General features: G+C 38.2%; 1 pseudogene; it reads right to left on the minus strand.

Annotated features, from left to right (window-relative positions):
- Positions 1-8,128: 8,128 nt before the first annotated feature.
- On the minus strand, positions 8,129-54,017 carry LOC134791551 (uncharacterized; annotated as a pseudogene).
- Between the last annotated feature and the right edge of the window lie 18,072 nt (positions 54,018-72,089).

The raw sequence follows: 72,089 nt of genomic DNA on the forward strand, positions 1-72,089 counted from the left end.
GCGGAAAAAGGGTAAAATAATGAAATTTTATCGCGTTAGACCCGTTAATCACATTAATGATGTGCACGAACGCGAGAGTAAAGTGTTACACTTAAATGTATATTGCATAAATAACCATCAGCCACTTCATTTGTTGCACTTCACATCAAAGTAGTAAATCGCACCGAATTAAAATCTCTTCATAACCAACTGCACAACTCGTAAGTTGGTTCTCGCTCGACTTTTATTCTTGAGGGGCCGTACAGCAACCATTAAAGAACTATAAATTAAGTGCCGCTTTACAGAGTGCCGCGTGTAAGCCGCCACAGTAAGGAACCTCGCGTTTCATGTTTTTTTTTTTTAATTTATTTCAAAGCTTTTATAGAGAATGTACGCGTTCAATTTAAACCTTTTGGATAGTGGCCGCTTTATACCTAAACTATTTGTTGTTACATTTTGTGATCAATACGTATACCAGAATTGGGTGAATAGGATTTTACACTTTTGGACTAGATTAACATCATAACTTTGTGAAAATGAATAGGGCCGGCAGTAATGCGGCGGCAAACGTCACTAAGTAAGGAAATTGGCAGCTGCAATTGACATCCGAACGTCACCGTTGAATTACACAGCGTCAAAATAGAAAACAATATACTCGTACTTTTACTCAGCTCATTTACTAACAAAATAAACAAGCGGCGCAAATATGCTGCCCTCGGCGAGGGCTACATATTTGCGCCGTTCGGAGTCGAAACTCTGGGTCCGTGGGGGCCCAGTGCGAAATCTTTATATAAAGAAATCTCTGAGCGTCTTATAGATGCGTCCGGTGACCAGAGAACTGGCAGCTACTTCGGCCAGAGACTAAGTCTGGCCATCCAACGGGGTAACGCTGCCAGTCTTCTGGGCACCGTAACACATGACAGCGACCTGGGGAGCATTTTTTATTTATAAGTTTATCTATAAGTTTATTTATAAGTTTATTTATAAGTTTATTTATAAGTTTATTTATAAGTTTATTTTAAATTTTATATTGCATGTAGTTTAGTTTTATTGTTTACAAAATAATAACTTACCTAACTGCCTACAAATTTTGAGTGTAATAGCATGAAATGGGAAACGCACTTTCCTCCGCACATGATGATTAGCCATCTCATAAAACTTCGCAACGTCCTCGCGACAAGCTCCTTTCTTGTGCGTCCTTTCATTTATGACAATCCATTTTGTTGAGGACCTCACGACGTTTTCTTTGAAGAAACGCGTCCTCTCAGCTATTAAGATCCCAAATTAAGTAGCCCTTTGCACAATAAACGCGGTCAACCACTGCCAAAGGCCGCATTTCACTTTTTCTTTTTAATAGGCATTCTAGTCTCAAAAGCATTTGCTACATAAGAAAAAAGTATGCAGGGCTCCGTATTTTTATTATTTGCTTTTATAAATGCGTTTACTTTTTAAGGTTCCGACATAACGTAATACCGGGTGTGGCATGTCATACGAGCAAAAATTTAAACTGTAGTCTGTACTCCTCAAGCTCACCAACATTTGTTCAGCGACTTGTATTTATATTTTTACCACACTTTAAAGTATATTCTACGACGCAATGTATTGCGGATATTGTTTTGTTTAAAGCGTGACAAGCAACGTCAATTACACTGATGACAGCGTTGAAGACAATATTTAATGTGTATGACAAATACGAAGTTTAATGCCTTCATTATTTTTTAAAGTCGCTGAACAAATGTTGGTCAGTTTCAGACTAAGTATATATAGCCTACAGTTAAATTGTTTGCTCGTGTTACAGGATACACCCGGTATATGTCGGTGCATTGCCGATTTTATTTCCACCCATTGGAGGTATTTACAAGGTGGTAGTCTGGTAGAGCTAAAGAATACAACCTGCTAAACGGAACCGGGAGTACGCGCGTCGACAGCTGCGGCGGTAGCACGGTCGCATTTTTATCGCTTGTCACCATGCCTGTCACGTTCTAACAAGTATGTAAGTGCGAAAGTGACGGACATAGTGACAGGCGATAAAAATGGAACCAAGCTGCAGTATGTGCAGGGTATGCACGGAGCGCGGTAGGCGGCTGCAATGCAATTTAACGAACTGGAAAACTGCGTACAAAATTTTGACCAAATACGAAATTGGCTAGGAAGATATTTCTCTTGTACATTTTGTGATGTTCGTTCGTTTTTTTAATACTGCGTGTGTAATATGTGAGCATTTGCATTTTATTTGCATGTGATCTCAAGTAGCACAACTTATTTTTAAGATGGAATTTCCGGCCTTTCCAACCCAACAGGAAGTAACTTTACACGCAACAATATTTATGTTCATTAATATAATATTGTAGGGACATTCTTACACAAATTGACTAAGTCCCACGGTAAGCTCAAGAAGGCTTGTGTTGTGGGTACTCAGACAACGATATATATATACATAATATACAAATACTTAAATACATAGAAAACATCCATGACTCAGGAACAAAGATCTGTGCTCATCACACAAATAACTGCCCTTACCGGGGTTCGAACCCTTGACCATCGGCTTCACAGGCAGGATCACTACCCACTAGGCCAGCCCGGTCATTCTCTTTGTAAATTCCTGTTCAGTAGCTTGTTCATCCAAAAGAACTTCTAGCGAACGAGAGAGAGTTCTCCAATGGCGAACTGTTTAAAAAAACTAATTACTTCGCAGTTTTCTGAATCTTATTGAAGGCAAAGAGTCACTTTCGACAAAGTTAGCGTTTCGGAATCGAGTTAAGATCCATTAACTGTTCGCGGTGTAATTTTCTCGACAGATGAGGTTTTAATTACACTCCACTTTATAAAGAAACTTTGAAACTTATATATTTTTAAAATGGTAAAAATATGATACTTGGTTTTTAACGAAAACTTAACGGGCTTCGTGCTTGAAATGTAGTTCTTTCATATATTTAGGTACTTCTACTTATTTATCAAGATTCTAAACAGCTGTACTTACGCTGTGTACGAAGGTAATGAAAGTATGAAATGAAGGACATTTTAGTTTATCTAGTACCTAAATCTTTAAATAGTTTATAAAGGCGCACGCACACATACATTGAACAAATAAATGTACACACTCACACACGCATAATTATAACGCATAGCTTTGCCCCAGTAGCCATCAGTTGTACTAGCAATGCACCCACACCAACAAATATTACATACGAGTAACATTCACATTTGAATTAATAAATTCAATAGGTACCTACATAAAAAAAATACAACTTACAAATAATTAACATATAGATCTTCATTTTATAGTTCGTTGTTTTTAGCATTAGAAAATCATATACGATTACATATTTACTTTCTCTTGCTTTCATAAGTAATAGTTACTTATTTTTAAAAAGCGTTTGTCAATTAATAGATACGTCAAGATCGCGTAGTCTTTTTCTAATGCTAAAAAACGAACTATTTTGCAATTACGGATAATTTTCCGAAGCCGCTTTGTTGCCCCGAATGTTACGACATTTACAATAATAAATTCACTGAATATTAATTAAATTGGTATAACACGAAATTACATAAAAGCCTTGGTTATCACTAACCGCTGAATGTTACAAGCAATATAATTTTAGTTAATGAGACTAGCATTAAAGACTAGCATTGAATTATTTAGGTACTTTACAGATGGTATTCGGGTTTTGTAAAATCGGACCGATCTAACAAAACTTTCCTTTCAGGTTCAGAGTTTAATTAATTTTCAAATCAGACAGTTTTCATTTTATATGCCAGGATTATTAGAGAATATAAAACACCTGTCAAAAATATGAGTTTGCTATTTTAAAATATGCAAATGTCTACTTGCGCAGTTTGTCTAGACTTTAATATAAACCTATCTTATCTGAAGCCCGTGCTCAGGATTAAACTAAAGAGGGTTGCAAAACTTAACGTACACGTGCCTTGACTTACATACCTACTCAACAATCTTTAGAAAAACCGGCTAAGTGCGAGTCGGACTCGCGCACTAAGGTTTCCGTACCATTACGCAAAAAACGCTAAAAAATCACGTGTGTTGTATGGGAGTACTTACTTAAATATTTATTTTATTATGTTTTTAGAATTTGTTGATATAGCGGCAACAGAAATACATCATCTGTGAAAATTTCAACTGTCTAGCTATCACGATTCATGAGTTACAGCCTGGTGACAGACAGACGGACAGACGGACAGCAGAGTCTTAGTAATAATAGGGTCCCGTTTTAACCGTTTGGGTACGGAACCCTAAAAAGTAAGCAAACCCCTACTTTAAATAGGCAAAAAAAGGCAATTGCACAAAGACTGTTGGTCACTGACCGTGTTATCTATTTCAAACGGACGACATTCGGAAGGTTGCGGGACATTGCGGTTCACTTCTTGATGAGAGAGATCATATGATATGAACTCAGGACCTACATAACTGGCGTTGCGTACTTGAAGACTTTGTAGATTTTTTTAAATAAGTAATACTACTTTAACATGATTAGTACCTACTCAAACTTTTAAAACGCCTTCATCAGATATTTATAGTTTTATTGCCTCTTAACTAAAGACTTCTATAATTTAAATTCTATGTGACATTCGGATGTCAACAGCTGCATTACTGTGGCGACATAATTAATGTGGCGTTGATGCCGCCGCTGTCGTCGAGCAACGCCTGCGTCCGACATGTCGGAAGGGAGGAGCCCAAGCGACATCTTACAGTACAAATCATTCTGCCATTTTTTGCGGGAGGAATCGTGGACACAGTCGCACATTTCACTCACTACATACAAAATCCAATCTGTAATGACGACACAAATACATAGAATATGACACTCGTCAAAGACTAATCTTGCAAACCTCGATCTCTTTTTGTGTACGGATGAGCGCTACACTACACGCATCGCCATAGGTACAGTGGTACAGTGTACCTATATGTTGTTGTAGTTGTCTATGCTTCGGCAGAGGGGAAATAGTACGAATGCCGTCTCCCTTCCCGATGTTGCTGTTGCTCGAAGCGCCGCTGTATCTGTTAATTTCATCGATTAAAGTATGTGACGGATTGCAGTAATGCAGTGGCGAACGTTATCAAGGAAAACGAAAGATACCAACAGCGCCCGCGATAATGCAGCAGCAGTAATGTCGCAACAGCAAAGTTGCTGTTGCTGCGTTACTGCGAGGACCTTTGTAAACTGCGTTGCTGTTGTTAACGCATCGCTGTCGTGATAGTTCATTCGATCACTTATTTTATCAAGGAGAATGACAGTGACATCGCCCACGTAAAACTGAACCAGGGACGCTGCAGAAACACCGCTACTGTCGACATCTGAATGCTACCTTAATATGGAGCACCCAAGGCTCCCGAGTACTTTGAGTTCAAGAGATTTCTAAGGATCATCGGGAATAGTTACGAGTAAAGTGAAATTAATGTATATCTAAATAAGTAGTTTACTTCAGAGTTTAGGAAATGGTTAAGTATCTACTAAATTAATTGAGATGTGAAGGACTTAGGAAATTATTGAATATCTATTTCGAGGACAACTTCAGTGCTGGGGAAACATCTAGCACATAATGCTAAAACCCATTTACAAAGTGCACAATAGAAAAAAAAAGATTCAGATAGTATTTTGGGTAACAGGTACATAATGGGGGTTTTTCTAGACAGCAGCAAACACCGGAAATTATTAGTAAAATCAAAGTAGTTAAGTACCTACCTACAAGAGTAAAGTTAAGTAAATTTTATTTGAAAAAATCTTTTACCATTTACCAAGTACCTAGCCAACATTGACTTTTGCGGATCATATATATGAAATGGTAATAATATCGGTAGATAATTGTTTAGTATTGAATATTTTCATGAGTCCTGAATCAGTAGGTATTTAAAATTTTGCCGCTTTTATCGCTGACTGTACTTTGTTTTCCACAGGCAACTAATACTCATCGAGACAATTCTATAAAACCCCAAACACAATTACATTGCGTTGTTTTATCACAGAGTTCCTATGGCCACCTCCTGTCTCCATCATCAAATCAGCTCGATGGTATCATAATGTTGCATTGTCACCCGACTTACACATACACATTTTCAGCTACATTGAAAGTCGGGAAATGGGTCAAATTTAATTTGCCAGATTTGATCCGTACAAACATAATTACATAACATAGTTACTCGTAGGTACATTGCAAGTTAATACAAAGCTTGTAATAAAGACGTAGCGAAGTTTGCTCTTAATAGCACATTCAACTGTACACACATGAAAACTAAACGAGCTTCATAAGTCCTCGGGATTTCCCGACAGCGCAATAACACGTCTTTAAGTTTGAATTTGAATGCGAGCATCAAAACAATTCGTATGCATAATGGCGCAGAGATAACCCGGGCAGAATGCTGCAACACTGTCTTACTAATACCAAAGAGAATGGAGTGTATAGAGACGGATTGTCAGTAAATTATGTAGCCACTGTAAATTTACTGCCATCTTTCGACAGAACATAATATAACTGTTAGAACGCCATTTGACTTTGATCCTTATTTTTTCACTGATATGTGTTAACTTATTAAATATGAATATTAACGCGACATCTACTCGACTATAGGCCAAAGGTGTGGTGCAATCTTTTCGAGCGATGACGCCATAACCTTCAGCCTTCTCTCGAGTAGATGGCGTTAATATTAATACCTATTTAACAAGTTAACACATATCAGTGAAAGAAAGTCAAATGTCGTTCTGACAGTTTTAATCGTCTGTCGAAAGATGGCAGTAAATTTACTGTAGCTACATAATTTACCATGACAGTAACTCTCTATTTCAAATTATTTTTGCTAATACGTAATTATACAGAACTGTGCTACAAGTAGGTAGGTATTCTACACCGTAACTTAGTTAACTTTATGTTTGTGCTGGTGGTTTGTAAGATTATGGCTGCGACTTGGACTCATGATGATGATTGATAAAAACTACCCTATACTTATCGTTTCCCGGGTCTCAAACTGTATCTATAAATACGTACCGGATTTCATTAAATCGGTACCTAGCGTTTAAGTGTGCAGAAGAAACAGACAGGCAGGCAGGTTTTTGCAGTTGTGCGTAACTACTTACGGAGAGTTGGAAGGAATAAAATGATAGAAACACCGTTTAACACTCCCCGTTTCTGTTGAAAAAGCTATTTAACATCAGCTAAGCGGTTTCAAAAGCTTCATTAGAAGAGGATGAGCTGATAAGGCCTGATAACGAAACTTTTACCTTTATCGTTTTATTTTGTGATAAAAAGTTCCAGGTGTGGGTAAAACAAAAGGAACACAAAAGATTCATGTGTTGTACAGATGTAGTGCATAATTGTTTTCCATCGTATTTTCTCGGAAGCGTTCGTATTTGTCATGCTACTTCAGTCAACGTCAGTACTTTTACCGAGAATGACTGAAATAGCAAGACACGTACGTTTCCGTGAAAAAACTATGGAAAATAATTATGCACTACATTAGTAAGACCGTTTAAAAAATACGTAAGGAAACGCCAAACCTTATATATAGCAGAATTACCTGTAGGTCATTACAAATTTCTTTATTGCACACCTCAAATAACAATGAACTGATATAAATGGACTAGGATACACAACAGGCGGTCTTATCGCTAAAGAGGGAATTATCCACTTTATGTGAAAGAAACCTCCGTACATTTTTTCCTTATGCAAGAATATGGATTTGCTCACAAGCACCCTTTATCTCGTTTTGCTAATTCCGAGACACATCTGGCATTACGTCGGGGCACGCATCGCGCTCGCAGCGCCACCAGTAACGAACTTAAGTGAAGTTAGTAACTTCCAACTCAACTAACTTGCCTCGCCGTCGTTGGAGTTGCCTCGGAATTACTCTGTAACTAGCATTAACTTGACCCGCAATCGAAAAACATTGTTGTAAAATTCTTCATTTATAAACGTGCCACATTTTATTAGGAATTAAACTTAAGGCAAAAACAAATTAAAATAACTTTCCTTGAGCTCTGCCCTGTGTGCCAGCTCAGGCACTAATGAAGCTGCCATTCTAAATCCGAAAACATCCTATCTCGTTCAAACTAAGTTAAGAGATTTGCAACTTTAGGTATTGCTGACTAAAGTTCCAATTCCCGTATCTCCATCAAAAGGATTTGTGAGGTTTGTGACTTTAGGCGAAACATAGATAGCAGACTGGCGTTCGGTTGAACCCACTCAGAATTGACTTCGACTTCAAAGAAATTGTGCCACATAAAATATCATTTACTGTCTTGCTCGATAGAACTCAGGGTTCCTAATTGCTCATTATTATCTGATACTAAAAATACAATTCCTATTCAGATCCATCTTCCTTTGAAATTATGTCATTGAGAATGACATTTTTACAAACCATAAACATTTTTTATAAACACGAGCGATGTACATTGAGAATCGAGTGGTATTTTGATGTCTCGTATTCATTTCTATTAGTAGAATGTAAATGCCTAATAGTGGGAATAGTATTGAAGGGAGCCATAAACTTCTACTACCTTCTCAGTGGTAGTAGGGATAGTCATGGGGTGACCATGGGTTTGTCTCGGGATTGGTCATGGGGGTGACCAAGGTGGTAATATAGTGGTGGTGGGGGTATAGGAATAGTTATGGGTTTGGTTGTGGTGGTGATCATGGGGTCGTGGGCCAGGTCGTGGTAAGTACCGACTACTCAGTACTGATTGATCTGTAACAAGCGCCAGTAAGTCAGTTCTATACTATTGATTTTGCGGTTCTTAGAGTGTACTCAAATAGGTATCTAAGTAAGTAATTTATAAAGTTCATGCAAATACAGTTGTATAAACACTTGTATTAGATTTCGAGAGCTCGAATCTTAAACAGGCCAAGACCACTGAGTTATTATTTTATTAGGTAGGTATTATAGGTACCTACATACCAAACAATGAAACTGTCGCAATCACAACCTCTACCACGCGACTAAAACGTCGTAAACGCCGTAACATTCATGGCGGTTACGCGTTTAGGTCGCGAGATTCACGCTCCGCTTCTATGGTTTGATGCCAAAACGGCAGCAACTCATGGCGCAAAATACTGGTTATATGTGCCAGTTCTATACGTTAGTAATAATAGTTCAATGGCCCGTTTACCCTAGTTGACCTGAAAGCTCGACTCACCGTCCCTTGAGTTATGAACACTCGGTACTATTTGCTTTACAAATTCGTATCCATGCGGTTGGTGTCTTGATCGTATGCGGACCGTAAATTTGGCTAGTCCAGATCTAACTAGATAGCTCCCAATTAGTCTTTGTGCTGCCAGACTTAGGTACTAATCTTGGCTCAGATACGGTAGATATTATTATGCTGGCTACCAGGTAATCAAGTAAAATTTACATATGGAAGCTCCTTTATATTATGCAACTATATGCACCTGGGTACTCCAAATTGGTCAGAGAGGTATTTATAGTCAAAAATTATAAAACAATTAACATAATAGATAAATTAGTTATTTCAAAGTTTCAAATCAAGTTTTTCAAATATGGAGTAACTTGTCTCAAAAAAATCAATACATGGCCCGATTCAAACTTTAAGATACGTAAATTAATAGATCTAGAAACGATCTTCTTCTTCTTCTACCTAGCGTTATCCCGGCCTTTGCCAGGGTCCGCTTTCCTACTTGCTTTCCTCCACTTTGGGCGATCCTGGGCGTCGTCTCGTGTGAGCTCGTTCACGCTCATATCTGCTTTCACGACATCGAGCCATCGCTTTTTTGGTCTGCCTTGGGGTTGGGGGCCGTCAAGGGCTAGGTTACGGCATATGTTTCCTACGTTGTCAGCTGGCCTGCGACAACCGTGGCCGAACCACCGGAGGCGATATTCTTGGAGCTTCTCTGCTACGTCAGATTTGATATGTCAGTGTCAAATGTGACGTTTCTTCAAACAAAAACGTCACTTTTGACACTGACACATCTAATCCATAACATTTCTATTAATTGACGTATCTTAAAGTTCGAATCGGGCAGATATTTAAAGACAACACATATTAACCTCTCGTGTGCCGTGAATTTTTTTCTAATATTTTCCTCGTACGCGGATCCGCGCTCCGCCGATACGAGGGCTTAAAGCTCGTTCTTGTGTCATGGGTTCAGCGGGTGGTAAACTGTATTATCAAAGTTACATCTCAAACTTATAAGAACAAGTTAATTTAATACTTTTCACTTCCTCAAGTATTCCCGCATCAAGAAATTGGGAAGCTGCTGTTAGTTTTGACCAATATAATGAGACCTTTCCTTCTCAGATGTTATAGGAGTTTGTAAATGCATATCCGAGGGTCTTAATAAAATGGTTCATTGTTAAAAGCACTATCAGTAGGTTGGAGACACGGAGCGCGATCGTAAACGTTATTTTGCATAAAATTGGAGCGAAGTGCATTTCATCGATGTTGCTTATGTGTAGTTTTCCAATTACTTATTAAAATAAACCTAAGAAAAATAAAACAAAATGACTTAACAAATACAATATTACCCCCCACTCTGATTAGTGATTATCCCCCGGATCAAATGGGCTAAAAATACTAGCGGCATTACCACGCTGAATGGCCAATGATGTAAGTAGGTAATATAAAAAAAATGAAATACCTATTCAAGAGGATCTTAACTTATTTATTACCAAAGTTACTTAACGTGACAAATTCTTTTTACTAAACATAATTCACGGCATAATTCCCGGTTAACATGAAGACGTATCTGTTCCCGTGGGAGGCATCTCGTCTGTTGATTTATCCGACAAGTTTCACCGGGTTAAATAATATTTTTACGGTGTTGTTAAAACCCCGCTACAAAAGTGAAATATCCCGCCAGGTACAGGTTGAATACGGACGGAATATTAAGTTACTTCGAAATAAATACATTTATCTTTACTTCTAATTGGCGGTATTCAGTGGGAGAAAACCGTAATAACATTTTTATTCGAGCATTTCAATAGGTTTACAGTTTCAGAGGTAATTTAATTCGGAAGCCTATCCGATGATACTACTCGTATCATTATTATTCGTCTTAGCGCCACTTGCACCATATCACTAACCTGGGGTTAAACCTGGCTGGTGCCACGTGTCAAGAATAACCAAGAAGAAAACACATTTGTATGTATAGGTATCTTTATTTACCTACGTATTTCCTCATTACTATTAATCTAACCAAGACAACAATTTTGTGTAACTGTACAGTAGGTATATTTTCCAAGACATGGTGACAATAATTGACGTTATCTTAAATAAAACACAGCCATTACATCAATGCCTATGTACTTATATTTTTTATTATATGTTACAACCAATAAATATAACTTTTCTAAGAAACCAACAAATATTTACGTAGATTAATCTCTAAACATCTTGGTTATTTATGTAAATGTGCTATATATATATACATTTTAAGTAGGGACTTAAGTACCTATGTAAGTAGTTTATATTCACTGATCTTTATAGTTTAAAATAAAATGTACAAAAAATATATTTTTTTCCATTGATACTTAAGTACCTATTTAAGCAGTTACGATCGTCTAAATTTAATAATTTCGTTGAATTTATTAGGTCATATACATTCTTTCTCAACCAGTATATTGTTCTATGGCCCTATGTTGCAAATTTGTTATTCACGTCAAGAAAAGTGATGCATGTACATTGTACACTTATGTGCTAATATCACCCGATATGGATAATTCTATATCATTTAAGCTCATAGCGTTGATATAAAAGTGAAAACCCAAATGGTTATTACCGTTTTGACATTCACATAGAAATTTCCACCTGAAACAAAAAGTAGCCATTGGTCTTATTTAATTAAAGGAAAGATTCTTAAAGAGTGCCAAGAATGTGGGAGGTCGTGCCGCTCACGCATCGGCCTCCAACAGTCACTATACTCGTTGTCTAACAGCAATGCATAAATCGTCTGCTATAGAAGCAAAGGCCTGTGATGATTCAACGGGTGACCAGAAAGCAACTGCCTACGCTAAAGTTCTAGATAGTGTGTTTAATTTAGTTTAAGCTAACATTTTCGTCCTATAAATTAAATTAATTTAATATTCTAATCAAGTGACAGAAGAGGCACATAGTTTAGACAGAACTTTACCATAAATTACAAACAAAGTACCTACATATTAAAGTTGTGCAAACCTAAATAAATATTAATTTCGTATTCCCAAGTTGAAAGTTTTGAAAACAGGGTCGCAAGCGTTGACGGCGCCGCACCTGGATGACTCATAGTTGATCACTACATTTCTGAATAAACTATGTGACTTCAAAGTTAAATACTTCAAAACAGTAAATTATAATAAAAACTTTTACAAAAAAAAAAGAAAACCGACTTCAAAAAGGATAAAATAAAATATAATCCGTTTTTAAGTATATGCGTTACTAACTGATATGTTTGAAGTCGGTGCCAAGCCAAATTTGAAACATACCATGATTTTAGGGCGATCCGGTAACAATGTTTGCCATAACAAGGATTGCCTTACACGACAGCAATTATCATACTTTCTGTAGATACCTAAGAACCCACTGTCAATCCACCTTGGCGCAGTCCGTACCATGTTTGTCGGTACTAGTATAAAACCAATGCGATTGCCGATATGTTTTTTAAACAGCAATTTTTACTAATTTTCGAACTGTCCATAGTACTCAGGTGTGGGATTGGGACTGAGTTATTTCCCGCCTCTTATCCAGAGAACTTGATTTCAAAATATAAAACAATTCAAGAACCATCTACAGGGCTTTAACTTTTTACCTGCATGGCAAATTTCACCAGTTTACATGGCAGTTGTTTAGCTGAAAAGGTGACAAAGAGACAGACAGAATTACTTTCACTATTATAATACCTATTAGTACATTTGTAATGTGATTTATAGACATAAAGCTGATTATTTTTGACCGGCATTGTTACTATTTGTCTTGGCACCGACTTCAAACATCAGTTAGTAACGCATATACTTAAAAACGGATTATATTTTATTTTATCCTTTTTGAAGTCCGTTTTCTTCTTTTTTGTAAAAGTTTTTATTTCTCCATTTTTAATTGTAAGGCATTGTTAACAGCTTATGAGTGACGCGTCACGCATGAATGAAAATAATAATGATGCGTATCACTAAATTCGTAATCATTCCTGTCACTACAGTGCACAAACACAAAATCCATCCTCCGCCCCGCCACTGACCCAATCCCTCAACCCCCAGATCACTCAACCTCACAGCACATCAACCCCTGATCACGGAACCCCTCGACCCTGAAGCCTGAACCACCAATCCTTCAACCGCCATTTCCCGACTCCTCAGTAGCCTTACCATAAGTCTAACACTGACATATTCGCTTAGCGAGTGCGTAACTTACTTTCTATGCGTCTCGCTCGTACTGGCATCCTATTAGTGCGAGCGAGATGTATAGAAAGTAAGTTACGAAGACGATAGCGAAGATGTAGTGTCAAACTCGTGGTAAGGCTACAGTTGTACTTCATCAAATGGGTTATTAACGGGAGGAAATGTTTGAGTTACTATAAAAAACAACGATGTCGCCATACTCGTACCTTTAAAAATGGAGTAGTTCCCTCATTTCCTTATGAATTCCGTCACCAGATTATAACCAACAATATTATGGGAACACCTTGGAGGTAACTTCGTTCAAACAAAAAAATAATTACTCAAATCGGACCACGGGTTCCGGAGTGTAGATTACTCCGGAACCCGTGGTCCGATTTGAGTAATTACTTATAAAATCATCATCATTTATCATCAACAATAATCATCATCAGGTCCACTCCATCAAATTAGTGGTTTTTAAGAGGAAATGCTTGATTTGCTTAAGACAATACCCAAATCACCATACATGTGCCTTTAAAAATTGAGGAGTTCCCTCAATTGGATCCAATCATCAGAACAGCGCCAGATTAATGTGGGACCACCTTGGAAGTACCTCCTTTCGAACAAAAAAAGAATTACTCAAATCGGCCCACGGGTCTCGGAGTAATCGATGAACATACATAAAAAAAAAAAAAACATAGCCACAACCGAATACAGAACCTCCTCCTTCTATGAAATGGAAGTCGGTTAAAAAATAAGTGGGCACATAACTCAGATTTGAATGAACGTGAATGAACGTTTATTCACAAGAACATATGGTACAGTACAGTGGATGTTATAAATTTACAATGTTGACCCTTAATACGTTCTGCCATATGGCATGTGAAAATTGTTTTTCCATGACATGACAAAGCCATGTATGTGAACATTAACTGCGTGCATGCAAGATCTTAAGTACTAAGCATATTATGCTAATGTAATTCTTTAATATCTAAATAGTAAATGTTGCAAGTCATGCATATTATTATTACATTAAATTTCAAATTACAATTTGCATCTTAAAGAACATCGTTCTCAATAGGTATCGAGAATAAGTTACCTTTTAGAATTATTAAATCGAAGTTAGAGTAATTCGGCATTTAAAATCATTTGGTAAAGAGTTATGTTTTTCTGCTGGCTTTTTTTATTTCACATACCTTTATTAGAAACGTATTTGGAGAGCTCCGTCCTCGAGTAGACGGTGATGACGGCTCTGGCTTCGCGCAACACAGGCGGATCCACCTGCCCACAGAAAATACAAATAAATACTCTAGAAGAACCTCGTGTCTGTGTTACACCTCGTGTCTGTGTTACACCTCGCCGCCTAGGCCACGAAACTCACGCTCGACGCTGACGACGACCGTCATAGGATTAAAACAATGGCGGTCGGCGCCAGAGTCAAGCGTGCACGCTCGGAGCGTGCGTTCCGTGGCCCTCGGGTTACAATACAGACGTGTTGCCTTCCTGTCACACTTACGTACTAATTTACAAATAGGACAGAGAGGTAACTCGTCGAACGTCGTTCGCGGTAGACCCTCAGATTACATGGACTCACCTGCAGCACGGACTCGCATCGCACGCGCAGCGCGCCACTGGCGGTGGCGGGCACCCGCACGCGCAGTACGCGCCACGACGCGCGCAGCCCGCCCGCCAGCGGCGCGCTCAGCTCCGTGTGCTGCCACGCTTCGGCCTGCAACAACATTCATGGTATACTACTTTAAATCTTAATACTTTGTTGCCGTTTGAATAATACGTAGGAATGATTTGATAAGAATTACTTAATGAAGTGGGATATAATTTCTCCTTGTTACCTATAACCAGGACTAGGTACTGACTGATTGATTGATTGATTTTCAGCTATAGTGACGCTCGAGCAACTTCCAGCTACAGATCTTTTTTAAACGAGATAGATAAAACTTATTTGTTTGCAAATTTTAATAGCAATATTATAGTTCTGTGTATAATGTGACATCCTTATAATTAACATAACACAAGCCTTGTAACAATTTATTTGAAATATACCTACGTACGAGTACGAGTATGTAATGTTTCTACCCTAATAGGCAATTTCGTACTGTATCTTGATGATGTATTTACCTAAATCTATGTGAAATTGATCATCAGCTGATTCTAAAAAAAACTTTGTAGGTATACCTATAATAATCTAATTTGATTTCGACAATCACTTAGTCAGCGAAGCGAATTCATTTATTAAGATAACAGATTCACGTTAAATAAGACGGTCGTTATCTTTCAAATTTGAATACCTACGAATTTCTGAACAAGTTATAATGTAATCAAATCTTTTAATATTCTTCATTTATATATTCATATACATTTGTAATTTATTAAACGAATAATGCTTTATGAAAACTAAGATCAGAAGTTCAACTTAATATACAATTAGACCTTTTTAATCATAAAGTAATTCTAAGACTCTTTGAATCCGTATCTCAGTTGCAACATTAATCAAAATGGCGGAGTGATCTCAATTAATTTAAGTCCCCGTAATCGTTGAGACTATCTAGAATTCTTAATTAATTGTCCCAAAACCAAATTAATAAATTAGAGATCACAACCGACTAGGCATTGCTCGTGGGTGTACAACATGAGTTGAAAATGGGGTTGGTTGGTCGAACTATTTTACATATGGCACATGAATAGGAATAACATTTATTCAGCAAATAGGCCACAAGGGCACTTTTACACGTCAACATTGAATTCACATACAAGCAAAAATAATAACAATACATCAACAATTTTATAAAATACAACTAACTGCAACTAGCAATTCAAACTAACGTAACTAACGTATTACAATTACTTAGAGATGTATATGGTCTCTTAATGTCGATTTACATAAAAAAATATAGAATAAAATATATAAAAAATATACAGATACAAATACACAAAAAACAAATTATGGTCTATCCCAGCGGTCGGCAACCTTTTAGCAGCCAAGGGCCACATAGTAGTTAACGAAGTTGACGCGGGCCGCACTTCGGTAATATTTGTGATTTTAGCAGACATTGTCGTTTGTCAATATATACTAGGTACATACAAAATAGCTAGGGAGGCTCGCGGGCCGCATGCACGCAAACCTATGCTGGCGCTAGTTATCTCTTCAATACCTACCAAATACCTAGCTAACCCGATAAAGCCGATACTCAGCAGATTGATCCTAACAAGAGCACTGGGAAATTGAAACTGAAGTCTCAATGAAGAGCACAGGCGGGTACGTATTGCAATGTCTAAAATTAAAAAAACTAACGTTAAATAACCTACGTTCAAAATACCTAAAATCTAAATACCTCATGGTGTTTTGACTTAAATTCAAAATATCTAAAGTTTAAAAGGGTGCATATTATAATGTCTAAAATTAAAAACACTAATGTAAATTTACCTACGTCCAAAATCACTAAAATCTAAATACGTAATGATTAAATACCAAAAGCTAAAAATGTCTAATGGTATGTTTGGTTTTACTTCAGCGTAACCTGTTTGGCAGAAATCATTTTCAATGAATGTTTAATTTGCAGAATACTTCAGTTTGCATAGTATACAACTCACCACATACAATATTTGCAAGTCCGAATCTTAAGTAGACTATTGTTAACCTGGCCGATTTTTGTAAACCTTAAACAAACAAATCCGATTCGAAGCACCCCACTATCCACGTGGTCTTGTCTGTCCTACCCCTAGAGTGTATGTCAAAAGCCGGAGGCGCGGAGGGGAAGCAGCCCTCAGAAAGGGCTGCTTTGCCCGCAGCGCCGGAGCAGATGCGGAGTGCGAAGATATGACGGCGCGTCGGAGCCATCCAGAGCTTCAATATCAAGTCGGACTGCGCATCTGCTGCGGCTTTGCTACGGCGGGCGAGGGCTGCTTCCCCTGCGCGCCTCCGGCTTTTGACATACACTCTAGGGGTAGGACAGATAAGACCACGTGGATAGTGGGGTGCTCCGATTCGGATCTACCTTTGATTCGGATTTTGGTTAATTTATTAGGCTTTTTTTTAAATATATTTTTTTTAATTTTTACGTATCAATGAATATCTCATCGTTCTGCAATCTAGTGGGTGACTAACAACTAACAGAAAATAATTCAACTTTGTTCAATCTACCCTCTTTTACGCTCGCGGAACCTACCCTACTACTTCGTACAAATAGCTAGCAAATGAATCATTTTAGGTATTTTGACCATAGGGTATTTCAAATGTTGGTGTATCAAATTTAGGTGACATATCTTTTGGTATTTCAAACATTAGATATTTAGTCCAATAGGTATTTTAAGCTTAGGTAATTCGTAGGTAGGTGTTACTTGCTTAGGTATTTAAAATCATGAGGTATTTAGATTTTAGGTATTTTGAACGTAGGTTATTTAACGTTAGTTTTTTTAATTTTAGACATTGCAATACGTACCCGCACAGGCACATGCACTTTACCGCATTACTTCTGCTAGTATTCCCGCTTTAGCCTCTCGCACATTTCAACAGTGCTTATGTATGTGTCCTGTGTGGAATAGGTAGCTTTGAATAAAATCAAACCTTCGATAGGAATAAATTTTCTTTGACGTTACACTACTAATTATTCAGTACCAAGTATCTTGGACCAAAGCAAGATGCTTGTAAGTGAAATCAGATATAAGTTTTTGGCAAAAATTTCATTTTTGGTACAAGCTTTTATCGCCGACTGTACTTTTCTTAAGACAGACAACTAATACTCATCGAGACAATTCTAAAAACCCCTAACACAATTAGGTTGCGTTGTTTCATCACAGAGTTCCTATGGCCACCTTCTGTCTCCATCATCAGATCAGCTGGATGGTACCATAATATTGCATTGTCATCCGATTTATACATGCATGCAAAATTTCAGCTCAAGCGGAAGCCGGGAAGTGGATCAATGCATGTATAAATCGGATGACAATGCAATATTATGGTACCATCGAGCTGATCTGATGATGGAGACAGAAGGTGGCCATAGGTGGTGGTGGAAAAAAAAAAGAAAAGTACAGTCAGCGATAAAAGCTTGTACCAAAAATGAAATTTTTGCCAAAAACTTATTTGAAATGTCAAAACGATTCGTCAGTATGAAGCTTGAGGGAATCAAATACGAATACCATTAATGTTACACGCTCATGGAGACCATTCCGTATTGTGTTCAACATTCCTATAAAATGGCCACCAGCAACAGCATACCCATTACGACTGTGTATTTGTGTAATTGTTTGTGATACAAATCAGAACTACGAATGTGAATGTAAACCTATTGTTTGTACGAGATGATAGAATTTCAAAGCTGCAAATACAGACAAACTCAGCATAAATTCAATAAACGCTTCAGTTGTTTACAATAGTGCTTATCGTTTATATTGCCCCTTTGAATTGCTATTCTGAATTTCATTAGCAGAATAGTCACTTTGTAACAGGGTCAATACTAGGGAATGCAAATCGGTTATTTTCGGTTATTTTTGTATGGAAATTATCGGTTATTAACCGAAACCGCGGTTATTTCCATACAAAAAATAACCGATTTGCATTCCCTAGTCAATACGTTCCCCGGGAGCGATGGCCCGCATTGTACATATAACATGTACATAATTATATGCTTAACTGTTTACCAACCTTTTGTATTACATTGTCGATGTACCAATTAATGTCTGACGGCGGTAGCGAGTATTCCGTCGAACAGTTCCAGAACCAAATTCGGTGCTCCACTTATAATTGGGTCCTTTTCGGACATAGCTGCAGGTAGAATTAATTTGAATAAATCAAAAAGTTGCAGCAAGTTATTACTAAGTTAGGTATGAAAATTGGGGAGATGTAAATAAGTCCCCAAAGAGAATTGAGTAGCTAATTTAAAAATTTTAAGAGTAATTTTTTTTTAGCACCGTTAAGTTCTCGAGTTATAACAAAGGATGGAAGCGTAATTAAATCCTTAGGCGTATAATAGAACCACTTGGACAGACGCCGCCTCGTTACGCAGGAGTCAAAGAAGTGACAGTGTGTTAATCGCAGCTCTCCCCGAACGAATATTACAAATTTCATACTTTTTATTAGAAATTGTATTTACACGAAGAAAAACCAAAATTCGTACTGATTGGTTTACGTACTAACGCAGTGGTGGGCAAAGTACGGCCCGCGGGCCATTTCCGGCCCGCGAATGGATTTTATCCAGCCCGCCGCCGGTCGTATGAAATTATTAGAATGGGCTATATAAGTACCTATGGCATTGGCCCACGATTATCACAAATCAAAATAAATTTTGGCTACAATTCTGGCCCTCCACTTAAATTTACTAAACTTTCTGGCCCCCCATGAAGAAAGTTTGCCCACCACTGTACTAACGCATTACCAAATGTGTCTATATCTTTGAATATGTAGACATTCGATTTTAACGTAATCGAACAATGGCGTGATGTCGCAGATATGTAAAGCTGTGAAGCCTGTGAATCACTGACAAATCCTTAAGAGCCAACGGGAGTGGTCATTTCTCCATACAAACGTACTCCTCGTTTTCCTCCGTGGTTTTTGAAGCTAGAACAATGATTTTTTCAACACAGATTAATATTGTCAATATCTGTGTCGGACCGTTTTGCTTTTTTTGATATTTTTGTTTTTTAAGGCGCTAGAGCCCTTCAAAAATGGCCAAAATGGCCTAATTGACTATGCCGCAATGAGAGGCGTGGCATTCAAAACTGATATCAATTAGCCAAAAAAGCAAAACGGTCCGACACAGATAATTTCATAATCATTTAGATTTCCAAATTTGGTTACGATTGGTTAAGTTTTGGAGGAGGAAACAGAGGAGTACGAAACCTCGATTTTTGAGATTTTTACGCAGGATTTTTCGCCTTGTCCTTATCGCACTACTTTTAGGTGCCGCTTCCGTTAGCGAGACGGGTATATTTACCTAATATATTTAAAACTCAGCTCCTGTTTCGTCTTAACGATATCCCATTATATTATCGCATGGTCATAAACGGATTTATGAGTACCTAATTCATGTATAATGTAAAGTGAAACAAGCATTGGGCGTCTTCAATAAATCTGTTCTCTTTAGTTGAACCAAAAGCATGGCATTTCATGTAGTACGTACTTCCAAAAGCAATTGGAAATACAATATTTCGCAAGTAGGTACCTATATTTAATCCCGGTCAGATTGAACAATAGCGTAAAAAAAATCTCACCAACAACGATCATGTGTTTGGTCTGACGGGCGATCTGGAACATGGGACCCTCGGTGGAGACCTCGCAGGTGTAGGCGGCCCGCGTGGCCTGCGGCAGTGGTATGACGCGCACCACGCACGACTCCCTCGCATAACCCGCCTTGCACCATGATGCCGGTCACGTTGAACAAGCGGATCCGCGTCTGTGGAAAGAAATTGAGCTGCTACATGAAAGAATTTCACTTGGCTTCAGAAAACCTTTTTTTTGCAACATCAAAGTGCCATAACCGTAATTTAATTAATTAGAAACAAAACCCTTAAAGTCAAGTTAAAGACACACAAAAGTAGTTTTTATTTCAATACTTACAAAATATTAAAGACTTCTTTTGCATCACTTTCATGTGCTTTTGATTCGGTCCCCTTAGACTTAAATGTAGGTAGGTATACCTACTTCTCGTCATGGGAGAATGGGTCATTAGCTTCCGTATTTAATTTATGCACGACAACAGAAGTTTAATTATAATACGATTGTCTACTTGAGGAATATGAATTAATTGCAAAATTAGACTTCTGCTTTGTGATTGTGACTCAAAATGTTTACATTGTTTAGGTTTTTAATAACACTTTAAATTCTCGCGTTTTGTGTGTTGTTTTGTTTTGTTTGTTGTTTTGTGTTTTGTTGTTTGTATATCACGGTAGACCCGTTTGTGTAATTAAATATGTGTTTAGGTTTTTGCCGGAACACATTGTAACTGCGTTTTGAACACTCATTATATTCCTTTCATATCCTTCTCCCTGCATCTTGGGTTCCGCTTGAGAGCACTAGTTTTTACCACAGCGCCTGCCATTTGACCTTCCAAAACCCAGATAGAAACTAGGTCTTCTTGGGATTAATCCGGTTTCCTCACGATGGTCAAGAAACTCATTGGTTCAAGCCGATGTTCGAAAACGTGACCTTCGGTTTGAAAGTCTCACGTCTTAACTTGTTACGGCGATGCTTGTTGTTGTTGTTGCGTTTTGAACACTATGGTAGCAATACCTATCCTTAGAGTTAGGTACGACAACGCATCTTCTGTCGTATAGCATAAGTGTCATTGATCGGTTTACCAAGTTGGACAGAAACCTTTACCTTTTGCGAGGGGTTGTACCGGAAGATCTCGTGCAGGTCGCGGTGCCAATTGACGGAGTGCAGTTTCTGGTCGTCCATGTGGAAGTGGCAGCTGAGCTCGGCCGCGCGCCGCGGGCGTGCAGCGGCACCTTCAGCTGCGTTATCTTGTGGCCCGACGTCAGGACTGCCAACAAAATAAATAATATTATTAGAATAAACTGATATTTTGGGACAATTTTACAGAAATTGATCTAGCCCTAAAGTAAGCTTAAAGACACAGTGTAACACAGATTAATTTTATCCCAAAAAATATTCCCTAAGCGGGAGAAATACAGTTTTAAGTTTAAATAGGAGTGTGGTTTTAGAGTTCTACGCGGAGGAAAGTCGGGAGCAAAAATAAATACTTAGGCCGTAATTTTTTATAACAAACACTTTGATAATACATATATACCTAGACAGCTAGACACCTATTTGGCCTTACATAGATATTTTAGTTTCGCCTACAAATATTATGTTTTCTACTTTTAACTAAAATTAAACATTAATAAATGGTTGTTTGTTAAGAACAAGAGAGAGCATAATTATTTGAATCGCAGTTTGTAAATCGCTACTTTGTTGATTTAGCTGTTGTTTTTTTAGGGCAATGGAATAGCGAACCGGACGCGAAGTACAATAAAAACTTGTAAAGATGCCTGCAGTTTCATCGACGTGGACTTTTTATTATCCAAAGCTCCAATGTCTGCTAGCAATTCTTATAATACTATATTATTTTAGCCTTTAGCTAACAAGCGCACAATAGCTGCGCAGAATTGTCATTGCTTTCGGCTCGGCAGTATAATAGAGGGCTTTTGCTGCAAGGAATATACTGCAGTAGGTAGGTACCTACTCAATTTAACAAGACTGATGGGTACCTGACCCATCACGATTAACAGAATACAGAATACGCCTGATGGTAAGCGATTACCGCCGCCCACCACTGCAACCGCCACCACCTGTTCCAACACCAGAGAGGTTGTAAGTGCGTTGTCGAAACGGCGTGCGTTGTTGGGTTGGGAATACGCTCTTGAAGGTTTGAAGGAAATGTTTGTGGGACATCTATTTTAGGATAAATAAATAATTGATCACGTAAAATTAAAGCGTATTAATATTTATTCTGAAACATTGTAAGAATACCTATATTTCATAAGACAGTTAAAGTGACACCAAGGTATATAATTTACTTAGCGGCCTGCTTTCGCAGGCGGAGGTAAGCCGATCAAAAAAGGAATGTTAGTGGAAATAGTTTGAAATTATGGCAAATTGTATCTATAATGAAACTTACTTACTACAACATAACTTCGAAATCAAATTCATAGACATTTCATATCCCTTTCCTATTTACATAAATTACAACACTTACGTGTATAGTTACGAAGGGATTGGTTAAGTAATCAGAAATTCAGCACTTAATTTACGTTAAATTAGTAATCAATCAAGTTACTAAATATATACATACGTACTATGGAATTTATATGAAACACTGGCATGTGACGTCACAATCAAATTACCTACTCTTTATAGTTTTATACAGGTTTTAAAATAGAAATTGTGTCTAAAAATAACTGCTGTCTACGTTTCTCTATTAATCTTCTGGTGCTTTATTTCATGCGTGGTGTAAAATAATTTATTTTAAATACAGTCAAATACCCTATTAAAAGAATGCTTCGACTGGACTAATACCTAAATAAAAACTTATTTAAACAAAGATCTAAGTTTATCCGAAGATAAGTCTTATTAATCTATACATATAATAAAGCTGAAGAGGGTCGATAGTCTGTACATGGAAGATATTTGAAAAAAAGTTGGCTGGGGATACTTAGAATTGATAACAGAACACGTTCCAACAGTTTTTAGAATTTTTGTCTGTTTGTCTGTTTATCTGTTTATCTGTTTGTCTGTTTATTTGAACGCGCATCACGTGAAAACCGCTGAACGGATTTTGATGAAAACTTACTAATCTGTCGAGAAAATCCCCGGCCAGGTTATAAGCTATAAAAATTTAACCCCTAAAAAGGGGGGTAGCCACAACACTCGATTGACTTAAGTTTGCCCCTGAATCGTATGGCGCTACTTAGGAAGGAGGGGCAAACTTTTTTCAAATATGTGCTAACACTATAGAGTACCCTGGTAAACTAACAGATGGCGCTGAATTTAATACGATGTGATATAAATAAGCCACCGAGGAAGGATTTTGCCAAATTAACTCTAAGTTTAGAAGATCCGAAGATCCCTCTTCTAAAATTTCAATCAATCGTGCGGATATCAACAAATTTAATTGAATAATTGTGTTGATTTAATAATACAACAAAATTAAACGACAGTAAATTAATTGCCCCTCATTGCACAGTGCCTTCTTTTGGGGAGCTGAGTAAACATTAAAAGTAACCAAGAAAACTATAAATGAGTTTACATAGTTACGTAGTGGTTGGTAGTGGTAAAATAAACACACATCAACACGCGTATAATTGCATAAAATTATTTAAAATTATTTATTTTCTCCGTCATGAATTATACCTAATCGTAATTATATCGCATCCATATCAAATCCATATTCATACGTATCGCCTCCTTAAACACTTAATAATGGCCACGAAGGTGGGTACTTTGAAAAAAAAACATTGACCTCTGTCATTTGCAGTGCCGGATTAACCCTTTTAAGCAAAATAAGCACTTGCTTAGGGCACCATATGGTCACATATGTCTAGGGGGCACCAAAAATTATTGAAAAATTTACGCGTTCGCTTCGCGCGCGTTTTTAATAACTTTCTAAGATATGATAAATGTGACATTCGGTTGGCGACTGCAGCAGCATTACTCTGCTGCAACGTTACTGCTGCAGCACTGTCAATTTTCGTGATAAAATGATGTGACTGATTTCCATACTAAAAGTAAAAATGTACAACTGTCTAACAAAATGCGTTTTTAATATCGAAAAATTTTCGCGCTCGCTTCGCTCGCGTTTTCAATACCTTTCTAGCATATGGTAAATGTGACATTCAATTTTCGTGATAAAATGATGTGACTGATTTCCATACTAAAAGTAAAAATGTACAACTGTCTATCAAATTGTGTTTTTTTATATGGAAAAATTGTCGCGCTCGCTTCGCTCGCGTTTTCTATAACTTTCTGAGATATGATAAAGGTGACATTCGGGTGACGACTGCAGCAGCATCAGGTACTCTGTTGCAACGTTACTGCTGCTGCACTGTCAATTTTCGTGATAAAATGATGTGACTGATTTCCATACTAAAAGTAAAAATGTACAACTGTCTAACAAAATGCGTTTTTAATATCGAAAAATTTTCGCGCTCGCTTCGCTCGCGTTTTCAATCCCTTTCTAACATATGGTAAAGGTGACATTCAATTTTCGTGATATAATGATGTGACTGATTTCCATACTAAAAGTAAAAATGTACAACTGTCTATCGAATTGCGTTTTTTTATATCGAAAAATTTTCGCGCACGCTTCGCTCGCGTTTTCAATAACATTGTACGATGTTTATGATAAAGGTGACATTTGGGTGGCGACTGCAGCAGCATTTGGTACTCTGTTGCAACATTACTGCTGCGGCTCTGTCAATTTTCGTAATAAAATGATGTGACTGATTTCCATACTAAAAGTAAAAATGTACAACTGTCTATCAAAATGCGTTTTTAATATCGAATTTTTTTCGCGCTCGGTTCGCTCGCGTTTTCAATAACTTTCTAACATATGGTAAAGGTGACATTCAATTTTAGTGATATAATGATGTGACTGATTTCCATACTAAAAGTAAAAATGTACAACTGTCTGTCGAATTGCGTTTTTTTTTATCGAAAAATTTTCGCGCTCGCTTCGCTCGCGTTTTTAATAACTTTGTAAGATATGATAAAGGTGACATTCGGGTTAGGACTGCAGCAGCATTACACTGTTGCAACGCTACTGCTGCAGCACTGTCAATTTTCGTGATAAAATGATGTGACTGATTTCCATACTAAAAGTAAAAATGTACAACTGTCTATCAAATTGCGTTTTTATATCGAAAAAATTTCGCGCTCGCTTCGCTCGCGTTTTCAATAATATTCTACGATGTTTATGATAAAGGTGACATTTGGGTGGCGACTGCAGCAGCATTAGGTACTCTGTTGCAACGTTACTGCTGCGGCACTGTCAATTTTCGTGATAAAATGATGTAACTGATTTCCATTCTCAGCTGAAATGCAGCAATGAACGTCACTCAATTTACCTAAAAAATTCAATGTAATCTTGATGACCCTAGGCAGAGGGGGCACCATGGTCTAGAAATACTAAGGGCATCAAAATATCTTAACCCGGCACTGGTCGTTTGCGGAGTCAAACGATTTGGGACTCGCATTTTATACGCATTATTACCATGCCTTCCCGAAAATAATCGAATCATTCGCGAAAGTTTCGCAACGCATTGAGGTTACAAGGGGCACGTGGTCTTCCTCAGGAGTCTGAAGAAGACCACGGTAAGTGGCGCTTTAGCCAGGCAGGCCGCTTCGCTTTCGCTCGCGCGCGTATACCTTACTGTATCGTCCGATATACACCTACTACTCTGTCGTTTAAATCAAGTTTAAATCACGTGTAAAATTTGAATAAGGGCGAATAAAACTATTGATTTTGGAGTGTAGTTTTATTTAGTGGTACCTAATTGTAAAATATGTTATCTGGACTTCAGTCCTCTAGCATATCCATATGTCATCTTTACTTCAAGTTCCGCCTCCAGGGGAGAGGGAGGGAAATTAGGATTAGACATTAGCCGCTTACTGACACAGACCGAATAACACGCGGGCGGAGCCGCGGGCACAGCTAGTATTGCAATAAGTAAAAACAAGCGATAGGTATCATGGAAGCGCCACGTTCCGAAGAAAGTTTTCTGGTTTAACTCGTACTTTCGCTTTGTTGATACTTTATTCATTTTATAGTTGAACTAAATAAGCTTATTTCATAACGGTCAACTTTTGAAACTCAATGAACAAGTTTCTCACACTTTCGGCGCTGGAAAATTGTCGGCGTATACGTGGCCCGCGGCTGCAAATAGTAAAAGGGAGCAAAAATAGTTCAGTGCCCTGTCTATCAAACGCTTGTAACTTTTAATACAAGTGGAAGGCCCTTTCTAACAAAAGCTGTCAAAAAGGGACTTCCACTTGTATTACAAGTTACAAGCTTTTGATAAACAGGGCACTGGTCTGATGATTATGGATTGTGAAAATAAGCGTCCCTCACTACAATCGGTTGTTGCATACAACTTTCAGGTCCATTCAACTGTTGGAGTTCGAATAGGGCATGCTCCCGGGAATTCCCGGTTCTCATATTCCCGGGAATTCCCGGGAATTTTAGAGTGTCAAAAGTACCGGTACTGAAGACCCGGTACCGGTACTTCCCGGTTCTCATCATATGACTATTTATTCCCATTTCAATAGTAGTAATGTTTTAGTACTTTAGCTCGGGACATTATATAACATTTAGTAATGGTGCTATGAAACGGGCGACTCAAATAACCTGACAAACTAACCTAGTAAAGTCTTAGAGGATATAACCAACGGAGACGCCATGTCTATAATTTTCGGTACAAAATAGTCTGCCGTTTTTTGCGGGGGAGGGGCACATCAAATGTATACGTAACGTAAACATAGCCATGTCAGATAAACGTCAGTCCATACATGTGGTTGACATGTCGTTGACCATTGGCCGCCTATTTTCGAAAGAGAGGAACGCCTGTTAATGACCATCACTCCGTTTGGTTATATTCTCTATCAGAGTAAAGTATACATTCGTGCAGGCAGGCCGTGCCGTCATAGTGCTGAGTGCATCGACTACGCTACGGCCAGGCCGTGTGGCTCGGCCCAGGCGGAAGCAGTTTGCCGGTTGTTTACAATAAAATAAGTCATTTATTAATTCTTATGTAATTATTTAAATGAAAATAAGTCATTCATAAAGATTGTACGCTAACACACACAATTTCTTAAAAGTAATCAAAAGATGCCTTGATAACCGGGAAGAACCGGGAATCCCAGTTCCGGCCATGCCCAGAACCGGGAAATGAAATTCTTGGTACCGAGACCGGTACTGCATGCCCTAAGATCGAAGCAGTTTGAATAGTGCACTAGTGAATACCTTCACGTTATCGCCATAGTAAAGCACAAACGCAGGCTGGAAGAGTACCGTAAAATGTGGTGAGTAGGTGCAAAACTGACATTCAAACCTCGATAACAATTTTAGATATGCAAACTGAATGGTGTGTATAATAAGTGTTCCGGACGTTTGTATTTTAGTTTTTATTTTATTTTGGGTAATCCATTAGTTAGGTGGAACTTTGACGATAAACAGGAAATCCCACCTCACCCCGTAGTCCATCGTATTTGGGGTGAGTTGATTTTCATACAAAGGTGATTTTGGAAGATTGTTGGATCGATTTTTTTTTATTATGAGTATTACAATTAGCTCCATTTTAAATCGGAATACATTATTTCTGTAGCAGTAGCCTTAAAATCCCATCTCACCCCCCTTTCATACCTTCTCTCCCCATACATAACCCAACTCTCCCCGCGAACCCTACTCACCCCATTTTACGGTACTAAGCTATCGTGGCTTAAGAGCGAAGCTAAGACGTGGTTTCCTATGTGTTACGTTTCGATAAAAAAAATCTTTTATACCTATTTAATAGGCAGTCGCGGACTGCGGAGCAATACTTGTCCGTCCGTTCTTGCAGAAAACTAGTTTAGATTAGTTTTGTCTTTCGTAAATCCGGATTATCCGCCGGATGGAGTCGTGTGTGTTTGGTACTCAATACGAGTCCCGTAGCAAGTGGTTCTAATACCTATGACGGGAATTTTCATTGACATTATTTTAGCAATCTAGCCGTTTATGCTGCAAAGAGTGCCAACGAAATTGACCATTCAAACATACTATCTTTGAATTTACAGTTTATTGAAAGCAAAACAGTATAAACAAAATAAAGAAACTACTTAAACATTAAAATTCAAACTAAACTCTAAGAACTATATACACATATTTACATGTAAAAGATGGGAGCTAGCTCGGCGCCGGATGGTAGGGTGACCAGAAGGCTGGTGGCATTGCCGCGCTGAAAGGCGATGCCAATTCGCTGGGCAAGGAAGTAACCAGCCCTCTGGTCACCCGTAGCACGAATGAGACGCTTCGCTAGCTCCCTACATATACAGTGTGCTCCGGGTCCCCAATCTTTGAATTGAATATAATTCACCCTTTGTCTTCGTCAGGAGCATTAGCAAAAATCCAAATAAACTTTACAGCATTTTAATAAGGATTAAAGAAGCGAGCCAATTGGCTCAGCCAATCGACCTGGCAGCTACTGGGAGCCCGTTAAAATAATGTTCAACGCTTAGTCAGGTATTTTAGAGACAAGAACTTCTCGGGCTATCAACTCTGTTTGATGACGGCGCGAGATTTATTACGTCGTTTTCAGTTATTCGGATCTCGGTTTAAAGCGAGCGGAACGAGAGCCTATGAATTATTTATTTAAAAAAAATACTGGTCGCAAAAATACTGTGAGGAAATTTGTATTTCAAATCACAGTCTGGATTACGGTTTTATGAGAGTTGTATACATTTCGCATTGGAGTACAGATGTAGTGCATAGTTGTATTCCATCGTATTTTTTCGGAAATGTTACTGAAGTAATATGTAAACATACGGTGAATGTTATAGGGTGATTGATGATGGTTCTCGTTTCGTCCCTCCCATTGGAAGTTTTGGATAGTTTCTCTCTTGGTTAAGCGGTAAACAGTAAGTGATATTATTAGACGGTGTAAATAATAAAAACTAGCTGAAAATAGAATCAGATTAATTCTTGTCTTAAAAAATAATTGACCATTACAATTTGTTGTTTATTTACAAATTACAAATCACATATGCGCGATCGTAGGCCAGTCAATGCAAGGTGCCAGGTACCGATGTCGTGCCGCGAGCGTGCCGGCCGGGTGCGCGCCGCGCTGTCAGCCGAGTGTCCTCCGTGCTCACTAAGTACTGTAGCGACATGCGCACTCTCTACTACCCTTAAAAGAACCTTAAATGGATAAAGTTATTAAACTTTGACAATGAATACAATGAGGTAAACTTTGTTAAGTGAAAAGTTGAAAATTAAATGTCTTAATGACAATGAATGCGTATATACCTACAGTACTGTTGTAAAATCTGTAACACGCCGGATCGAATTTGGAGCAGGGTTATCTTTTATTGTCTACAATTTTCTAACGTCACACCCTTGTCACTACCGCTTTCATAGATAATTATATTCAATTCAATTCAATTCCATATTTTATTTGCTTAAAAGGCACGTAAGTAGGTACATATTAGATGTTATCATACACAATAGAATGCAGGTATCAGCGCATTCAGCCAGAAGGCATGCAAATAATAAAATAGATATAAGACATATTTACATAATCCAAACATATTTACAACATATTTACAAAAACATATTTACAGATATACAAATATACAAGATACATTCACGGCTAAACACAAACGAACAAAGTTCAGTCAATTTTATATTAAGATGTAAAAAAAAAACAATTAAATATCTTGATTTGCGTGTCTATGCCGATAGACCGTATACCTACGGTGTTTTTTGTGAAGTTTTAGTTTCTTAAAAGCATTAAAGCAACCGCGCCCAAGATGTGTAACTCTGTATATGCTTTATAATTTGAACATACATACATAGCGTCGGCCTAACAGGCCTATTCGGATTTCGAGATAATCACAAGATCTTGGATATCTAAGTCATAACTTGTCGAAATCGTTCAATAGGACCTCCAAAATCGCGGAAACGTCAAATTTGACATATCTATCTTACAAATATCTTTATATTATCCGTATCGTAACTTTAGTAGAAGAGCCGGCCGCAAAATTTTTAACCGACTTGATACCACGATGAAATGCACAATGGTTTCCCAGAAAAGTTATGCTAAGTCCGAATTCGATAGTCTGCCACGGCGGAACTTGCCGAAAGTACGAAAAAGAAGGCCACTTCCGGTGCGAAAAAAGGGGCTGATTTAACCCATCTGATACCGAGATAGTAGTTATGGCAGCAGTTAGAAATTTACATGTAGACACAGAAAAGCGAAGTCTGCCACTATTTTTTTTGCCGGAAGTGCTTGGCAGACGCTCTCAAAGGTGACCATCGGGACCCCTAAATTAACCCATCTGATACCACCATGAAACCAATGCCAGTCGGTAGGTATGAACTCTCATGTCAGGAATATATAAGTCTGCCAAGGCTTTTCCTGCCGAAACACCATGGCAGACGAGATTATGTAAGCAAGGTCGCCATCGGTTACCCTACACTAACCCATCTGATACCACCATGAAACCAATTCCATTCGGTAGGTATGAACCCCCATTTTAGGAATATATAAGTCTGCCAAGGTTTTTCCTGCCGAAACACCTTGGCAGACGAGATTATAAGCAAGATGACCATCGGTTACCGTACACTAACCCATCTGATACCGCCATGAAACCAATTCCAATCGGTAGGTATGAGCCCTCATTTCATGAATATATAAGTCTGCCAAGGCTTTTCCTGCCGAAACTCCTTGACAGACGAGATTATGTAAGCAACATCCGCATCCGTGGGACCGGTATACGTGATTACTGTAGGCTTATTTATTACTTTATGCTTTTACATATTTGTATATTATTATGTTATTAATGAAATATGTTTATAATTTATTAAACCTATACCTAATACATTGGGAATTCATTACCTGCTTACGGCAGTAGTAGGGAGTAGTGGGTGAGTTCTGGCTCACTTAGCCAGGCCAACAGTCCCTCCCCCTTTTTTTCCCTTGTTGAGGCCCTGCAACCTTACCTTGAACCCAACCTAATGTCATTGTAGCTCGAATCTAACCTAATCTATTTTTATTGCTTTTAGAAAATATTCTAATAACAATTATCTACTTTTGCAAAGTTAAATGTTGAATTCTTTATTTCGCAAAATGGAATTTTAATGTGACTATAATGTATGTGCAATCTACTTAGAAACTGGGTTTAGAAATATAAAAACACACATTTTATATAGGATAATAAGTTTATTCAAGTAATATTCTGAACATATGAGATATAGTAACATCATTACTTATTCTGTGTACAGTGGAGAAAACATGCAAGTTGACATTTTTCGTTTTAAAATAAAGATAAACTAAACAGTATTTGCCACAAACCGATGTTAAAAAACTTTGCAGTTGTTGGTTGGCATAATACCATCTCTTACAATTTCTCTTCATTAACATTTTATGATACCTTCCTGTTTTTATTTACTTAATTTAATTTTTTACTTTTTATGTGATCGGTACTTCATTTATTTTAGGTTTTGGGCTAATATTAGTTTGTTAACCGACTTCCAAATCTCAAAGAAGGAGGTTATCAATTCGGTTGTATGTTTGTTTATTTTTTATTTTTTTTATGTTTGTGACTCTATATCTCCGTCATTCCTGGACCGATTTTGAAAATTAGTTTTTTGATTGTATGTATATGCATACAGATTGGTTCCGTTTTTGTCAAAACCCAGTTCTGATGATGGGATCCATGAGGAATCGAGGGAACTCCTCAAATTTTAAACGCATACATATAGTGATTTTTGGGTTTTTATCATCAAATTAAGCATACACATTCAAAAAAGTGACATTTGATGAAGTGCAACTGCTTATGATGATCAGAACGGAACTCTTCAACGACGCATAGTTCACGTTTGGCGATTTGTCGTCTTCGTTATGTTTGTTAAGCAAGTCAAGTTTTTAAGCCACATTTTTGTCAAGCTCGAGTTCTGATGATGGGATCCATGAGGAATCGAGGGAACTCCTCAAATCTTAAAGGCATGCGTATAGACATTTTTGTATTTTCATCAGAAAATCAAGGATTTTCATTAAAAACTGGCGCATTTGATGAAGTGGAACTGCTGATGATGACCAGAACAGAACTCTTCAACCACGCATAGTTCACGTTTGGCGATTTTTCCTCTTCGTTATGTTTGTTAAGCAAGTCAAGTTTTAAAGCCACATTTTTGTTAAGCTCGAGTTCTAATGATGGGATCCATAAGGAATCGAGGGAACTCCTCAAATATTAAAGGCATAAGTATAGATTTTTTTTGTATTTTCATCATAAAATCAAGCATTTACATTAAAAACTGTCGCATTTGATGAAGTGGAACTGCTGATGATGACCAGAACAAAACTCTTCAACGACGCATAGTACACGTTTGGTGATTTCTAATTTCGATTTTGACTTGGACTGCGACCCGGACTCGGACCCAGAACCGGACTCATACCCGGATCCGGTTCGGACCCGGACTCGGACCCGGACTTGGAATCGAACTCGGACCCGGACTCGGACTCGGACACGGACTCGGACTAGGACCCGGACTCGGACTCGGACCCGGACTCGGAACCGGACTCGGAACCGGACTCGGACTCGGACCCGGACACGGACTCGGACACGGATTCGGACCCGGACTCGGACTCAGACTCGGACCCGGACTCGGACCCGGACCTTGACCCGGAAAACCACTATAATATATATTATATTATAATTATTATTATTACACGTAAATTTGTTCACGAAGAAACCGTGTACCGACTCTTCATGCCATTATATTTTTAATTTGCTGTTATTCTCTACAAATCGACACTAAAAGTATCAAAATATCAAAATATGGAGTTCCGTTTGAGAAAGAAGCAAAACAATTTTGTCTTTGACAGTAATTGAATTATTGTGTGATTTTGAAAGCTAGACAATTCAAGATTTATATTTTTACTCACAAAGACAACACAGAAATTCAATCTCAAATGTAAACCTTCGAACGATTTCCATACATTGACGACATCACTCAAAATTCTTCTTCAAGTCAGATGCCCGCTGGGGCTGCACCGGAGCACACGTATAATTCTTCAAATAAAAATGACAGCTTGATTTGACATTAAATCATATACGCACACGAGAAAGTATACCAGTAGATAAATTGTATTTCAAAAAATAGGGTACATAAATATCAGCTCGCGTCTCCTTTAAATTTGATTTGCTGTTTGTTATTTACGGGTCATAATGGTTGAAAACCTCAGTAAACTATTTTAAACAATACGATTACAGTCGAATTTAAGTATTATGTTCCTTCAAATCAAAACTCGCTTAAAATGAAAAAAGTTTAAAGACTCATCCTTTACTGATTGGGATTAATTTTCATTATGCGTCATTTTAAAAACGTATTTGACTTCTGTACGTCAATTAATTTTGATGACAATTGTAATCTTGTAATATATTATAGAACTTTTATCTTAAAATATTGCCTATTAACAGGAAGCGTTATGTAATTCGTATAAGTAATACCTGAAAGTCTTGTACCTAGATCTGTAATACCATGGATTGCGACGAATAAATGATTATGATTATGCCGTTCGTTCCGTCTATATGTATAATGCGTGTACGTGCTGTTCTCTGAAAATCTTCAAGAAAAAATAACGGCTAGACCAGCACGAAGTACTAGCGAGTTTTTGCGGCTTTGGAGACCGAGATAAAGCTTACAGGCCAATACCGCTGTGGCCTGGTTATTGTTATGTATACCTATGTATCGAATGTTTTTAAAAAAAATTTACTATAAAAAGCAATGTTTTATTTCGATTAGGTCTACATTTTGTGCATATTGTATATCTGAAGTATTTTCGTACTAAACTTGAAACTTTCGTTGAAACTAAATAAAATAATTATTCCTAATATACAGTCACCTGCAATTTATGTTACACAACACACAACGAAGGCCGCAAAAATATCTGACACGATCTTATTTGTAGAACCATAAGAGCATGTCATATATTTTTGCGGCCTTCGAAGAGTAGGTACCGGTCATTATCACCAACTTTGCCCGCATTTAAAAAAAAACACGAATTTCTCAAAAAAAAAAACAAATCGTAATTACTTTTTTTGCTCAGCACGTCCATTGTGATCAAACGCATCAGTTTATTTGAAGAAAACTTATTTTTATCGTGTTTTTACCCATTTTTTTGCGTTTTAGAGGGTGGGCAAAGATATCCGGAGTTTTCGCCAACATTGCCCACGTCAATTTGGTATTCAAATACAGCTCGTATGATGATGATGTCTAAGGATCACTGGTTTTGGGCAATCCTACCATTCCCTGTTAATAACTTAGCGATAAGTGTAAAAACTTTTAAATAAATTTGCTGGGCAATGTTGCCTACCCGTTTTTGCTCATTTCCATATAAGGCTCGCCTAAGCATTTTACAAAGGCTAGGGTTGTCACTTTTGAGAAAATCTGTTACAATAGTTTAATGGCCAAAAATATGATTTTTGCTGTGTATTTCATTAGTTAACGGGATAAAACATCTAAGTAAAGGATAATAAGACAAATTAAATACAGTATATATTTATAAACTTACTTTAGTGTACAAACATAACCTTATTTTACATGCGAAGTTGGGTAAATTAGATGAAAGTGACAACCCTAATCCGTTTTTGGTGGTGGGCAATGTTGGTATGGATGCCAAATCACCGGATTACTTTGCCCACCGCTAAAACTCGCTAAAAATTACAAATTAAAGATATCTTATTGATACTGTTTTAACACCCCCTGGCACTGATTAAAATAACCGACTTGGTTTCACTGGAGTGGCAGGGACAAACCTCGATAGCACCTAGACCGCCGACTCCAATTTTGAGTTCGTATTTCGGCACAAACACGACACTTCGATGAGTTCACAAGCACAGGATTACACGTGACGTCACTGATCTTCTTTAAAGTACTTTCTACTTGATTTTGAGTTTAATTAGAGGAATGCAAACTTTTTGGACGCGCCCGCGATGAGATTTTATTTTGCACTGGCGGTTGGAGGTGAGGGGAGCGGGGGGGTTAGGAAAGGATATTGCCAGGTATGAAATATATAAAAGGTGCGTTCGAGTGGTGTGTATGATAAATTAAGAATAAGCTTAAAATTAATTATAAAAATGTATGAAATAATCACAATGGCGTAGCCAACTTCGGGGCGCCTAGAGGTTTCCTCTACATTGCGTTAAGAGTAAATGAATGTTAATATAGAAACTTATACTAAGTTTTTTTTTTTTAATACTAAATTTAATACTATGTTAAATTTAATTATTGCGTAGGTAACGGGCAGAGCCGAGTTACAGGACGGACATAAGTTCCTGACGAAGTAGTTACTTTAGCGACGCGAATTACATTATCTTTTCCTGGGAAAACCTCTGAGACAACGGCGAGAGGCCAGAACATAGGATGAGCATTATCATCTTTAATGACAACAACTGTTCCCACACTCACAGGTTTGGAAGGTGAATTCCATTTATCGCGTTGTTGAAGGGAAGTGAGATATTCCATGCTGAAACGGTTTCAATAACTCTGAACAATTCTATTTAGAAGCTGATAGCGAGTTAACATGTGAGTTGGAATATTAATATCAACTTTTTCCGCGGGTAAAATTTTAAGTGGAGTGATATTTAAGAAATGACTTGGAGATAACGCGGTCGGATCAGAAGGATCCGATGATAGGACGCAAATCGGACGACTGTTTAGTAGCCCTTCAATTTGGACCAAAACTGAATTAAATTCTTCATAGGTTAAAATTTGATTACCTATAACTTTATATAAGTGAGTTTTGACTGACTTGACATTAGTTTCGCTCAAACCGTTAAAGTTCGGACCATAAGGTGGACTGTGTTGAAATTGAATTTTATGTTGCGCAAGATAACTTCTCAAATAGTTATTATAGTCAGTGGACTGTATAAGTGGGTAAATTTCGTTTAATTTATTTTTCGCACCAATGAAATTTGTACCTCCGTCACTATATAAAATTGAAACAGGACCTCTGCGTGAAATGAAACGTTTAAAAGCGGCAAGAAATAAGTCCGTGCTCAGATCGGAGACCAATTCCAAATGGATGGCTTTGGTTGTTAAACAAACCAACAGACAGATATAAGCCTTGTGGCTTTTAACTCTGCGACGGCGTATATGAGTAATATAAAATGGTCCGCCGTAATCGACAGCCGTGTATACAAATGCTTTTACTTGAGAGACGCGGATGGCGGGGAGGTCACCCATCGGTGGTTGTGTAGACAACGGTTTAAGTTTGAAACAGGAGTTGCATTTGTGTACTCTTTGACGAATTAAATTTCGAGCAGATAAAATCCAATATTTTTGTCTAATTAATGCTAGTACTAAAGCGGGACCGGTATGCAGGTTCGACGAGTGATAATAATCTACTAAAAGCGATACTATTCTACTTTTTGCGGACAATAGTATTTGATGTTTTTGATCAAAACCTAACTGAGAATGAGTGAGTCTACCTCCTACTCTTAGGAGACCTTGGTCGTCAATAAATGGGTGCAGTTTAAGAACTGATTTACTAGGAATCAGTTTGTTATTTTTAATAGCATCAAGCTCGCGAGAGAAATGTGTTGCTTGTTCGTAACGTAGTACGCGGTATTCTGCATATTCTAAGTCATTTGGAGTTATGGAACCTTGAGAGTTAAGTATTTTTGAAAAACGAAACGCGTATACGAGTGAGCGAGTTAATTTAGTCCACTTCGAACATCTTACAGCGAGGTCATGAATTGGGTGAGTAGGTACATCCGTACATACAGTTTGCGCGGGAAGCGATGTAATTTTAATTTCTTGTAAATCTTCCTGTTTATTAGTATTTATTTTAAATTCCTTTACAGGCCAGGTACTAATCGGAGCGGACAGCCATTGCGGGCCGTGGAACCAGAGTGAGTTATTTACTAATCCTGTTGGCGTTACAGGCCGCGAAACAATATCTGCCGGGTTCTCTACACCACGAACGTGGAACCAGTGGGAAGCGGGTAAGTACTCATTTATTTGAGCTATACGATTAGCTACAAATGTGTGAAATTTATAAGCGGGTGAATGAATCCATGTGAGCGTTACAGTGGCGTCTGAAAAAGCGTATACCTTATTTATAGTGCATCGTTTACTTAGGACGTCGCGAACTGAATTTATTAATTTTGCGAGTAACACGGCGGCGCAGAGTTCTAAGCGAGCGAGGGTTTTATTAGGATTGGAAACTTTGGATTTAGCGGTGAGTAATTCTACTGACTGCGCGGTTGAATTTTCATCTGAGTCTACGCGTATATAGATCGCAGCTCCATAGCACTGCTGACTAGCGTCGGCGAATCCTATTAAAGTGATTCTGTTTGTGGATGTGATGCCAATATGGCGCGGTATTTTAATTTGTGATAAGTGCGGAAGTTCCTGGTGAAATTGTTTCCATTTGGAGACAATGAAGTCGGGCACTTCATCATCCCAATCAAGTTGAAGTTTAAAACATTCTTGAATGAGTAGTTTCATGTAAGCTACAACCGGGCTAATTAGACCTAGCGGGTCGAACAAGCGCGCGGTGACAGATAGAATCGAGCGTTTAGTACAAGTCTCTGGAAAATCTATGTTTGTTTTGAAATGAAATTTATCGTCAGTTGGCTGCCACTGCATACCTACGATTTTAGTGTCAGCGTTGGGATCGTCATCAAATTTGACAGCGAGAGGGCTTTTTAGTGCGGATGGGACGCGCGACATGAGTTGATTATCATTTGAAATCCATTTAACTAAATTGAAACCTCCCGATTTGAACATAGCGGTCATCTCCTTATATATTTTTTCTGCCGTATCTACGTTATCAACGGAACTAACATAATCGTCAACGTACATATGATTTTCGGCTTCGTAAGCGGCGAGCGGGTACGAATCGCGGCTATCTGCGGCAAGTTGTCGCACTACACGCAATGCTAAATATGGTGGAAAACTGGAAACACCGAAACAGACCCTATTAAATTGATATATTTCAATCGGTGAGTTAGTGTCAAATCTGAATAAAATTCTTTGGAATGAGTGATGATCAGGAGAAAGTTTCACTTGAAAATACATTTTCTCGATATCTGCGGATATTGCGATTGAAAACATGCGAAGATTTAACAGCAATTCGAAAATATTATTCTGTAGGACTGGGCCTACATATAGTAAATCATTAAGGGATTTTCCTGAGGTGGTTTTACAACCAGCGTTCAGTACGATACGCGTCTTTGAAGTTTCTTTGTCTGGACGATAAACGGCTCTATGCGGTATGTAATAAGAATCAGTGGTTTGAAAATCATTTGGGACCTTTGTTAAATAACCTTGATCTATGTAAGTTTGAATAGTTGCGTTATAATCTGACCGTAATCCAGTTGAGTCGAGTTTCTTTTCTAAATTTAATAAGCGGTGCTTCGCTGCGGAATAAGAGGATCCTAATTCAGTAGGCGAGTGTTTGAAAGGAAGAGCAACGGTGTAGGTACCGTCGTCATCGCGCGTGTAAGTTGACCGAAATTGTTTTTCACATGCTTCGTCATCTGGACTAAAATGGGTTTTTTCTGGGACATTTTCGATTTCCCAAAAGCGTTGCGTTAACTGATCGAGACAGAAGTCTTCAGTTTGGCAAAAGAAAGTCTTCTCCAAATTATGAGCGTTTAATGAGCGAGTTTCATTTTTGAGCGAATTAGGAAAACATTGCGCCCTTCCTCCGGCGATGTATCCGAGCGTAGTTTCGATACCTACAACCGAGGAGGTCGGCGAGGTCACTTTACCTGGTCCGAGTAACGTGGGGAACAATTCATTACCTATCAGACAATCTATCTCACCCGGTAAGTAATATTCGTCATCGGCCATCGGCAAACCTTGAAGGTGATCTAATTGCGTGGTTTCTAGCTCGGCGCTAGGTAAAATGTCCGTAATCTCATCCATAACGCGGCAGCAAACGGTATAGGAACAGCGTGAGTCGAATCGAGAGTGTATTGTAAGTTGCGTTATTCCAAACGTGCGGTCTTTAATTTTTCCTATGCCATTAATAATAGCGGGTGCGGGAATAATTTTTAAATTTAAGCGTTCACAACAAGCCTTCGTTATGAAATTAGTAGCCGCCCCAGAATCCAAAAATACGCGTAGGCGATGCGTTTCATTGTTATTATAAACGTTAACAGACGCGGTCGGGCATAGAACTAACGTGTCACTGTTTAAATTTCGAGCAGGAATGGTAACTGATAACGCGATGTTGTCGTTATTCACCTGAGCGCTTGTCTGACCGCCGTGCGTGCGAGCGGCACTCGTCGTAGGCGAGCGCGGCTGACGCGGCGGGTGAGACAGAGACGGAATATTCGAGGAGCTAGTGCTTGGGAGCGGCGCTGTGGAAGCGCGCGCGCCAGCTGAGTTGTTGTTATTATTATCATTTGCTGAATCAGCTGATCGCGGGGAATGCGTTGTATTCAAATGGGTTTCGTAGTGTAATAAAGAATGATGTTTCTTATTGCAAATCGAACACCGGTTTGTTGATTTACATGTATTAATATGATGAAAACCTAAACAGTTTATGCAAAATGTGTGTTGACGAACTATGTCGTTGCGCGTTTGAGTATTTTGTTTTAGGAAATATTCGCATTTGAATAGAGGGTGAGAGAGTTGAGAATTGCACACTTTGCATGATCGCGGTTGAGTGACACTGTCAGAGCTGTTAGACTTGCTGGAAGTCTGAGGTTGTGGAACGGTTACTTGAGTACAGAATGTTTTTATTTTATTAATTTGCGGTGCGGTTTTGTTAGTGATCTGAGCGCGAGTATTATTATTATAAGTTTGAGTTTGAGAGCGAGATGGCGTGTGGAGTACTTGGAGTTTACTTTGTTCAGTTAGAAATTTCTTTAAATCACAAAATTTAGGAATTTCTATGTGTCTATGAGCCTGTTCGAACAGGTCAATCATAGTTTTTTCCAATTTGCTTAGGGCAATATGAGTTATCATAAAATCTGATAAGTTATCAATTTTCAAGCGCTGCAATGCTGCTTCAGCGGAACAAAAGTTATCGAGTATATTATCGACTGACTGTCCAGTCTTTTGTTGTAACATCTGGTCTAGATAGACGGAAGCCTGTACCCTAGTATCTTGGTACTTTGCTAGAAGAGCTTGCCATATGATGTCATAGTTTTCAGAGGTAGCGGTTATTCCAGAACAAACATTAAGTGCTTTGCCGGAGAGACATCCTATTAGGTACTGGACCTTTTCAGCATTGGTTAAGCGAGTATTAGTGTGTATGACACTGCGGAAATTTTCATAGAATACTGGCCACTTAGTGGGAGTACCATCAAAACCTATGAGTTGAAGCGGGGGCAACTTAGTGTTAAAGTTATTATTTTTCTTTTGGTCCTCAAGCTCTTGCCTCAGTGTAGTTTCCTTTTGTTTAATGTAACAATATAACTCGTCAAATGTATTTAAAATACTATAACTCGGCTGAGCCTCAGGATTTTCTTTGAGTTGTTCAATCATAAGTTTATCTACTGTTTCCATATAATCTGAACGCGTTTTATCAGCGGATTGCGCCCTAGCTAAGAATTGTGTGCGTGTGACATCGTCGGAAACCTTCAAGCTTAAGTTATAGACCTCTTGAATTATTTGAAACAGAAATTGTTTTTTGTGTTCCAAAAAGGTAATCATAACGTCATCGTCGCTTGAACCATCTTTTGATTTATTGCCTCCCCCCATATTGGTAATAAGTCAATTAATAATATGCGTATGCGTAATTTGCGTGAAGTTATAAAATATTTTGTGCGCGGTGAGTATAAAATGTAAGATGGCGGGTAGGTAGGTAAGTATAAATGGTGCAAGCGGCGAACAAATTTTACAATTGACTACGTGAAATATGCGCGATTTACCAAAAATATGCTTTGAATCTTAAAGAATGAGTGAAATAACTGGTATTTAATGATAACTAGTTGCGAAATAAGATGAAATAAGCGTGATGCGCACCAATTAAAGTATGGTAGCACGTTGAGTGATTTTAACAAATATACGTACAAATTTTATTTTTGAGTGTATGATTACTGTAAATATGTATGAAATAATGAAATATTTATATATATAGGAAGGATCAGGATCGATAAGGACCAACACTTGGAGTGGCAGGGACAAACCTCGATAGCACCTAGACCGCCGACTCCAATTTTGAGTTCGTATTTCGGCACAAACACGACACTTCGATGAGTTCACAAGCACAGGATTACACGTGACGTCACTGATCTTCTTTAAAGTACTTTCTACTTGATTTTGAGTTTAATTAGAGGAATGCAAACTTTTTGGACGCGCCCGCGATGAGATTTTATTTTGCACTGGCGGTTGGAGGTGAGGGGAGCGGGGGGGTTAGGAAAGGATATTGCCAGGTATGAAATATATAAAAGGTGCGTTCGAGTGGTGTGTATGATAAATTAAGAATAAGCTTAAAATTAATTATAAAAATGTATGAAATAATCACAATGGCGTAGCCATTCACATTACATCTCAAAACTTTTTGAAGTGAAAATTTCTTTAGCGGCGTGTTTCTTGCGGCCTATTTGCTGAATAAATGTTGAAGTTTGAAGTTTGCATGCCAAGTTTCGTGCTTTCTGCCGGATGGGACAGGATTTAGGATGGGTCAGACCAGGACCGCATTTTTGCAGGTTCATCTTTTATTAGCCAGACTCTACCTCCATACTAAATCGAGCTAAGGAGTCGCACTATAAAGAAATATTGAACATTTTCTTTCAAGTTGATATACAGGGTGTCCATGCATTAGGGTATTTATATTCAATATTCAATAATTTATTCATAAAATCAATACAATTTTACACGTCAATGGTATTTAGAACCAGTATACAAAGTATCATAACAAATTACGATTTTTTTACTTTGGAGCAACCTGTATGTGTTAGTAGCTCCTGAGGTAATAAATAGTATGACTAGATTTTGCCCTGTGCGCGGGGCCCGAGGGCCCCGCGGTCTTCTTGTAGTTTGTTGTTGGTGCTGTTGTTTTTGTTGTAGTAGTATTAGTAGTAGTTTGTTTTCCAAAGGGAAAAAGAAATAAAGTTGTACTTTTGCTAAGACGAAAAGATCCGCGTGAAAGCACTACATTCCCGCAGCTCGGCCTGGCCTCGCGTGCTTGGGAACTCGTAAGGGACGCTCCGGGCCTTCGGCCCTACGCGGAGCTCGGCCTTCGTCCTTCGCTGGGTTTCGAAGCTCAGCGTCGGGCCTTCGGCCCGCCGCTTCGCTTATTAAAACAGTTGGGAGGGTTGGTTTTGCTTCGGGGCTTAAGCGGGAAGTTGGAGCTTAAACACGACCCAATAGGAAAAGTGTCTTAGACAAGCGAAACGGCGGGCCGAAGGCCGAAGGCCGTAGGCCAACTTCCCCCTCTCGTGTGACGCTTCGGGCCTTCGGCCCTACGCGGAGCTCGGCCTTCGGCCTTCGCGAGCCTCGACGCTTCGCCGTCGGGCCTTCGGCCCGCCGGCTTCGCTTATCAAGACAGTTGACTTTGTAGAACGCTTGGGGGAACTGCATTCACGCAGCTCGGCCTTCGGCCTCGCGTTTTGGGAGTCGGGGTGGAGGCTCCGGGCCTTCGGCCCTCCGCCGGGGTCGGCCTTCGGCCTCCCGGCCTGAAGCTCGCCCTTCGGGCTCGCTTAACACACTTTTTTCCGCCATCTTGGATTTTTTCGAAATTTTTTTCCCATACGAATCTAGAGGACCCCGAGATTCCGTGACCAAAATTTCAGCGCGCTAGGACAAACTTGAAAAAATTAAAAAAAAAAGTCAGCTATTTTGAAAAAAAATGGCGGCGTCAAAAACTGCCAGGGTCCCTCTATGACATTTGGTCGAGCACCCCCCACCTACCTCCCACCGTTTGGCCGGGACGTCGAACATTTTTCTGACCGGAAGCGGTAGGCCAATAGTCGGAATTTTCTGAAGTCACGAGACCGCCCTCTATACGACCGTACCAAAGTCTAACACCCCACGAACCTCCTTCTGGGAGAACAATCATGTCAATTAATCAGTCGTGTTGCAGCTTTAAATAAGATTAATTATTAATTATTAAATTATTAAATTAAATTAAATTAATTAAAACTTTCTTCGACCGTTTTGATTATCTTTTTTATTTATGACATTAATAAGATTCTGACTTTTGACAAATGTCATCATTGCCGCACATTTTCAAACAAATTGTCAAAAGCACTGCCAATGATTAATACAGTATGTTTCTTTTTGTTGTCGATTATTGGAATTAACTTTTGTTTGATAATTTAATGTTTTATCTTTTGTTCTAATTAAAAAGAAATTACCGTTAGAGCATTTCTGAGAAGTAACCCTATGTGGGATTTCAGGGTTTGTCCAATGGCTAAGGTCACCCTGTATTTAAAAACGTAAACGTTAAAGTTTTTGGGATATATGTATAGTAGACTATTTATACTCCACATTGATACCATAAGAAGTTAATAAAACTGCCTGAAAGTTAGAGAGGACTATGGAGGAGATTACTGTTTACTAGCTTTTGACTTAACTCCTGACCCCTGTTTCACCAACGTGACAGGTGCGACGAATTGTAAAATCACTGTTGCTGACGTCACAGGCATCCATGAACTACGGTTACCGCTTACCATCGGGCGGGCCGTATTCCTGTTTGCCACCATCATTGTATTATTAAAAAAAAAAATTTATGATATCGGAAAAAAAACAGATATTTCTCTTGCTAAGTTTATGACAATTGTCACAGAAACACTGCAATTGTCACGAAATTCCGACATATAACTCATTACCTGTCAAGAATTACCTACAATTCTTCTAGATCTTTGACAATTGTCAGAAACTTCACAGGAGAAATATCTGTTTTTTCCGATATAATAAAGTTTTTTTTTAATAATACAATGATGGTGGCAAACAGGAATACGGCCCGCCCGATGGTAAGTGGTAATCGTAGCCCATGGATGCCTGTGACGTCAGCGATAGTGATTTTACAATTCGTCGCACCTGTCACCGATGTGAAATTGGGGCCTGGCCTCTATTTCACTACGGTGGCAGGTGCGACACTTGTCGACATCACAGTTGGTACTGACGTTACAGGCCTCCATAGGCTACGGTAACCGCTTACCATCAGACGGGCGGTGTGCTTGTTTGCCACCAACATGTTAATAAAATAAAAACTCCATTATATCGCCAAATACTAAGTACTTATTTTGCGAAGCTAATGACAATTGTCACAAGAAACACGACAATTGTCGGTAATTCTTGACAGCAAATGAGTTCTGTGTAACACTATATGAGTAAAATGAATATAGGCGTGGAATCGAATGTATTTGCAGCCAACAAAATGCCAATGTTTGTTCAGCTACCTGTTCACCTATTTAAATTGCTTATTATCAATTTAGATCCGGATTTTAAACCTGGCTGACATGGGATAGCCATTTATATTGATGTCAATGGTGTTGGTGAATATTTTAATTCATTCGGGCGAAAACCGGAAGGTTGGTTGGGTATCATAAAATGTTCATGGAGAGAAATTGTAAAGGCCCCAGTACACAATGGGCCATTGCCGGCCACTCCAAGGGACGCAGCCATGCGGTAGAATGAGATAGCAATATCATTTGCTCCCTCTAACGCATAAATGCGTCCCTTGGAATGGCCGGCGATGGCCCATTGTGTACTGGGGCCTTAAGATATGGTATTGTAATCAACAACTGCAAAGTTTTTTTAACATCGGTTTGTGGCAAATACTGTTTAGTTTATCTTTATTTTAAAACGAAAAATGTCAACTTGCATGTTTTCTCCACTGTACACAGAATAAGTAATGATGTTACTATATCTCATATGTTCAGAATATTACTTGAATAAACTTATTATCCTATATAAAATGTGTGTTTTTATATTTCTAAACCCAGTTTCTAAGTAGATTGCACATACATTATAGTCACATTAAAATTCCATTTTGCGAAATAAAGAATTCAACATTTAACTTTGCAAAAGTAGATAATTGTTATTAGAATATTTTCTAAAAGCAATAAAAATAGATTAGGTTAGATTCGAGCTACAATGACATTAGGTTGGGTTCAAGGTAAGGTTGCAGGGCCTCAACAAGGGAAAAAAAGGGGGAGGGACTGTTGGCCTGGCTAAGTGAGCCAGAACTCACCCACTACTCCCTACTACTGCCGTAAGCAGGTAATGAATTCCCAATGTATTAGGTATAGGTTTAATAAATTATAAATATATTTCATTAATAACATAATAATATACAAATATGTAAAAGCATAAAGTAATAAATAAGCCTACAGTAATCACGTATACCGGTCCCACGGATGCGGATGTTGCTTACATAATCTCGTCTGTCAAGGAGTTTCGGCAGGAAAGGCCTTGGCAGACTTAAAAATTTCCGAAATGAGGGTTCATACCTACCGACTGGAATTGGTTTCATGGAGGTATCAGATGGGTTAATGTAGGGTAACTGATGTACACCTTGCTAACATAATCTCGTCTGCCAAGGTGTTTCGGCAGGAAAAGCCTTGGCAGACTTATATATTCATGAAATGAGGGCTCATACCTACCGATTGGAATTGGTTTCATGGCGGTATCAGATGGGTTAGTGTACGGTAACCGATGGTCATCTTGCTTATAATCTCGTCTGCCAAGGTGTTTCGGCAGGAAAAACCTTGGCAGACTTATATATTCCTAAAATGGGGGTTCATACCTACCGAATGGAATTGGTTTCATGGTGGTATCAGATGGGTTAGTGTAGGGTAACCGATGGCGACCTTGCTTACATAATCTCGTCTGCCATGGTGTTTCGGCAGGAAAAGCCTTGGCAGACTTATATATTCCTGACATGAGAGTTCATACCTACCGACTGGCATTGGTTTCATGGTGGTATCAGATGGGTTAATTTAGGGGTCCCGATGGTCACCTTTGAGAGCGTCTGCCAAGCACTTCCGGCAAAAAAAATAGTGGCAGACTTCGCTTTTCTGTGTCTACATGTAAATTTCTAACTGCTGCCATAACTACTATCTCGGTATCAGATGGGTTAAATCAGCCCCTTTTTTCGCACCGGAAGTGGCCTTCTTTTTCGTACTTTCGGCAAGTTCCGCCGTGGCAGACTATCGAATTCGGACTTAGCATAACTTTTCTGGGAAACCATTGTGCATTTCATCGTGGTATCAAGTCGGTTAGAAATTTTGCGGCCGGCTCTTCTACCACTTGTTGAAGTCTAGTAGAAATCTAATTCATTTTCCGAATCGAGCCGTAAATTGCAAACCTCGTTACTCAATCTGACCAAATTTTACAGGAGGCACAAAAAACTACATTACCAAAAAAATTGCACGAAGACTTGCTTAGTTTCTTTTACATAACGTTAAGTTAAATTTAGCCGTCAGATTGTTAATACCTTTTTTTTAAATCACTTGAACCTGGAAAATTTGGAGATAAGAGTTTTTCTTGAAAATTTTTGAAAGTTAATCGGGAGTTAAGAGTTTTCCTATAAATATCCTTGAAAATGGAGGATAATCTTTTGATCTGAACAAGGTAACTGTGGATCAAAAAATATAATTTTATTAAACTTTAAACAGAAAAGCCTCCTTACGCAAAACTGACGTGCAGTCACAACCTCACAACGCCATCGCAAACTGTACTGAAGGGAGTGGCGGTGGAGATACGAGGTATTCCTTTTACAAAATGGCGGTAGGGAGTTGCGAGGTTTTCTATTGTGCTTATTAAACGTAAACGGTTTATTTTTGGTATTTAAGAGTTTTGCCGTTAGATGGGTTCAGAATAGTACCGCCAAAAGTGTCAAAACATGATTTTCCAAAATAAAATGGAGTTACGAGGTATGCGATTTAGGCCGACGATAGGTAAATGTCTGAAATGATGAAGTGGCAGAACGAGGAAAATTAACATTACAAACAAAGAAAAAAGGAACTTACCAGACGTGAAATTACAACCGTAAAGGATTACTCACGTTAGACCGGGCCGTGTCCGGGCTGGAGCTTCTTGCGCAACGTTTTCTATGGAAAGGATCACGTGATCGCCTGTCATGTCATAGAAAAGTAAGCGCCGGAAGCTCCGGCCCGGACACGGCCCGGTCTAACGTGAATTCTTTAGGGATCATGGAAACATCCAGCCCGTTGCGAAATAAGTATTGTCGAGGAGGGCACTTTCACATGTCCGAAAGTACCTAAAGAAACCTTATTTATTACTCTCTTTTAGTCCCTTTCTGGGACTTTCCAAACAAAAGCATAGTCAATGAAATATTGACCGTGAAATCACTAAGCCGCCTTCACGCTCTCTTTGATGTTTATGATGCCTTTTAAGATATACGAAAACATATATGTATTTCTATCGATACTGCGAATCGTTGACTTACATGGTAAGTATATTCATTTAGGTAATTATAAATAAGTAAGTAAAATATCCTTTATTGCACCATAAAGTTAAAAAAAAACACAAAAAGCGAAAAATACCTACTAAGACTTGGGTATGAGTGAAACAGAGTTACGCTATTAATGTGGGTACGAAAAAAATTTTGGGGACTTTGATCTAATATAATATTCGGAGCTAAGCAGCTCTAAACGTGTTAGGCCCTGGGTTTTCTGACCACCCGTCGCCGGCGGCCGGCGACCGACGCGTGTCCGCCGCCGACGACGTTCGGATGTTTTGTTCGGGAATGTTTGAGGGTGGTTTCTCTGAAACGCCGCCGGCGGCGGGTAGGTCGACGGGCGAAGGTCACACGCTGCACGCGTCGGTCGCTATCATTTTTGTAGAATAGCGACGGACGGCGGGTGGCGTCTTGATATTGAAAATGTCTCATTTCAATAAAGACAACGATGAATTATTAATAAATCTAATACGTTGTAATCCTATATTGTTCGACGCGTCTGACAAAGATTATAAAAATAACAATTTAAAGCACAGAAAATGGGAAAATATTTGTGAAACAATGAAAATTCCAGGTGAGTGTTTATTTACAATTTTACATTCTTAGTACCTATAATTACACCATATTTAATTGCCATGTCACTGACCCTTGAGGTGAACATATATAGTCTTTCAACTCATTTCTTAAATTTATTCCTGCGACTCCACCTACACCACCAGTCCGTCGAAGTGCCGTCAAATTGCTTTGATTCGTGTTATTGTTGCTGGTATTAGAGTTTGTGGGGTTTTCATTGCTTTTATTTTCCATTAGCATGTTATGAAGACAGCAACTTGCGAGAATTAAGTAGTCTACTGTGTCTGTGTTTTTGAGTAATATAGGTGTATGAAACACTCGGAAAACATTAGATAATATACCAAACGCACTTTCCACAGTTCTTCGTGCACAATGCGACTGAGCTCCTTCCCCGACGACGGGTGGCCGCGGGCCAGAAAACCCACGCACCCGCGACCGACGGCGTGTGGCACAGCGTGCGACGCACGTCCAGACGCCGCCGGTCGCGTGTGACGGGCCAGAAAAACCACGGCCTTAGGCCGGTAATCTCTCTTATGCTTAGGAGCCGTCACCGTGTCATTAAAATTCTCCGACGACGGGATTGGTCGACATTAATTGCGTTCGATTCTTTCCCTGTATGCGAAGCTTATTTATTTATATTATTCCATCAGCTTCTCTGTTTGTGCATAATTGTTTTCCATCGTAATTTGTTGGAAACGTTCGTACTTGTCATGCTAGTTCATTAATGTCAGTACTTTTACCGAGACTGACTGAAATAGCAAGACACGTTCGTAAGTTTCCGTGAAAATACGATGGAAAATAATTATGCACTACATCTGTATGGTATAATATAGGTTCGCTCTTTTTATCCCTTGTGACTAAGCTCGATTGACCGCAGTCGTTATATGAATAATTTCCAATAATTCTCTACCCCTTTGAGATGCCAATCAATCTCTGAGATTTATTGATAGAATATATGTAAGTAATCGAGATACGGGAAAATCGTTACACTAGTAAGTAGGTAAATAATTGATTTTAGTAGGTAGGTACTAGGTACCTATTTTAAATTGTGGTATAGATATCTACATATGTATTGTATATAAGTACCTACTGTACGGCACTAATGCAAATTAAGAGCCTGATTTAGAAATATCCAGCTCTCGCTCTTGAAGAAATTTAGTCAAAGTCTAGTTAAAAGGGGCCTTAACTCATACTAATAACACGTTACGAGAATTCATAAACTCCATGTACCTCTACTTGCATTCTTCTAAAATACGTTCCTATATAACCCTAATCACCAACCTTATACGGCTATTATTACTCACAGACAATCTTTCAGCCCTCATAATACGTGACTTTTTACACAGATGAGAAGACACGAACTGCCGACTAACACTATATCGAATAAATTGATGATCGAAGAGGAAATAATGAGCATTTTGTAAACACAGTCGAGCGACTGGTGCATTTGCTAAGTATTCGCAAGTTTCGCAACACTTTCGGAATAAACGCTTGCTGTTTAAACTTATTTGTAAGTATTTTTATGGGACTTAATAACAATGTCATGTCCTAATTTTATTGTTTATGAAGTGCCCGGGAATCTAACATGCTTTTAGGGGACAAAAATATGCCTTTTCAATTCAATTCAATTCAATTCTTTATTGATAAAAATATAATTTTACATGTCAGGTACATATATGCTTAATGCTAAGTCTTATAATTAATTAATTATTAGATTTATTTACATAGTTGGACAGGCAAGGCTGAGCCCGCGAACTAGTAGTTGTTTATTAGATAAATTAATGTGTAAGTACCTATATTATAGTATTATCTACTTGGTACAGTGTTAGGTCTCGAAAAAGGCATCGATTGAGTAGTATGCATCAGACGCCAGTTTAGATTTAAGTTTTTTATTGAAACATAGGTCGCTGGTGGTTTGTTTCAACTCCAGCTGGATTTTATTATATACTTTAGGTCCTACCGTATGTATACACTTTCTAGACTTGGCAAGTCGCGTCTTAGGTGGATTAAGTTCAATAGGCCTCCTGGAACTCGCACCTCGGGCGTTGCCACGAGTCGGAAACAGTGTTATGTTGCGTCTTACGTATTTTGCCACTTCGAAAATGTATAGACACGGCAGGGTAAGAATTCCTGTTTGTTTGAATAGTTCCTGGGCTGGGTGGTCCCATGGGACGCCAGATATGCACCGAATTGCTCGTTTTTGGAGTTTGAATGGCCTTAGTCGGTCTGCAGCATCGCCCCATAGGTCGACTCCGTATGCTAGTATTGAATGAAAGTAGCCGTAATAAGCTTTCTTAATATTATTAATGTTTAGACTGGGGCGGAGTCTGCCCAGAGCGAAGCAAGCGGATGACAGGCGGTCACATAGCTGATCAATATGCGGACTCCACGTTAGTCCGGAGTCGATTATCAGGCCTAGGTATCGCACTTGGTCAACCTGAGGGACGTATTGGCCGTTGCAACTTATATTTAAATCGTGCGCTCTGTTACCTCGCAAGCAGAAGCGGAGTATGTTAGTTTTTTCAACGTTTAATATCATTCCGTTGGCCGAGAACCACCTTGCTACTTCATCCATTACTTTGACCAATTTAGTTTTGAGTAGAATTTGATTTTCAGCTGCTACGATTACACAACAGTCATCGGCGAACATCACAATTTCCGCATCGTCGGTGGCGGTTGTAAAATCGTTCATTAATATTGAAAAAAGGTTATTACCGATCACAGATCCCTGCGGAACAGCAGCGTCCCCCAATTCCAGGAGACCAGATCGTACTCCGCGTACGGAAGTTAGTTGTTTCCGGCCCTTTAGGAAGGAGGCTATCGTTTTTAGGAAGCTGCCGGTGATTCCATAGTGATCTAGTTTGGATAAAATGAGAGGGTGACTAACCAGCTCAAAGGCGCGCGACAAGTCGCAGAATATGGCTGCCACCTGTAGCCCGGCATCGAGGTGGCCGGTCACCCTGGTCACTACGTCGCGTGCCGCGTCGATGGTTGATCTCCCGGGTTGGTAAGCATACTGCTGAGTGTTTAATAAATTATTAGAGTAAAAATGAGACATTAATTTTTCACTTAGTACTCGCTCGAAGACCTTCGAAAATAGTGGTATTAGCGAAATGGGTCGATAGTTCTTTAAACTGTTAAGGTCGCCCTTACCTTTATATATCGGTTGTACCTTGATATTTTTTAACGTGCTAGGATAGGTACCTGCATCTATACATCTATTTATTAGGTCACAAAATATATCAATAATAAATGTCGGTAGTATGTCAAGTAGACGGGACGACATATCGTAGATATCCTTCGAGTCTTTACGTTTGATCAGTTTTATTGATTTAGCAATGTATTGAAAGAGGAATGGTTCATTTTCAATATGCTTATTGTGTTTGTTTACGTACTTACTAAGATAACACAGCGCAGCGGGAATGTCGCAGGCGCAGGTGGTCTTGTTCGCGTCGACGTAGAACCGGTTTAGCGCCGATGCTCGACGGTCGTACCAGCTGATTCACTTATCAACACATCCAGCGAATCTTTTTTATTATTGTTGCTACTTGTTTCAGATGCAATTATATGCCATGATGTCCGGCAGATGTTATTGCTATTTGAAATCATGTCATTATAATGTTGCTTACGAGCGGCATAAAGTTCTTTCGAGTACCTAGTTTCGAGATCTAACACTGTGTCGGCAGATAATTGACTATGTGACGTGTTATTATTGTTATTATGCAGGGCTGATTTTATTTGTCGCAGGTGGTTTCGTAATTGAATAACAGGTTCGCTTACCCATGCCTTGCTATAATTTTTAAGAGGATACTTTTTCAATGGAAAGTTAATATTATAAAAGTTAATTATTATGTTTATAACAGAATTAAATATAATGTCGGGACTAATTTGATTATTTAGGACAAATGCCCAGTCGTAGTTATATAAACAGAGATTGAAGTTGTATTTGTTCATATCTGAAAACAGTCTTTTCCAAATGACATTGTTAAGTTGTAACACTCTTAGTATAGTTATAGTAATTAAAACACATTTGTGGTCAGATACAAGCATATCGTACGGTTCTACACATAACACTTCGTTTTTTTTAATATTGGTATAGGCGTGATCGATGCAAGTACTAGTTGTATTGCAAATTCTGGTGGGGAAGGACACCAGTGACGTCATGCCAGCTGATTTAACTAGGTCAAGTAGGACCTTTTTTTCGTTAGTTTTAGTTAGTAAGTCGATATTGAAATCTCCTACAATTATAACTTTGTTTTGTTTAAATACAGGAAGTTCGATAATTTTCTTTCCCCTATCCACAAAAAAGTCACATAACCTAACTCGTAGATGTTAAAAAAGTTATTGACCCTTAACTTGACGAGTTGAATATAAATCTGCTCTGTATAATATGCCGAGATCAAAAGCGTCACGTTTTCATAGTGAGATACTCATTCGCTGACTTGATCCGGGTATATCATTACGGACGTGGGCTTATAAAGCTCTGACACTGTCACTCTCAAAAGTAATGTTTGCGAAACCCTCGATTGGTGACCATGTCAAACTGAATCCCAAACTTTCCCGTATAGCGATGATGAAATAGCTAACGTGATTAACCCTTGAATTTTGATGCGGAGTTACAGCAGTTTCAGACGTCGTGACAACTTTTTTTAGGTGATAAATGCCCTCACAAAGTGCCCCATTTATTCGACCATAGGTAAAAGAAATAGCTGCAAGAACTTAGAATTTCTACATGTGTAGGAACCTCTTTTTACCGGCAATGAACTGGGTGCACTCATCTATAGAAACATTGCGATTCTAATAAAGAATAGCCAGGAATGTAAACGTATTACTGTCTAGGAGATGGCCAGCCAATTACTGGAAAAATAATCATTAATCAATATGTCCATTGAAACTAATTGCGTAAACAATTCAGTGTTTCACAGTAAAATTCCAAATTGTTTTTAATATAAACTTCAATTCCACTGTTTGTTCAACAAAACAGAAATGGAAGGAAAACGAGACGAAATACTCGATTTTCCTCAACGAATTACAATCCTCAACGGGATTTTCCGGATTACGATGGATTATTTAATTACGTGACTCAGAAAATTCTATTTGCTAATGCAATGTTTAAATTCTTCGAAAAATGATTTGGTAATTTATTTTATTCATTCAATATTATGAACCTAGGAAGGTATACCATTTTAATTATAATCGCATTGTCATCCGACGACTAACAATAATACAATGTATTAAGCATAACAGCAAAGACTTACGATTTCGACCATCATAAAGATGTGCAGTTAAAATATTGCTCTGCATATCCATTTCCATTCCGAAACCAGCAGGATGCAATAAGTCATGTAGAACTAAATCTTTAGCGGAATAGTCGTGGCGAGTTCATTGCTGTTATTCTGATCGCTTGCCGTAGACCCAGCATAAGAGCGCTCTCTAATTACACTTGGTTTTTGCAAATCTCCAGGTCAAGATACACTAGCTACCCAGGTTCACTCACCCAACCAATACACGTCCCAAGGTACCGATCCGTGCACGGATTACGGTTCTCCATTTCCAATAGAACAAAAGAAAGTCTTGAAGCGTTATTCCTTTGGCTTTTTGAAAGCTTCCTCCTTTTATTGCAATTCGATCATGAGTATTTTATACGCGGTGCCGTTATCACATTTTGCGCTTGTGTTTTTCATTTTCATTTAATACCTACTGTTAGCTGTCGGATCGGAGAGAAACGATGAGCGAGTGAGTGAAGAAACTGAGATGGAAAGAATAAAAACTTACGTACTTTAGAGCTTAACCTTACCTAGGGCACTAGGTACGGTACCGCTGGAGAGAAGAAATGCAATAAGCCCTTAGCGAACTCAGCGCCGTCGACTGGACAGAAACGGCTTTGGACAGTTTGGACAGAGAAGCATGACGGTCTTTGGTGTCACTTCGGGTCGTTGTGCCACAACAGTACGAGTAAGTAAATAGCAGCAGCAGCAGTAAGTATAAGTAAGAGCTTAACTAATAGCAATGGCACGCAATATATGTATTTAGAAAAGATAAACCGTGACTTTCAAAGCACATGAATTACCTCGTGACCTAAATAGCTACTTCCCATTTAAAAATCCCCATTGTTTATTTTCTAAAACAATGCACTCGTAAATGCGATACGCACTTGACCCAAATCCTTAGGATCTTCCTCGTCCTTACAAAAAATTTAACAACTCTCTATAGAGTTATATCTATATATAGACAGAGAGAGAACTGGAAAAAGGGTATAATTTTGAGAGCATCGAAATCCCTCTAGTTAGCTGTGCTATCCTTATTACTATATATAGATAGAAGCTGTTAATTGGCGGCGGTCACGGTCATAATATCAGGACAGAAAATAGTTTATACAATTAATTATAAAAATTGTTACCCATATTAAATGCAAAGACGCATCAGTTAGTTGCCGTTGTTATCAGGGAAAATTAAGCTCACACCCTTCGCTGGCATGCCACTCTGGCCTGAATCCATTCACTACAGGAGTTGTTAATTCTCAAAATTGTACAACTTCTTCCGGGGTAGTCTTAATCAAATACCTATAATAGGAAGTCATTATAAAACTCGTAATAGCTCTTCACAAGAACCCGGATATTGAGCTCTCTAACTTTGCAACAACAAAGCAGTTTAATGTATTTCTAGTTAGGCATAGAAAAACAAAGACCCGATATTTATGACTCTCAGTTAAACACAAACATCAAGACTAGTTTAACCCTTTGATTCGGGTGAACTAACGGGAATGCCAACATTTTGACCTATGAAAATCTTTAAACTTTCAAGTTGTTTTATAATTTTGACACAGTAAATAAATAAAAACTATGGGTAATTATATACCTAACAATTTATCCGATTGAATACTCAATTCTCCTACAATTCGTAACGGTACACAAGGCTCAATCTTTCTAAATCAATCTAATCTGTCACCGTCCTTCAAGATTCTTATTGGTTATCTGTCGAAATATACCGTAGACTCCATCGACCCTTTCCATGTCAGCGCGGGTCTGGGTCGGACGGGTCTGTCATCAACTATGGATTGCTAAAATCGGTTGAGACAAGCGTTCCGACAGCATTTTTTTTCTCTATTTAACACGTATTCTACCGTAAAAAAACCCGTTTTAAGTAATGCCTTGGTAAAAACGCGTTTTCACTAGTTTAGAATAGTTTTCCGAACCGCTTTGGTGAAAACTAGTTTTAACTGGAATTATTTTTTTCTTCTGGTATGTGGTACCTTATTACAAGTTATCAATTATCTGTTAGCAAAATTCGAGAAAACATTGTTGAGCAGAAAAATTGATCCTACAATAAATTAAATAAACACTAAACTCGTCCGCAGTTAAGCTAGCGAAACATGCGCGGTCCGTAAACTTCAACTTTTTGCACCCACCAACATGTGACTATGAGGAATAGTTAACATTTGTTGATGTCACAGTGTGGTCGTTTTAACGAAGGGAAATACGTACGCAAGAACAGTCGTGTCGACACATGTGTATAATTAGATTTAAAAGTCGAGTTTCGAGTTAGGCTCGGGCCTTAAAACTAGTTTTCCGAAAAGTCTTGATGAAAACTTGTTCATGTATTATTACGTAGGTAGGTTATAAGTTTTTAAGTTTTATTTGTTAAATTTTATTTATCATGCTTTGCACTAACACTAAATTTAAGCATGTACCTATCTTCAAATAACAGGATAGTACTTGTTGTTTATGGTTTCGAGCGGGTGATGGGAGTAGAAGTCAAACACCTTATGTGTGATAGTATAAGAACGTATATTCTCTAAATGCCTGCCTATATATACACGTTAGGTTGCGCTGACACAAGCAATACGCGTTTATGTCGCAGTAAACCAAAGTGTTACTGCTAAACACTAAAAGTGGACAATCGCCATATTACACCTCCCCCGAACGTTCCTCTCACCCCGGGGTGGCAGAAGAAAAAATTTAAACGCATGTTACTTGTTTACAATTTTTTCTGAAATCAATAAAAAAAAATGTTAATAAATTATATAGGTATAATGCAAACAATCTTTAGCTTGATTTTATGTGTCGTATTAATGTCGTAGTCCTTGTAAAAAAAATATCGTGATCTTTTAATAAGAAAATATTATTTTCACTTAAAATGTTATCATCTCTCAAACGTTAAAATATTAATTTACTTCCTTTTCTCATAAAATATAAATCTCGTTCTTTAAAAACATTTACCTACTCTTCATCTTTAAAACATTTACTATTCAACTTTAAAACATTTAAAAACATTTGGTATTCAACTTTAAAATATTCACTCTCGCTGTTTATAGTTACGGTACCCTATAAATCTCGTAATAAAAATAACTAATGCCGTATTAAGACGGAGTCCTAAGCTCCTAACATAATTAATGGGCATGGTTACCCAGGGCATGGTCACCCTATAATCAATACATCATGGGCTACGCTCCCGTGCGTACCCGAACTTCATAACTACACGCGGGATTGGCTACCCGAGGGCATGGTCACCCTAAAACACAATAATAGCGGCATATCAGGCGAGGCTGTACGGCTCTGCCTGTACCTAGAGACACAAATACATTAAGACTTAAAAGTCTCCTACAACTTTCACGGAGGATACTGTATATCACACTATGATCAAGTACGAAGGACTAGTGCTCTAGCTATAAGGTCACATTGTACGAATGTGCCTATTAAACTCCTTAAAACTTCTCAAACTTGTACCGTACTGTAAGGTTTTTTTATAAAATAAACACTTTTATTTAACTTCCAAAATTAAAAAAAAAATGTAATAAATCAAACTTTCGCTGTATATCAGGTGATCAGTCCGACACGTAGCTAAAGTATTAATCATTACTCAAAAACAATTAAATAATTTTATTGAATTGAGTTGTTTATTACTTAATCGTTATGCGATGTATCAAATTTCATTCATCGCTTATTAAAATATTCTAACTCGCGGCAAAGTCTCGCGGCCTAGTTAAGTTTTCTGTCGACGTGCGCACAACGTGTGGCACGCGCTGCAAATTGCAACATACATAATTGACGCGGCCTGGCGAGCTGGCACCTCCACGTGGCACTCGCTTGACGCTTCATATGGGTGGCTGGCTCTGCTTCCGATGATTATGGTGGGCCGGGATAACCCTGGACACCTCTTGGTTTGCGAGCCGGGAAACCCTGGACAACGCTCTTCGATCTTCGCTCTTCTTGATTTCTCGTGGTTTCCGATTTTTGATGTTAGATTCTTCTTTTTTCTTGGTTCTTAATGGTGGTTGGTTCTGACTGCGTGGATTCTTGCGTTGAAAGTGTGATTGGTTTTCTGGGTTGATCTTGACTGCGTTGGTTCTTCTCTTCTTTTATAGTCTTGGTAGAATTTTTTTTCTTTCTTGAGTATTAGTTCGTTGGTTCACTGGTCTGGGTCGCCATCAAATAACAAGATATAGTACTTGTTGTTTATGGTTTCGAGCGGGTGATGGGAGTAGAAGTCAAACACCTTATGTGTGATAGTATAAGAACGTATATTCTCTAAATGCCTGCCTATATATACACGTTAGGTTGCGCTGACACAAGCAATACGCGTTTATGTCGCAGTAAACCAAAGTGTTACTGCTAAACACTAAAAGTGGACAATCGCCATATTACAATCTTGTTACTAACATAATATGGGACTTGTCCTGAAATAAATATTATTATTCTAAATTCATTCATAATGTCAATTTAGAATAATAAAACTATTTTGTGTTATGTATATTATTTTGTGAAAACTAGTTTTCATTGAAATACATTTTTGAACAATTAGTCAAAACAAGTTTTCACCGAGGCCTTACGGAAAACTAGTTTTAACTAGGGAAAATGCGTTTTCATTAAAAACGGGTTTTTACGGTTCAAAGACTTCATAGACAGAAGTTAAACGCTTCTAAAGAGCTCTTACCAAACTAAATAGCAATGATAAGGCAAAATCTCGTACATATTTTATTAGGTAGCGAAAGGGCGGAAGAGGATCACGCAGTCTGTCCTAATAGCCGCGGGTCCGGCCTTTTCTCTGTACCTGCGGCTCCTAAGAGAACCCTGAACACTAATACTATCTAATGCCGACTTTACAACCCGCGAATGGACCTTCCGATCCGCTGCCTTCTGCATGTTTTTCTCGTACATACGGCGGTTTTTCGGGGGCAATTTGGTTTGACGTTTAAAGAGTGAGACTTAAATTTACTTAAAGTTAAAGTCACTGTCAATAAAATGATGATGTACCGCACCACCGTTATGTTTTTTTGTTTTAATAATTTTAACCATTAAATGAACTCAATTATTGTTTATTGTATGTTTTATGATTGTCAGTATATGACTCGATTAAATGTTAGATGTCGGATATATGTGAGGAATGTGAGAGCATGCTTATAGCTGTTCTACGACACAATAATAATCATCCTTTATCACTCGTGAAGCCGTTTCCTTTCTCTATAAATGGACCTTGAGTTATCGACCAAATAGTAAAGTTGTCCATTTTATAATTTGTCCGACCATTACTTCAAACTTTCAATTACTTGAAATTGTCTAAGTATATAGGTACCGACATATTTTAGAGATAATGGCCATCGTTTGACCATCCCGCATTTCGCACTTGTACTAGTTTTGAAGTGCAGCGTTCAATAAGCGGCAGGAATCCTGAATCGTGACTGATGCACATCGTTGCAGCCTCTTCGTAGTCTACAAGAGGTATCCGATATTTTAGAGAGCGCTTTGTGCTCGCTCACGGCTATTGAGGACGTTCTAGTGGCGAGGAAAATTGGTTATTTCTTGATGATCAATTACTTTTGTTTTTCTTTGTTAATCGGTTTCTAGTTGATAAATAGGTACGCTTGTTTGTCTTGAAATCGTCAATCAAAAAATGCGTCGTCGGGATAAATTGCACATAAATTCGTGATCTGAACAATATTTTTGCTGGACACAGTGTGGTAAACTAGAGGTATTATATTTTTCTCAAAAATGGACGGCAAAGTCGACTTTGCCGTGTAAAAAATAGGTCGCGAAGCGCGTAGTTTATGGTCAGCCAAAAATTAAAAAGTTAAAAACATTGCAGTCTCGATTTTGGGACTGCAATGTTGCATACAAATTCCATTATTTGTCGAGTTCCAAACTTTTTAAAACTTGAAATGGCCATATCAAATGAAGGCACAGGCCCATTAAACAGCCAAACAGATGATTAGTACCGCGACTATTTAGCTGTCTTAAATAGGTTGGCGTATTTTCGGCAGAAAAATACACTTCTATTTTTTTATTAAAAAAAATAAAAAGGCGGCAAGGGCTTTTATCTGTGAAAATATATAGGTAAGAACGTTGCTTTTGTGAAATATATCTATGATATTTATATTTCTTCCACCATTTTTGAGAAAAGAACTATATATAACTCGGCTGGAAGGCTACTTGCTGGCTTCGGATTCAATTAAACGGGCTCAAGGTCGTCCGTTTAAAACGAATCCTCAGCCTGCAAGTAGCTACTTCCGAGCCTCGACAATAATGTACTATTAAAACCGTACGAGTGGGTAAGTAGCCAATTTAGGTTTTTAAGGATTTTAGTAGAGTTGTTTAGTTTAAATTATGCAAAAGTTTTCTCATCAGACTACTTAATACAACTTCACTTCCTTTTCCTTATTCTAAAGTTGATAAAAACGGTAGATAATATTAAACTATAGGTAGCTACTTTCCGCAAACGAAACAAACGACCGGGTTCATACTGTCTCTTTCACTCTTGCTGCATCCTATGTACCTACCTAATTGTGAATGGAAAGTTTTACGACTCCGGTCATCAGTTTGGTATGCGGTTTATTTTCACAAAAACCTTCTGAAAATAAACCCGTTTTCCTACGTTATCTTACCTGCAACTACAACATCTCCCATGCCATTTCACTTATTTGAAATTGGCACCGGATCTAGTATCAGGAGGAACGTGAGCACTGCAATGCTGAGAGAATTGTGATTACGACTTGCAAGTCCCTTGATGTCTTATTCTTAGAAATTGAAGGACGAAACATTAAACTAGAAGTTAAACTTAGAAACAAATTAATAGCATTTAAGTACACCTTGGATTGACATGTGTCTCAATTACTTATATTCTAGTACTTAAACAAAATCTCCTATCATTTAAGTTAGCTTTTTAGCCATTTCTATTGAATGCCATTTAAATTAAAAAGTTAGTCCTGTCAAAGAGATTAAACACAACCATGTGAGCTTAAAGTTAATAGATTGTGTAATAAAAGTTTTTGCTCAATTTATTTATTCGTTTTTCTTTGTCGACTGTACTTTCGGTATTACAGGGGCATCATTTCCAGTTTGTAAAATAAGATTGTGTAAACTTGTAGGAAACACGACCTAGCAATAAATTATTCGTCAAAAGTCCAAAATACTTCTACGTTCCGTTTGTACTCCGCTTTAAGGATGACTCACGTTAAACCGGGCTGTGTCCGGGCCGGAGCTTCCGGCGCATCGATTTCTATGGAAAGCATCACGTGATCACCTGTCATGCCATAGAAAAGTAAGCGCCGGAAGATCCGGCCCGGACACGGCCCGGTCTAACGTGAGTCATCCTTTACTTCGTAACCTTTTATTTTCTCGAAATGAACGTGCTAACTTTCTAACACACACTGAAAGTTTTCAGGCCGTTTTTTTTTTCTTCATACAGTTGGGGTTTGGGGCGGTAAGGCCAAATTATTGTGTTGACCCATAAGTACTTACCCTTATTCATTTTATCCACATTTCATTCGTCAGATTTTGATAAAATTCGGTGCGTTTTTAGAGCTCTTCATTTGGGCGGAATACTTAAACACAAAAGGTTATTTTCCGTTGAGTTACGAAAACATTTCAGATGTTTTTGTAAAATTACGCTTACCTGTATATTGTACAAAAAAGGGAACTCTATGTATTGAATTTATTCACCAAATCTGACATAAAAAAACACAACAAAATAACAGATCTTTTATCGATCAAATAAGCAAGAGCGATAGAGAGACGGATCCCAAATTCCGGGGTGATTCTGTGTTACCCAAATACACTTTACAGTCAATTCTGTCAAACAGAATACGTAACTAGCAAGAATAATTAACAATCAAGGTGTAGTCTAGCCGAACAGGCACCTTCGATTGGATGGGTTATTCCCACCGGTTACCACCAAGTTGTTACCACTGGAGATTGTTTTTCCCAGTAGTTAGGGTAAACCCTCCAGTGAATGAACACCCCCCAGTGAATGAACAAAATCACGTTTTTTGTCTAAAATAAGAAATACAGCAACTTCCACCACTTTTCGTATTTTTTTTCTTATTAACAACTCTATTTTCTATGCAATGGCAACCCGTGATAAATTTATTTTCGACCAGTTTGAATGTGACTGGCATTTGAAGTTTACAGGTTTCTGGTTTTGAAGTTTTGTAAGGAAAAATTAGATCCCAGGTAAGTACAGTGTACGTTTGGAGCAACATATGAAGTGCTTATTTAATGTTTACCTGTACAAAGTTGAGTTATTTGGTTTGATTAAGAGTTAAACCTTCTATAAATGTACACTTTGTCGGCGTATTATGCTATTAAGTCTTTATTTTTTATAGTTCCATTACTGGCTTATCAAATGTTCTGAAACCAGTAAATGAACGGTGTGTTCATTTACTGGTGTAGTCTAAATTTACATTTTTTTCAAAATTTATATGTAAACGAAATGGTATTGAGCTTGTTTTTTGTGATTCTGCATAGAAAACGATTCTGATTCATTCAGCCAGTATTGGAACAAACCAAATTTCTATAGTCCATTTACTAGATTTTTCATGCCTATGTATGAACAATACAAAATTTGGCTTGTTCATTTACTAGATTTCTACTAATTCGATGTATGAACAATATAACCACGAATAATGCAATGACAAGTTTATTATTTTAAGCATTACTTGCTGAGCCTGACCTATTTTCATCAAAATATGCACGTTATTTCTTGTTTTAAAAATTGATTCTCTTTTTCTTATTAATATGTAACGGTTGCTGTGTTATTGGTGAATAACCATCATTTTATTGAATTTAAATCAATATGAAGGGATAAAAAGATATGAACGCTTTAGCTATACCTACTAAAATAGAGCTACAAACGGTTTTTATGTTAAAAATGTTTTTTAATTCAGATTAAAAATATGTAAATAATGTTCATTCACTGGGTTTTGCGGTGTTCATTCACTAGTTTTTATGTTCATTCATTAGGTTTTTGGGTACTTTTTGATAAATTCTGCTATAACTCAAAAACTATGAAAATAATAAAAAATCGCAGAAATTACTTTCTTGTTTATTAAGTGAGGATTGATAAAATTGCAGTTAATTATTCCAATTATTAATGAATGCTGAGAAATGATTTTTCAAACTTGGATATTTGCTTAAGTGTTAATTCACTGGAGGTCTTACCCTACCACTAAAATAATTGTAATGTTCAGTGTTGATAAAAATACATAGATAAATATGAAATGGGAATGTTTTACATCGACAGGTGATTTAGTAAACTGTGTGTGTAAAACAAAGATCTTATTTTTTGCTGTTTGTATCTTTAATATCAATTTCTTAAGCAGACTTGTGTAGAATTATTTCAAATATTTAAGTACTTACCGATAAAATTGTTTAAAAATGTTTTTAAAAAGTTATAGGTCAACCATTTAAACAGATGGGCCACGCTGCTGCATCGGGTGTGAGTTGCAGGTCTTCTCTTGCTCCAGTGTATGAGTTCGATGATGTGTTCTATGGCTCAGAATAAATAATAGTACTAGGCACAGAAGATTCACTCTCCAACAAACGTCTATTACAAGAGATACAAGCGCAAGCGCGAACAGGCGTGTGTTCCATTGCTGTGCGCGGCAACCACTACTGCTAGACACCAAAACTGGTGTGGGCCGCATGTACTTGTAGCGACGCGACGAAATCGCGGAGTGAGCCACGCCTGTCCATGATTTGGATGTCCTCGCCGCATTCACACAAGGCTGAGTGAGAATAACCCGATTGGATGATATTGTGGCCGGCGTGTTAATTTGGGATGCGAGTGAAGCGGTCAGTTGATTGCTAATAAACCTTTGGTGTCGTACCCTTTGTTGCCGAACCAGGTATACATGTCGAAACCAATTATTTGCCTGGTATTGCATTGGGATTTCTATTGACCCTCGTGTTTACATTTATAGGTATAAAGAGAGATATGTAGGTAGATATAGCGGGTATAGGTAAGATATACAACTGGCCTGGCGTGATTAACAAGTTAGTATTACACTAGCTTTTGACCGCGACTTCGTCTACGTAGAATTAGTGAAAGCAGCTAAAGTAAGTATAGCGCCTGGATAATGCTAATAGCAATCATTCAATTCGCGCATTGCTTACTTCAATTATTAGGCAATGCATTAACTCTTTCAATTCCACCCCCCTTTGCACTCTCTTCAGGGATGATTACCGACATAAAATCTATTCTATGTCCTTCCCCGGGACTCAAACTATCTCTATACCAAATTTCAACTAAATCGGTTCAGCGGCTTAAGCGTGAAGAGGTAACAGCCAGACAGACACACTTTCGCATTTGAATATTAGTATGGATTTACTTTACATTGATGAATCATGATCTTCTTAGCGTTGTCCCGGCATTTTCCCACGGCTAACTTGGGGAGCTTGGGCTCCGTACTCCGTACCGAAACTTCATCGTATTATTTTGAAAAATATGACCTACCCAAAACTTGCGAAGGGCCGAAAATAAAGGGGATTTTTCTCGCATCCTCAAAAGGGTAGAAAGTTGGCGCGTGCCTGCATTAATGGTTATTGTACGTGTCTTTTATGCCGACGTCATACCGAAGATTACATATTATTACTTACCAAAAGAGATATTTCACTCTTACGTACAAACTTGCTTTGCTATACGAGGGAATTGCAAAAAATATGTACGTAATTAAGCGCAATTAAGAAGCTGAGATTAGTCTTAACTTAATTTATTCATTTTTGTTACTAAAATTAACTATGTAAATTGTATTGTATTGTATTTATTGTACTTCATTCGTACACATATAAGTCTATAGCATACGCTAACAGACTTTCATGCATCTAACTTAAATAGAAATGGCTTAACTGTGGTAACACAATGGAATCAATTAACTTTAGACTAATTACAGGTGCTTAACTATGTACAATTTTTTTGCAATTCACTCATACTCTGGAAGACTGGACTGCCGCCGCACGCGCAGCCTTTGTTCTCTCTCCATCGTCATCAAATCTGACTTCTTAGATAACACTAAGTAATGCAACCGGTGCACTAGATCAATCTTGATACAATCTTTTATATTGGAGTTATGCACGAAAATCCCAATCGGGTAGAAGCCCGGGACTTTGTCTATGTAGGACGCTCATGATGATGATTGATAAAATATCCTACTTATGTCCTTTCTCGAGCCTCAAACTATCACCAATCCAAATTTCATCTAAGTCGGTTTAACGGTTTAAGAGCGTGAAGAAGTTATTTATTTATTTATTTAAACTCTTTACTTCTAAATAATTATGTGTATATAGTTGTTAGAGTTTAGTTTTAATTTTAATGGATTATTTATTTAGTTTGATCGGTTGAAAATAAAACATATTTAATTGTCTTTCAATTTTATTGCACTAAAAAAAAGTACAAAAGGCGGATTTAATGCCTTGGTAATATAGACATAGCTTATAGAGGAAGATGGAAATACGATATCTGTCCACGAGCTGAATATTAGAGATTATTATATTATCTAAAGTCGGGTGTTATCAAAGATTCGATTGATCGATTCTGAGTGTAGCATATCTGCGTATATGTAATCTATGCACGTACCCTGTCGCGTACTACACGATCTGAACAAATCGCTATGTCGTACACTCTCGATTAATGGTCACTTTTTTATACCCTACCGTTTACTTTATTGAAAGCCTCATTTTTCCACATTTCCGGTTAATATCCTTAGCGCCACTTGCACCAACGCTCTAACCCGGGGTTAAGCGGTAAAACCGTTAACACAGTGTCAAATTATACTGCATTGTACTGGTAATCATATAAATATAGGTTTAAACCGGTTGACTCAGGTTAGTGAATGGTGCGTGGTCCTTATAATACGCACTATGCACTATGGCTCCTCTACACTATCGGCGATATATCGACGATGACTGGCGGGGACGATAGTGTAGAGGGCACATTCGGCAGTCCCCGCAAGACGTCTCAGACGAATCGTTATATTTGCTGTTATACTTGCAGTAACACTAAGTGGCGAGTCAGGTCATAATGCCATCTCTTTCAATCTTGGTTGGTCTTAACAAGGGTAAAGGAGATAGCGTTATGATCTCAGTCGCCTAAAATTCACAACGACATTGATGGTTATTTGTTAGGACGGATCATTTGAGTACGGAAATACGGACGTTATTGGTGCCGGTATAAAATCACCACTTACCACTAGATAGAGCGTTAAATAATAATAATAGGTACTATTTCAGCCTAAGTTGGTACACGGCGGGAAGAAGTTGATAACTCAAGATATTTTATTAAAGAAATTTGAACTTAAAATAAAATTACATAAGGTTCAAATGTCTTCATTTTTTTCCCGCCAGTATATAAGTTATATACCTCATATCGGCATAGGCTTCCTCTCAAGCGCGAGAGGGCCTCGACTACCAGTCCTTACGCTGGCCTAATGCGGATTGAAGACTGTCTACACCTTTAAATTTGAGATTCAGATTCAGATTCACATTTTTTAATACGGTGTAAACGTAGGTACATGTCAAAAACATAAAAATACACATTTCTTCACACATGTATGCAGGTTTCCTCGCGACGTTATCCCTCACTGAAAAGCTAGTGGTTAATATCAAATGATATTCCGTACATCATACTTTATTTGCGCTCTCGTCGTAATGAAAGTCTTAGCTTATTTTTTGAATTGAATAGAATATAGTTATTTACGTCTCATCATGGTTAGTTAGTGGTTGGTTACATATTTAAGAGAAAAGGAAGAGGAACGGGCGAAAAAAGTATTCCCACTCAGCCCAGTAATGCCACGGCATTTTACGATCAAAACCAATATTCAAAAAGATCTAGTGGGGTGTTATCTTCATGTATCTTGTCGAGTATGTTGAATGCGCTTAATGGAGGTAGGATGCCAAAAAGCCGCAATGCTGGTAAGTAACGTCTTCCATCTTTGAAATTGTATTACGAACCGCAAAGAGCTGTGGTTAAGATTTTTTTTTTCTTTTTTCCGTATCGATATGTCAATGCACCAGGCGACTGGCTGGTGTGCGTCGAGATATTTCATAGCCTTTTTCGTGCATGAAAAAATGCATATTATTACGCTTTTGCAGATTGCCCGTGTTACAATTTACCCCGGTCTACCCTAATTTTTTTTTTTCAGTCCAGTTATGCCTTTTTGTGCACGCCAGTGCAGTATGATGAATGCGATGTAAGATCGAACCAATTAAATTATTGAACCAAAAATATTACCTATTTTATTTTATCCGGGACACCTACTGACATTTATTAATTTCCGCTATTTAAAGGTTGACCGCAATAGATCGCTTTTTAGCGATAAGACTAAGAATTTTAGAGATATGAATACCAGGCGATCGAATCGCTTTGTGTCTCTCTATCACTCTTCCATATTAGTGTGACAGTGACAGTTGCGTTTCGTCCGCTACGGAGCGTTAGCGATTGACATGTTATCTACTGGGGCCTGAACATGACCTCTTTTAACAAGTTACAGTAATACCATCCGCCCTATAGGAAGCCCTCCGACAATAGGGAATATTAGGCAAAGCTCTGCGTAGGTGGCACCTTTGTGGCACATACAGTAAACAAACCACATTGACACATCACACGTCACGTCACTCACATGGCCTACCGCGAAACAAGAAAATCGAAATTTCGTTATCTAATCTCTATGCAAATGCATATTCGAGCGATAAAGAGGCAGGATAACTAAATTTAGATTTTCGCGTTTACCGGTACGCCCATGTTAACAAACCGCCTTGATGCATCAATGTCATATTTTATTGTCTGTGAAAACTTGTCAAAAAACAGTTTAAGGCACAGTATGCGTTAGTCTATGAATTTACTGAGTCGGTAGTGCTGCACTCTGGCGGCAGAACATTGCAGTAATATCCCCTATTTACGTGCAATTTACGGTATTTACGGAACAGTCCCAGACGACGGAAACTTTCGGGCGTTTGATATTTCTGCATGTTTACCGTTTAGTGTGCGCTTTAACACTCTGCCGCACTTTGCAAAGTAATTTAAAAATTGTACCATATGTTGGCACTTATAAAACTTTTATTGATAAAAACAAGGAAAGAATTAAACAAACATAATCAAACTTATAAACCTACAGATAAAAAATTTGGCCCAGATCGCCGTCAACGGGCAAGGTGCCCAGAAGGCTGGCCGTATTTCCCCGCTGTATGGCGATACTAATTCGCTGGGCGAAATAGTGGCCAGCCCTTTGGTCACCAGAAGCCTATAGAGGCTATAGGGCCTAATAGTAGGCGCGTCGACAAGTCTTTGTACAGTCGACGCTCACTTGGCCCCCATGGCCCCAAAGTTTCGACACCAAACGCCGCAAATATGTAGCTGCTTCCCAGAGCGGCATATTTGAGGCGCTTGAGGCTTTCGGCTGTGGACGCCGCAGCGCCAGCCGAATCTTTGGTGCTCGGAACATGGGACGGTGCCAGGGTATCAACGTATTACGTTAATCACAGTGTTGAGATTTTTATCTGACTGTCGGCAAAAAGAAGAGTACCTAATGTTTTTTTAAGGGATCCGTACCTCAAAAGGTAAAAACGGAAACCTTAAAGGATCACTTTGTTGTCCGTCCGTCCGTCCGTATCACTAAGGCTTTTGAATTAAATTACTTACCTATCCGTAAAACTGGAATAAAAGCTACGAATAAGGTAACGAAAAGCTGCAAAACTTCCATTACTTTTATTCTTTATTTTATCAAAGTTAAAAAGTCTCTGTGGATAAGATCATCCAATCCATTATTCGTCGTCGCCATATCTGTAATAGCCTTCTTTTAATGTTCTTTGTTTTATGGTCGTTCTTTCGATAATGTATTGAAAGGAACCACAAAGAGTCCTGGATAATTTAATTACCTAACTACTTTTATATTTTTTCGATGAACACATTGATTCAACTTTCTTTTTACGAGCATAAATTGTGTAGGCACTAGCACTAGACAGTTAGGTACTTATACAATTACGGAAGTCTCGCGTGCGAAGAAGTGTTTCTGAAACTGCTAAAAGAAAATGGAGGGGGGGGGGGAGGGTGAGTTGAAGGTTTGAGCTGGGCATGAGTCAAATCGAGCTATAAGTACGAGTATAGAGGTCTTACCCGTACACGGTACCATGATGTCCTCGCTCATTTGAAGTCAACACATGTCGAGGCAATTGTAGCGTAGTGTATATCTGAGCGGCCACGGTGTTCACAAAATATTTGATTGAACTAAGTCTATACTATCAAAATGTTAAGGTGCAATATTCAGATATTTTTGAGTACCTTGGCTGCTCTGATATATCTATTAATTAGCGGCTGTACCTATAAACAGAAAAGGTAACAGAAAACATTGCTTTTATTATGACCCTCCCGGCAAAAAGTACTAAAGCTTTGTGACTCCCGTTTTACGATTTCTGAATATCTTGTGTTCTTTTTAAGGCGTAAGCAAGTAGGTACCTACATGAAGTATTCACGGATATACTTTTTTTGTTAGTATGTCACAAACGTAAAGTGTACCAGTTTTATTTCGCCGAATCACGCATCCCCGAGCGACCCAACATTTTTGTTGAAATAGGTACTTCCATGAAACGGTCTATCTCTAAAAATTCAAGGATTCTTAGTTAAGGTTCTGTACTGTTCTTAGGAAACACAGATAGGAACAATGATGATTTGAAAGAACGCTTTTATTCGGCTGTGTCGTTTCCGATGTCTGCTTTGAAAAATGTTAATGTGTCCCGACACCTACCAGCATTAGTGTCATGCAAAAAGCCGATAAGTTCAAAACGGTTATAGCTAACTAAGGAGGGATAAATATGCCAAAATCACCGTAATTATGCACCTCTTTTATTTGTTCTTCACTTTTATCCCGAGAACTATCTAGATGTTTCTTAAATAGACTGTTCGTCCGCCAAAGACGTCAACTGACGTGCGCAGCTACAATCCAATATCAAACCTTCGTGCGTCCCTACAAGGTTCATGATGACGCGCCGCACACGACAGGCGTACCTAATGTTCAAAGTGTTCAAACGGATAAATACCTATCTAGTAATTGAAATTGTTATACACGAAAAACTTAGCCGCACTGCACTCGAAGGAAAAATTTTTCTTTAAGAAACAATATTTCGTTTTTAGTAAAACACCTATAATTTATATTCAATCTAATACCTACAGCTGGCAACTTTTTGGTATAAACAAGCTATAAACCAGTTTAATCTAATACATATAAGCGACCGGCATCCACTAATTGTAATTTACGCATAAAAATATCGTCGACCTCTGACATAATAACCGGTTTCGCAAACGCTACAAAACCCACCAGAGTGCTAACCGACGTATATCAATAATAACGTGTCAAACATGAAGTCATTTGTGTTGATTTTTACAATAAGTTTAATTATATATAACGTGGAAACCTTTGAGTATCATGAAGATTATAACACAGAAGATGAAAAAAGATCTTTTGACGACTATTACAAGGAATTGGGCGAAGAATCTAGTGTTGAGTCGCTCACTCGTGAGGCACCTCATTTGTACCACTCATTTTGTTAATTTGTCGCAGTACTTCATACCGCAAAAATGTCTTACATCACTCCTCTATTCATTTTACTCATTTACTCGCGCGCATCACAAACACCTCTTGCCACACAAATCATTCACACACTTCAAATTTAAAAAAACTCTTATCCTTTCAATTTCACTCGCGACCTTCAAAACTCATACGCTCCTCATAACCTCGCAAGAGAGTCCCTGGATCGCGCGAGGCGCTCGAGGTGCTCGCCCGCTCGCCGACACTCAAAACTCAAATGAAGAAACGAGTAATGGACGTAATGGTCCACACTGTCAACTGCCGAACTACAAACCTTATTGCAACGACAAAAGGTCCACCGAGAAAAGCATTGAGTTTGTACCACTCACCGCCTCTCTGTGACATGAACACCTCAATCCTTTCAAAATGAAACAATGAATTAGAAATACCCAAAGAGGGAGTGAGACAGACACGCGCCGTACTTCAATATCGCCTCGCGTCACCACCGAAAATACGTTAAAAATTAAACACGAAAGACAACAAGCGTAAGCGCTGCAAGCTTTCATACATCTTACGCCTTTTTGATCCTAACTTACGTGTCAAAATGGCGCGAGAAATCAGTCTCAAAACGAATTTCGACGTGTTGCTTCTCTGTCGCACTTGTAAATTCGTACGTAAGTGTGACAGGAAGGCAACATGACGAACTTGGTTCGCGGTACGCCCTCTGTATACCAGGCGGGCATTTACGAAGCTTGCTTAGAAACAGAAATCCCTTAAGTAACTTAAATATTATTGAAATATAATACGGTAGCGTACACAATTTATGATAATTTCAATAAGTTTCAAGTTTATTAAATAAAAAGTAAGTATAATTTTCATAGGTAAAATAAAAATGTAGATGTAAATTATACCGATTTGAATTTGCAATACTTTTTATTAACATTCTTTGTAAACAAACGACTTCGAACTGTCAAGTTATGATTATGACATATTTATATTTATTTTGTTCGTACTTCGTTCACTACCTAGTTAATTTTAGTTCTCTAATACCTAATACCTAGTGATAATTCTTATAATCATAACAAAATATGGACATAGTTTTTGCCAGTAAATATACCCGCGGATCTTCCTTGGTGCCTTTTGCATGAAAAAATGAAGTGTAAATGTAGCCGGTGCGGCAGGCGCGAATGGTGCTTTGTTTATTATCATATTGATGATATTACTGTTAAATTATCTGAGGTGGTAAGTTAGTCACTTCTATATAATAATGACTAGTGAAAATATTGAATTTGTTCTCCTTAGTTTGTTAAAAATGTGGTAGTTTTATGGTTAATAGGTACTTATGAAATATATCACTACATATTATAAAACAAAGTCCCCCGCCGCGTCTGTCTGTTTGTGGGTTTGTTTGTATGTTCGCGATAGACTTAAAAACTACTGGACGGATTTTCATGTGGTTTTCACCTATCAAAAGAGTGATTCTTGAGGAAGGTTTAGGTGTATAATTTGCTAACCCGTGCGAAGCCGGGGCGGGTCGCTAGTGATTATTATACTTAAAATTATATCAAGTAGCAAGGAGGAGGTCTAAACAATCTAACAATAAAAAAGAGCTACATTAGAACAAGTTTCATAAAAGCAGCAAATTAAGTTAGGTACTTTATGTTCTTAGTTTGATTCTAAAATTATCTTTCTCCTAAAAGTTCTATTCTTAACCTCCAGAATTGCACTCCAATTAAATATTACTACTTATTTATTTATAAAGGAAGTGATGAATACATAAATATGTATATACATTAAATTTTTTGTCGCCGTTGGAGTTAATGGAATAGTCGACGC

This window comes from Cydia splendana, chromosome 6 (genome assembly GCF_910591565.1).
Source record: "Cydia splendana chromosome 6, ilCydSple1.2, whole genome shotgun sequence".
NCBI lineage: Eukaryota > Metazoa > Arthropoda > Insecta > Lepidoptera > Tortricidae > Cydia > Cydia splendana.